The sequence below is a fragment of the Musa acuminata genome, chromosome BXJ2-6 (genome assembly GCF_036884655.1).
Source record: "Musa acuminata AAA Group cultivar baxijiao chromosome BXJ2-6, Cavendish_Baxijiao_AAA, whole genome shotgun sequence".
Lineage (NCBI taxonomy): Eukaryota > Viridiplantae > Streptophyta > Magnoliopsida > Zingiberales > Musaceae > Musa > Musa acuminata.
The window spans coordinates 32156332-32217500 of NC_088343.1; the positions used below are offsets into that span (position 1 = coordinate 32156332).

Here is a 61169-nt window from a genome sequence, read left to right on the forward strand (position 1 = left end):
ATGCGGTGGCACCGCCCCAACTGGAGGTAGCACCTCCAGCTGTCACGTGTTGCAAGCGGTTGCACCGCTCTAGCCAGAGGTGCAACCGCCCGCAACTCTGCCCCTTTATAACTCAAGCTAGGGCCGACGGTGAAACCGACCCCAACTCATTTCCTTCCCTCCTCTACTCTCCTAAGCCTCCTCCATCCCCATTTCTCCCATCTAAGCATCCCAAATACCCTTCATTTAGAAACAAGCAAGATGAAAATGGTATCGTGGTTAGAAACAAGGCTAGATTAGTGGCCAAAGGTTTCAACCAAGAAGAAGGTATCGATTACGAAGAAACCTTCGCTTCTGTGGCTCGATTAGAAGCCATAAGGATGCTCCTTGCCTACGCTAGTAGTAATAATTTTAAGTTATTTCAAATGGATGTTAAAAGCGCTTTTCTTAATGACTTTATTTCCGAAGAAGTCTATGTTGAACAACCTCCTGGATTTGAAAATAATAGTCTCCCTAATCATGTGTTTAGATTAACTAAAGCTCTCTATGGTTTAAAACAAGCTCCAAGGGCTTGGTATGAGAGACTTAGTTCTTTTCTTATTGAAAATAATTTCATAAAAGGCAAGGTTGATACTACATTATTCATCAAGAACTTTGAAAATAATTTTCTCATTGTTCAAATTTATGTTGATGATATTATCTTTGGTTCTACGAATGAATCTCTTTGTGAATCTTTTGCTAAAACTATGAGTCTTGAATTCGAAATGAGTCTAATAGGAGAGTTAACATTCTTCTTAGGTCTACAAATTAAACAACTAAGCAATGGCATCTTTATTAGTCAAACTAAATATGCTATGAGTTTACTAAAAAGGTTTAATATGAATAACTCAAAAGCTATTAACACTCCTATGAGCACCTCCACTAAGTTAGAAATTGATGAAAGTGGAGAAAACTTCGATAAAAAAACTTATAGGGGTATGATAGGAAGTTTACTTTACCTCACTGCAACTAGACCAGATATCATGTTCAGTGTAGGACTTTGTGCTAGATTTCAATCAAACCCTAAGATATCTCATCTCAAAGCAGTTAAAAGAATACTCAGATATATTAATGGTACCACAAATCTAGGATTATGGTACCCAAAATCAGAGAATCTTGAGTTAATTGCTTATGCTGATGCAGACTTCGCTAGCTGTAGACAAGATAGAAAAAGCACATCAGGAACATGCCAATTCTTAGGACATGCCCTTGTTTCCTGGTCATCTAAAAAATAAAACTCGGTTGCACTATCAACAACCGAAGCTGAATATATTGCAGTAAGTGCATGCTGTGCACAAGTTGTTTGGATGAAAAACACCTTAAAAGATTATAAAGTTCATCTTAAAAATATTCCCATTAAATGTGATAACACAAGTGCAATATGCTTAACAAAAAACCCTATACAACACTCAAGAACAAAACATATTGATATCAGACATCACTTTATACGAGATCATGTTACGAATCATGATGTATTCATAGAGTTCATTAATACGAAACATCAACTAGCTGATATCTTTACAAAACCTCTAAGTGAAGAACAATTTGATTTTATAAGAAGAGAATTAGGAATGTTGATGTGTCCGAATACTTAAACTAGTTAAAATTATTTTTCGGACTTTATTGAATGATCAAAACACTTGATTAGTATTACATGCCTTGGTATTACTTGATCAAATAACATGTTGGAAATTATGTGTTAAATATAAAAATATTTTTTGAAAATCAGTAGCTTACTCATATCCGAATGCATGAAAGAGGTTATTTTCGGATTTGCTTAACAATTTGAATGCTAAAAATCGGATTTTCCTGTACACTCTTATGAAATTTTTTTTTGAAAAATGAGTTTCCTCCTTTATACACAAAGAATTATAACATACTAGGAGAAGAGGTATTCAAAATATTATATGTGTCATGCCTTCCTTTATGTGCTTGATAACCTGCTTATATTGTTCTCCTAGAATCACATCTACCATGCTTTTTGTTGATGACAAAGGGGGAAAAATATATGAATTGATATGTTGATATGGTTGATGCTGATATGTTTACTAATGATGATATGGTTGCTATCACTGATGCTGAAATATATGGTTGATGCTGATATGTTTGCTATCACTAATGATGATATGGTTGCTATCACTGATGCTGATATGTTTACTATCACTAATGATGATATGGTTGCTATCACTGATGCTGATATGTTTGCTATCACTAATGATGATATGGGTGCTATCACTTATTGCTATCACTGATGCTATGATTGGGCTATACTTGCATCACCAAGAAATATAGGATTGCTATCATTGCTATATGCCTTGTATCAAGATATCAAACAAAAATTTACATCGTACGAGCTGATATCTTACCATGTGATGCAATGCTACACTTGCTAAAATATTCGAAATGTGTACATCATGTAATGATATCAAAATCTTGCTTCACAGCTTTACATGTCGATATCTTACAAAATAATGAATTGCTACATTACCATCATTCAAACTTGTTATATTTGAAAATGTATGTCAAGCCTTGACATCATCTTCAAAGAAATACAACATGATAGGAATCATGATGGGAATATGTCTCTTGAATTTATAAAGTTTTTAAATTCAAGAAGTATGGCATATAAACAGGGGGAGTTAAGGTTAACTCCATTATCAATTGATTGTCATCATCAAAAAGGGGGAGATTGTTGAATCTCGGATTTTGATGATGAAGTCAATTGTCATTTGTTGTCTAATGTATGTGTTGAGATAAGTATGCAGGATTGACTACGATGAAAGTAAGACATGCAGCAGGAGTTGCGCCGGAGTCATGACAATGATCATGTTGGGAGTTTGAGAGCTCGACGGAAGTTCGGACAGTCGTCGGAGGTTCTACGGGAACAAATCTGAGAAGTCCAGAAGCTTGCCAAAGGAGCTCATCGGAACTTGCCAAGTGGATCGTCGCAAGTCCAGGAGTTTGCCGGAAGTCCGCAGGAGCATCACCGAGGGTTCGTCAGATGATCGACGGAAGTTCGCCGGAAACTCGCCGGAAGAAGCGATTGACGCACCGGAGCAAGCTGCAGAATTTGTCTTAGGAAATAATCATAGTTAGCACATTGATTAAGTTAGAAATGGGAGGTGATCCCATTAGCTTAATCTTGGGGCAATTGGGCCCCTGAAGAACTCAAATTGGGCCGAATGGATCAACCCATTCGGACCCAGGTTGCTGTGGGAGGTGCAACCGCCCAGGCTATGTCTCCCAGCGAGACTGGGCGGTGCAACCGCCCCAGCCAAGAGGTGGCACTGCCCCGGGCTCAGTCTCCGAGCGAGACTGGGCGGTGCAACCTCTTCTGTCAAGAGGTAGCACCGCTAGAGCTCAAGTTTCGAGCTCTGCCAGGCGGTGCAACCTCTCCAGTCAGGCAGTGCAACCGCCTGAGCTTTGTTAGGATCGAGAGCACTAAGAGGGGGGGGGGGTGAATTAGTGCAGCGGATATCTTTCAGCGATTTAAAAACGAAAGCTGCGTTCGTCCGATAAAAACGATTTCGATGTAAAAGCCGATTCTAGGATTGCATAAGATTAAGCGCAGTTTACGTCTAAGCACAGTTTACTTCTAAATGCAGTTTGCGTCTAAACGCAGTTTTGCGTCTAAACACAGTTTTGCGTCTAAACTCAGTTTACGTCTAAACGCAGTTTTACGTCTAAACGCAGTTTGCGTCTAAACGCAGTTTTACGTCTAAACGTAGTTTTACGCTTAAAAGAAGTTTACGTCTAAAACACAGTTTTATGTTTAAACACAGTTTGCACAGTTTACGTTTAAACGCAGTTTTACGTCTAAACGCAGTTTGCGTCTAAACGCAGTTTTACGTCTAAACGCAGTTTTACGTCTAAACGTAGTTTGCGTCTAAACCAGTTTCAAAGGAATCTAAACTTAGAAACTAGTTCGTAAAAGCGCAGAAAACAGTTTTGCAGAATCAAAACGCAAACGTAAGCTGATCGTACGAAAAACACAGATTTACGTCTGAATGCAAATTCGAAAAGATCAGCACTTAGAACTTGTTCGTAAAGGCGCAGAGAGCAGTAGTTATGTAGGAGGTTTGCAGTAATGATAAGGTACTCGAAATAAACGCAAACCAGAGATTTAGAGTGGTTCGGTCAGTCTTGACCTACTCCACTTTTGGCTTCCTCCTCCGACGAGGTCACTGACGTCAACTAGCTGCCTTCCTTCAATGGGCGAAGGCCAACTGCCCTTTTACAGTTTCACTCCTTTTGACGGGCTCAGGAGACAACCCTTACAGATCCTTTCTCTCCTCTCTTTACAACTCAAGACTTGAAGAACAGAAAGAGGAGAACTTTTGGACTTTACACAAATTTGAGCTCTTAGAATCACAGAAAAGATCAAGAATTCGTTGTGGATCTGTATCTTTTCAGTGCTGAATGGGTGGGGTATTTATAGGCCCCAACCCAATTCAAATTTCGAGCTCAAAACGATCAAATCCCGGAATTCCGGGATCAGGCGGTTGCACCTCTTGACTGGAGAGGTGGCACCGCTTGGCAGAGCTCGAAGTCTGAGCTCAGGCGGTTGCACCTCTCGACTGGAGAGGTGGCACCGCCTGGCAGAGCTCGAAGACTGAGCTCGGACGGTTCCACCTTCTCTGTCAGGGGTGGTTGCACCTTCCTGCCAGAGCTCGAAGACCGAGCTCAGGCGGTGCATCTCCTGACCAGAGAAGTTTCTCTTCTCTGCCAGAGGTGATCGCCCCTTTCTGCCAGAGGTGGTTGCATCACTCTGCCAGAGGTGGTTGCACCACTCTGCCAGAGCTCGAAGACCGAGCTCAGGCGGTGCATCTCCTGTCCAGAGAGGTTGCAGCTCTCTGCTAGAGCTCGAAGACCGAGCTCGGTGGTTGCATCGCCTGCCAGAGCTCGAAACTTGAGCTCTGGCGGTGCTACCTCTCGACAGAGGAGGTTGCACCGCCCAGTCTCGCTTGGAGACTGAGCCCTGGGCGGTTGCACCTCCTGGCTGGAGCGGTTGCACCGCCCAGTCTCGCTGGGAGACTTAGCCTGGGCGGTGGCACCTCTTGCTGGGGCGGTTGCACCTCTTTCACTATTTCAGCTCACTTGGTTTGGCTCCAAACTTGGCCCAAACCAATCCGAACTTGAGCCTAATTGGCCCCTACTTGGGTTATAGGATTAACACCTAATCCTAACCCTAATTAACGTGCTAACTATGATTTTAAAGACATTTTCTAAGCTATTACAAAGTCCGCAAGTCAAGACTTCTTCTGGTGAGCTTCCGGCAAACTTCCGACGGTCTTCCGATGAACTCTCGGAAACCATTCTGCGGACTCCCGGCAAGCTCCTAGACTTCACGATTTGATCATAGCGAGTTCCAACGAGCTTCTTCGGCAAGCTCCGATCTTTCTCGGCGAGCTCCGCGAACTTCCAACGAACCTTCTGGCGAGCTTCCGAAAAACCCTTCGGCAAGCTCCCAACTCTTTCTTGGCTAGTTCCGGTAGCATTCCCGACGAACCTTCGGACTTCCGTCGAACTCTCGAACTCGCAACAAATCCTTCGCGCTTGACTCCGACACTTTGTTTCGCTTTATGTCTTCATCGTTATCATAGTTAATCCTGCACAACAAAACAAAACTTCGATCGAGACAATTAATCCTAAGCAATTAACCAAGTTGTCCGGCATGTCATTGGTCCCTCGACGCTTCGTCTGATTCTTCGGCGCATCGTCCTCTCCTGCGGCCTATTGCCCAATCGGCCAGTTGACTCCGCAACTCCGATATCCTTGGCACAATACCCGCTCTTCTTGGCCCGATGCCCGAGTCCACGGCCCGAAGCCTTCTGTCGATACGTTGACCGATCCACCGGCCCGACGTCCAATCTTCTGACATGTTCCTCCGGCACAACATGATTTTCCTGCTTTAATTGTCTCATCCTGATCAAAGCATCCTGCGTCACTCAAAACGCAGATTAAATCATAAACATATATCAAGTAGTTTCATCATCAAAATACGAGATTCAACAATCTCCCCCTTTTTGATGATGACAACCACTTGATGACGGAGTTAAACTTAACTCCCGGAGTTTAAACAAACTCCCCCTATCAATATGCCATATTGATAGAACCTTGAATTCAAACTGAATTCAAGCCATTGCAATATTCATCTTGAATACTTGCAACACGTCAACATGAACATATGCATAAACTTATGCATCACATGTCATGTCATCAACATACTTCTCCCCCTTTGTCATCAACAAAAAGGAGAAGTATCACAATCAAGTGTTTGTGATATTGGTTCAACTTATTGCATGAAAATCATAATATCAAGTTTTATCATCATGCAATCTTTGGAGCTAGAAGATTTAGCAAGTATTACATCATGCTTAGAACATTCATGCTATCAAGTTTTAGATATGCAAGTTTTATAGCATATAAGATAGCAAGTTCTACATCATGTAAGCTAGCAAATTAGAGATGTTCAAGAAGGCAACTCTTGCTTCTTGAAAATTTTGCTCACTTTGCTAGATGCGCAAGTTAGCATTTTTGCCTCTTTTGAGATAGCAACTTTTTGCTTCTCTTTAGACCAACAAGCTAGCAATTTTTACGATATACAAGTTTCACAATATATAAGCTAGCAAAAATTTCGAAAGCAAATACAAGATAGCTTTCTTGTGTAAGCTCATGATTCTTGCTTCCTATTGCAATGTGCAAATTGCAAGTTTTGCTTCAACTGGGATATTCAAGATAGTGATGTTCAAGAAGACAATTTTTCTTCTTGAAATGAGCAAATTAGCAATCTTTGCTACTTAAGATAGGCAAGCAAGCAATCAAGTTTTTGCATCTTCTTGACTTGTACAAGCTAGCTATCTCCCCCTTTGTCATTGTAAAAAAGGAAGAGAGAATACAGTTTTGTAGTTCTTTTTTCCTTTTACAACGATTTCAAAATCATGACAAAGGATGAATAATCAAGTTATGAATGTCAAGACAATTTTTCATCATGAATATTTTATCATTGCATTCATCATTATCATAAGTTGAAGTATTACATGCATGATATCATATCACCATTCATAATTACATTAATGTTTCAATATAGCAATTTCTTCTCAAAATGTGTAACTTGGCACTCATAGCATTTTAGATCATGATTTACATCATATGCAATACATCACATCATAATTAGAAAGCACAAGTATTGCATGCATAATTGCACATCATAAATGTTTCATATCATGATGGTATCAATTTTGTCAAATTATATCCTACCATGCATGATCAAAACTTCTCCCCATTTTATCATTGAAAACAAGAAGAAGGTAGGGGGAAGAGCATAAAAGTGTTAAATATTTCAATTATTTCAAGGCATTTACATCATAGATCAAGTCATGATTCATGATTCATCATAAAGCAAGTTAGTTTTCAATCATCACATAAGGCATTTAAGGAATTTTTGAAACATAGGAGAATGATTAATTTAAGCATACAATGTTTCAATCCAATTCAAGTCATGAATATCAATGCTTTCATATTGTGAGTATTAATTTATGAATACCACAAGATATTATTTGTGACTTCAATTTTGCAAGATCAAGATTATGATTTAGATAAAACTTATTCAAATCAAATCATTAACTTGAAATTCATAATCTAGTCATTAAAATTAATTTCGAGATTCACAAAATATCATGAAATCATTAATCTCGATCAGATAGGAAAAGCATTTTTTAAGAGATTCTTTTTTATCTAAGCATGCCTTAGTCTTTATATGCCAAATTAAGATAAGCATGAAAGTTCAAGACATAAGGCAAAGAAATCTTGTATTATGAAATATATGATATCAAGGCTCATGATTCATTCGAAAAGATATAGTACAAAGAGCAACTTGAAACATTCTTATCAGGATCACATTTTAAAATATTCCAAGTTTCAAGATATCAATATGACACTTCATTGAATTGCATTTCATTTGAAGAACTCCTTTTTGATAAATGTAGGGAGCATAATGAACGATCTTGATTTATAAAGAGCTTCATGTTATAATTATCAAGATCATGATTTTAATAATTATTCTCTTTAGCAAGGAATCACAAAAGCACTTTATTTTTGCATAAGAAATCTCATTGTATTATGATTTATAAATTCTTTTTCTGCACATGAATCATAGGAGATATGAATGTGAAACAAATCTTTGCAAGCAAAAACACTATCATTCATATTTCAAGATGGAATTTATAAGCATGAATCATTTCCTCAAATCCATTTTAGAAAAATATTTTTCATAAGTGTACGAGAAAATCCTGATTGTTAGGATACCAATTGTTAAGTGAATCCGAAAATGAAATTAACACTTTCATATATTCAGACACGATTTTTGCTATAGATCTTGAAATTAAATCAAGAAGATCAAACAAGCTCATGATCATGGATAACTTAAAATCACATGCATAAAATTGTTAATAACCATTTAATATTATATCTTTATGCATTACTTTAAATCAAACGTGATTTCATTCAACAATGTTAATCAAACATGATACACATTATTACTTCTTAACCATGATCAAAATCATTTTGTTTGTTTATCATAAAATATGCAATATTATCATTTTCGAAATTATCAGCATGATCATAATTTTTGTATTTTTATTTTTAAACATGTAATTTTCAAGAAAATTAATTCTAAACTAAAAAAGAAAATATATCATGAAAGCATCAAGTAATTTCAAAATAAATTAGGGGGATTTCGATTACCTCATCATTGTAGGCTGTTAAGGCGTAGTTTGCCGCCTTGCTTTTGTTGACTTTCTCTTCTTCGGAGGAGCTCGATTCATCCCAATTTTTGTTCTTCTTCTTGCGTTTAAAGCAAGTAGTTCGATTCTTTTTGTTTTTTAATTTTCGTTTCATTTGTAGTTTAAGTTCACCATCACTTGAGCTTATGCTCGAGTGGTCTTCAAATGTTCTATGTCCCAAATCCTTCCTGTTCTTTGGAAGGTTGTTTTGTTCATCATTGTCCTCATCACTTGAGTCATCGCTCAAGTGGCATTCATTTGTCCAGAGTTCAACATGTTCATCATGTGCATTGTGCACCATTTCATATGTCATCAATGAACCAATTAGTTCTTCAAGTGGTAAGTTGTTTAGGTTTTTAGCTTCTTGAATAGCAGTTACTTTTGAATCCCAAGTTTTAGAAAGTGAGCGCAAAACTTTGTTAACGAGTTCAAAATCCGAAAAGCTTTTACCAAGTGATTTTAAACCATTGACGACATCCGTAAAACGGGTGTACATGTCAACAACGGTTTCGCTTGGTTTCATATGAAAAAGCTCGAAATCATGCAGTAAAATATTAACTTTCGAGTCTTTGACTCTACTAGTTCCCTCGTGCGTGATTTCAAGAGTGCGCCAAATATCGAAAGCCGTTTCGCACAAAGAAACCCGATTGAACTCATTTTTGTCCAAAGCGCAAAATAAGGCATTCATAGCCTTTGCGTTTAAAGAAAAATACTTCTTCTCCAAATCCGACCATTCGTTCGTCGGTTTAGAGGGAAGTTGAAAGCTGTTTTCAACGATATTCCATAAATCCAGATTTAGAGAAATCAAGAAAACTCTCATTCGAGTTTTCCAATAAGTATAGTCCAATCCGTTAAAGAACGGTGGACGAAAGACCGAAAAGCCCTCTTGAAGAGCCATTTCTCTCGGGTGTAAATCCGAAATGAGAAATACCCTGCTCTGATACCAATTGTTAGGATCGAGAGCACTAAGAGGGGGGGGGGGTGAATTAGTGCAGCGGATATCTTTCAGCGATTTAAAAACGAAAGCTGCGTTCGTCCGATAAAAACGATTTCGATGTAAAAGCCGATTCTAGGATTGCATAAGATTAAGCGCAGTTTACGTCTAAGCACAGTTTACTTCTAAATGCAGTTTGCGTCTAAACGCAGTTTTGCGTCTAAACACAGTTTTGCGTCTAAACTCAGTTTACGTCTAAACGCAGTTTTACGTCTAAACGCAGTTTGCGTCTAAACGCAGTTTTACGTCTAAACGTAGTTTTACGCTTAAAAGAAGTTTACGTCTAAAACACAGTTTTATGTTTAAACACAGTTTGCACAGTTTACGTTTAAACGCAGTTTTACGTCTAAACGCAGTTTGCGTCTAAACGCAGTTTTACGTCTAAACGCAGTTTTACGTCTAAACGTAGTTTGCGTCTAAACCAGTTTCAAAGGAATCTAAACTTAGAAACTAGTTCGTAAAAGCGCAGAAAACAGTTTTGCAGAATCAAAACGCAAACGTAAGCTGATCGTACGAAAAACACAGATTTACGTCTGAATGCAAATTCGAAAAGATCAGCACTTAGAACTTGTTCGTAAAGGCGCAGAGAGCAGTAGTTATGTAGGAGGTTTGCAGTAATGATAAGGTACTCGAAATAAACGCAAACCAGAGATTTAGAGTGGTTCGGTCAGTCTTGACCTACTCCACTTTTGGCTTCCTCCTCCGACGAGGTCACCGACGTCAACTAGCTGCCTTCCTTCAATGGGCGAAGGCCAACTGCCCTTTTACAGTTTCACTCCTTTTGACGGGCTCAGGAGACAACCCTTACAGATCCTTTCTCTCCTCTCTTTACAACTCAAGACTTGAAGAACAGAAAGAGGAGAACTTTTGGACTTTACACAAATTTGAGCTCTTAGAATCACAGAAAAGATCAAGAATTCGTTGTGGATCTGTATCTTTTCAGTGCTGAATGGGTGGGGTATTTATAGGCCCCAACCCAATTCAAATTTCGAGCTCAAAACGATCAAATCCCGGAATTCCGGGATCAGGCGGTTGCACCTCTTGACTGGAGAGGTGGCACCGCTTGGCAGAGCTCGAAGTCTGAGCTCAGGCGGTTGCACCTCTCGACTGGAGAGGTGGCACCGCCTGGCAGAGCTCGAAGACTGAGCTCGGACGGTTCCACCTTCTCTGTCAGGGGTGGTTGCACCTTCCTGCCAGAGCTCGAAGACCGAGCTCAGGCGGTGCATCTCCTGACCAGAGAAGTTTCTCTTCTCTGCCAGAGGTGATCGCCCCTTTCTGCCAGAGGTGGTTGCATCACTCTGCCAGAGGTGGTTGCACCACTCTGCCAGAGCTCGAAGACCGAGCTCAGGCGGTGCATCTCCTGTCCAGAGAGGTTGCAGCTCTCTGCTAGAGCTCGAAGACCGAGCTCGGTGGTTGCATCGCCTGCCAGAGCTCGAAACTTGAGCTCTGGCGGTGCTACCTCTCGACAGAGGAGGTTGCACCGCCCAGTCTCGCTTGGAGACTGAGCCCTGGGCGGTTGCACCTCCTGGCTGGAGCGGTTGCACCGCCCAGTCTCGCTGGGAGACTTAGCCTGGGCGGTGGCACCTCTTGCTGGGGCGGTTGCACCTCTTTCACTATTTCAGCTCACTTGGTTTGGCTCCAAACTTGGCCCAAACCAATCCGAACTTGAGCCTAATTGGCCCCTACTTGGGTTATAGGATTAACACCTAATCCTAACCCTAATTAACGTGCTAACTATGATTTTAAAGACATTTTCTAAGCTATTACAAAGTCCGCAAGTCAAGACTTCTTCTGGTGAGCTTCCGGCAAACTTCCGACGGTCTTCCGATGAACTCTCGGAAACCATTCTGCGGACTCCCGGCAAGCTCCTAGACTTCACGATTTGATCATAGCGAGTTCCAACGAGCTTCTTCGGCAAGCTCCGATCTTTCTCGGCGAGCTCCGCGAACTTCCAACGAACCTTCTGGCGAGCTTCCGAAAAACCCTTCGGCAAGCTCCCAACTCTTTCTTGGCTAGTTCCGGTAGCATTCCCGACGAACCTTCGGACTTCCGTCGAACTCTCGAACTCGCAACAAATCCTTCGCGCTTGACTCCGACACTTTGTTTCGCTTTATGTCTTCATCGTTATCATAGTTAATCCTGCACAACAAAACAAAACTTCGATCGAGACAATTAATCCTAAGCAATTAACCAAGTTGTCCGGCATGTCATTGGTCCCTCGACGCTTCGTCTGATTCTTCGGCGCATCGTCCTCTCCTGCGGCCTATTGCCCAATCGGCCAGTTGACTCCGCAACTCCGATATCCTTGGCACAATACCCGCTCTTCTTGGCCCGATGCCCGAGTCCACGGCCCGAAGCCTTCTGTCGATACGTTGACCGATCCACCGGCCCGACGTCCAATCTTCTGACATGTTCCTCCGGCACAACATGATTTTCCTGCTTTAATTGTCTCATCCTGATCAAAGCATCCTGCGTCACTCAAAACGCAGATTAAATCATAAACATATATCAAGTAGTTTCATCATCAAAATACGAGATTCAACAAGCTTGGTCTTCGAGCTCTGGCAGAGAAGTGCAACTGCCCCTGACAGAGGTGGCATCGCCTAGAGGCTCAGTCTTCGAGCTCTGCCAGGCGGTGCAACCGCCCTAGTTAGGAGGTGCAACCGCCTGATCCCGGAATTCAGGGAATTGACAGATTTGAGCTCTAAATTTGAACTGGGTTGGGGCCTATAAATACCCCACCCATTCAGCACTGAAAGCACAGAACACACACTCGAAATCTTGCTGTCTTTATGTGTTTCTTAGAGCTCAAAACTGCTAGTTCTCCTCTTTCTATTCTTCAAGTTTGAGTTGTAAAGAGAGGAGAGAAAACTTCTGTAAGGGTTGTCTCCTAAGCCCGTCAAAAAGAGTGAATCTGTAAGAGGGTGGTTGGCCTTCGCCTATTGAAGGAAGGCCTCTAGTTGACGTCGGTGACCTCGTCGGTGGAGGAAGCCAAAAGTGGAGTAGGTCAAGATTGACCGAACCACTCTAAATCTCGGTTTGCATTTCCTTTGAGTATTTTACCTTCACTGCAAACTTCTCAATAGCTTACTACCCTCTGCGATTTTATGAACGAGTTTCAAGGTTTAGACGTAAAACTGCATTTAGACGTAAATCGGCTTTCCTCGTACAATCATCATATTTCAGTTTACGTTTACGTTTTGATTTCAATCATAACTGTTTACTACCTTCTGCGATCTTACGAATAAGTTTCTAAGTTCAGAATTTTTCGAATCTGCGTTTAGACGTAAATCGGCTTTTCTCGTACGATCATCATATTTCAGTTTACGTTTACGTTTTGATTTCAATCATAACTGCTTACTGCCTTCTGCAATCTTACGAACAAGTTTCTAAGTTCAGAACTTTCTAAATCTGCACTTAGACGTAAATCATTTCTTTATCAAACGAACGCAGCTTTCGTTTTAATCGTTGAAAAATTTCCGCTGCACTAATTCACCCCCCCCCCCCCCCCCCCTCTTAGTGCTCTCGATCCTAACAGTCGGAAGTTCTGCGGGAACAAATCCGAGAAGTCCATAAGCTTGCCAAAGAAGCTCGTTGGAACTCGCCAAGTGAATCATCGCAAGTCCAGGAGTTTGCCGGAAGTCCGCAGGAGCATCACCGAGGGTTCATTGGATGATCGACGGAAGTTCACCGGAAGCTCGCCGGAAGAAGCGATTGACGCACCATAGCAAGTTGCAGTAAAAGTCTTAGGAAAAATCGTAGTTAGCACATTGATTAAGTTGGAAATGGGAGGTGATCCCATTAACTTAATCTTGGGGCAATTGGGCCCCTGAAAAACCCAAATTGGGCTGAATGGATCAACCAATTCGGACCCTGATTTCTGCCAGGCGGTTGAAACCCCCAAGGCAGGAGGTTGCACCGCCTGGGCTCAGTCTCCGAGTGAGACTGGGAGGTGCAACCGCTCCATCCAAGCGGTGGCACCGCTTGGGGCTCAGTCTCCGAGCGGGACTGGGCGGTGCAACCTCCCCTAACAAGAGGTGGCACCGCCTGAGCTCGGTCTTCGAGCTCTGCCGGGTGGTGCAACCGCCTCAGTCAGGAGGTGCAACCGCCTGAGCTCGGTTTTTGAGCTCTGTCAGGAAGTGCAACCGCCCCTGATAGGAGGTAGCACCGCCCAGAGGCCCAGTCTTCGAGCTCTGCCAGGCGGTGCAACCGCTCCAGTCAGGAGGTGCAACAGCCTGATCCCGGAATTCCGGGAATTGACAGTTTTGAGCTCCAAATTTGAACTGGGTTGGGGCCTATAAATACCCCACCCATTCAGCACTAAAAGGGTATCAACTTACACCAAAATCTTGATCTTTTTCTATGATTCTTAGAGCTCAAAATTGTTGTAAAGGCCAAAAGTTCTTCTCCCTCTGTTCTTCAAAGTTCTGAGCTGTAAAGAGAGGAGAGAAAATTCTATAAGGGTTGTCTCCTAAGCCCGTCAAAAGGAGTGAAAATGTAAAAGGGTGGTTGGCCTTCGCCTATTGAAGGAAGGCCTCTAGTTGACGTCGGTGACCTCGTCGGTGGAGGAAGCCAAAAGTGGAGTAGGTCAAGATTGACCGAACCACTCTAAATCTCGGTTTGCATTTACTTTGAGCATCTTATCTTTACTGCAAACCTCCTCAATAGCTTACTGCCTTCTGTGTTTTTACGAACGTGTTTCAAAGTTCAATGCTTTCCGAATCGAGGTTTAAGACGCAAATCAGTTTTATCGTACGAACGTCGTATTTCAGTTTGCGCTTATGTTCTGATTTCTATTATAACTGCAAACTGACTTTATATCTTTGCTTTAACTGCATCTCACCTTATCTCAAGTTAAAGTGGTTTACGAATCAGCTTTTATACCGAAATCGCTTTTATCGTACGAACGTCGTATTTCAGTTTGCGCTTATATTCTGATTTCCATCATAACTGAAAACTGCGTTCATATCTTTGCTGCATCTCTCCTAGTCAAAAGTTGAAGTGATTTACGAATCGGCTTTCTTACCAAAATCACTTCTATTGAACGAAAGCAGTTTTCGATTTTAATCGCAGAAGGTTTTCCGCTGCACTAATTCACCTCCCCCCCCTTAGTGCTCTTGATCCTAACAATTGGTATCAGAGTGGGGTTAACTCTCTAACGCTTTAAAACCCAAGTGAGATGGCATACGCTGGAAACCAAGAGGGCCATTCTATTACACGTCCACCCATGTTCAGTGGGATGGACTACACCTATTGGAAGACCCGAATGAGGATCTTTCTTATTTCTATGGATTTTGAACTTTGGAATCTTGTCGAAAACAGATTTTCGAAGCCTTCTCTTCCAGTGATCGATTGGAATGAATTGGAGAAGAAGGCTTTCGCTCTTAATGCAAAGGCTATGAATGCCTTATTTTGTGCACTTGATAAAAACAAGTTTAACCGTGTTTCGACTTGTGAAACCACATTTGATATTTGACACACACTCGAAGTGACTCACGAAGGTACAAGTAGAGTGAAAGAGTCAAAAATCAATCTTCTGTTACATTCTTTCGAACTTTTCCGGATGAAACCGAGTGAAACCATTGGCGACATGTTTACCCGTTTCACGGATGTCGTCAACGGTCTAAAGGGACTCGGAAAAAGTTTTTCAGATTTTGAGCTCGTAAATAAGATTCTAAGATCCCTTCCTAAGAGTTGGGATCCTAAAGTCACTGCTATTCAAGAGGCGAAAGATCTAAGCAACTTCTCTCTTGAAGAACTAATCGGGTCATTGATGACCTACGAGATGACTTGCAAAGCTCATGAAGAGCAAGAAAACATCCTTCCAAAGAACAGAAAGTATATGGCACTTAAAACTTCAGAAGGCCACTTAAGAGAAAACTCAAGTGATGAGGACTGTGATGATGACTTGGCACTTCTAACAAGAAAATTTAAAAAATTCATTAAAAGAAACAAGTTTAAGAATGATGCAAATAAACTTGAACCCAAGAAGGACTAAGTTATTTGCTATGAGTGCAAAAAGCCGGGACACTACAAGAGTGATTGTCCCCAAGCCAAAAGTAGAACATCAAAGAAGAAGGCGCTCAAAGCAACGTGGGATGACTCGAGTGCGTCCGAAGAAGAGGAGTCCAACACCGAGCAAGTTGCTCACTACGCCTTAATGGCCATCGGAGAGGAGGTAACAAATTTAATAGATGCAGATTTATCATTTGATGAATTATTAAATGCCTTCCATGACTTATTTGATGAATGCAAGATTATTAGTAGAAAATATAAATTGCTAAAAAAGGAGCATGATAGTCTTACTTGTAATTTTGATAAGTTAAAAACTGAATATCATTATAGTTTAAGTTCATGCATAAAATGCCATGATCTAGAAACTCTCCAAAAGGAAAACTTGCTACTTAAGGACACCTTGAAGAAATTCGAGGTTGGTAGCAAGTCATTGAACATGATCCTTGCAAACAAGGGTCACGTTCACAAAAGAAGTGGAATTGGATTTGTGAGAAGTCCTCACCAAAATCCAACCACCTTCATAAAAGGCCCCATCTTACATGTTCGACACCAAAGCAAATGCAACTTTTGTTGCAAATTTGGACACAAAACACATTATTGTCCATTCAAGAAAATTATTCCAAATAAATTAATTTGGGTTCCTAAAGGAACCATAATAAATTCTATGCAACATGATAAATAATGTAGATCTATTTTTGAGGCACCCAAAAGCAAATGGGTTCCCAAAAATCATCCTTTCTTGTAGAAACCTATACCATCGCAAGCTAGGAGCAAGAGATGGTACCTTAATAGTGGATGATCAAGGCATATGACCAGAGATCCATCTCAATTCTCTAAGCTCACTAGCATAGATGAAGGCTATGTCACCTTCGGAGACAACAACAAGGGTAAAATCATTGGCAAAGGAACCATAGGTAACAAATCCAACTTCTTTATTGAAGATGTTTTGTTAGTTAATGGTTTAAAACATAACCTCTTGAGCATTAGTCAGCTATGTGATAAAGGATACATTGTCAGATTCGAATCTAATGCTTGCATCATTGAAAAACCACACAAAACCATGTCTATGATTTCATTAAAACAAAATAACGTATACACTATTGACATCAATGATTTTTGTAATGAAATGTGTTTTTCGGTTTTGAATGAGGATGCTTGGCTATGGCATAGAAGATTAGGTTATGCTAGCATGAAACTAATCACTCAAATATCATCTAAAGAACTTGTAAGAGGAATTCCTCATATCAAGTTCATCAAAGATAATGTACGTGATGCTTGCCAATTAGGTAAACAAATTAAGGGTAGTTTCAAATCTAAGAATCAAATAAGCACCTCTAGGCCCTTACAATTGATCCATATGGACTTGTTCGGACCAATCTCTACATCAAGCCTAGGAGGTAGCAAATACGCCTTCGTCATTGTGGATGGCTATAGCAGATATACATGGACTTACTTCTTAAAACAGAAAAATGAATGCTTTAGATATTTTACCAAGTTTTGTAAACTTGTTTAAAATGAGAAGGGGTCTATGATTTTGTCAATTAGAAGTGATCACGGTGGAGAATTTCAAACCTATGATTTCCAAGAATTTTGTGAACTCAATGGATACAACCATAATTTCTCTACTCCAAGAAATCCTCAACAAAATGGAGTAGTAGAAAGAAAAAATCAAAATTTACAAGAAATGGCAAGAACCATGTTGAATGAACATAGCCTACCAAAATATTTTTGGGCCGAAGCCGTAAATACCGCATGTTATATTTTGAATAGAGTTCTGGTAAGACCCTTACTTACCAAAACTTCTTATGAGTTACGGAACAACAAAAAACCCAATGTTTCATATTTTAAAGTCTTTGGGTGTAAGTGTTTTATCTTGAATGAAAAGGATAACTTAGGAAAATTTGATGCTAAATCCGATGAAGGAATCTTTCTTGGTTATTCTTCGGTTTCTAAAGCTTTTCGTATCTTCAATAAAAGAACCTTAATTATTGAAGAATCCATTCATGTTGTTTTCAATGAGATTTCCGAAATCAGGAAAAATGATTTTGATGATGATGTTAATTTTGATTCCTTAAATTTAAATGAAACCCCATCTCCAACTAGCAACTTGGATGCATCCACTTCCGAAACATCCTTACCCAAGGATTGGAAGTATGTAGATGCTCATCCCAAGGAGCTAATCTTAGGAGACACATTAAAGGGGGTTCAAACACGATCTTCTCTTAAAGATTTTTGTGCGAACGCCGCTTTTCTCTCTCAAATTGAACCCAAATGTGTTGACGAAGCCATGAAAGATGATTCATGGATTATCGCAATGCAAGATGAATTGAATCAATTTGAGAGAAATGAGGTGTGGAAGTTTGTTCTTAGGCCAAATGACCATTTAGTTATTGGTACTAAATGGGTATTTAGAAACAAGCAAGATGAAAATGGTATCGTGGTTAGAAACAAGGCTAGATTAGTGGCCAAAGGTTTCAACCAAGAAGAAGGTATCGATTATGAAGAAACCTTCGCTCCTATGGCTCGATTGGAAGCCATAAGGGTGCTCCTTGCCTACGCTAGTAGTAATAATTTTAAGTTGTTTCAAATGGATGTTAAAAGCGCTTTTCTTAATGGCTTTATTTCCGAAGAAGTCTATGTTGAACAACCTCCTGGATTTGAAAATAATAGCCTCCCTAATCATGTGTTTAGATTAACTAAAGCTCTCTATGGTTTAAAACAAGCCCCAAGGGCTTGGTATGAGAGACTTAGTTCTTTTCTTATTGAAAATAATTTCACAAAAGGCAAGGTTGATACTACATTATTCATCAAGAATTTTAAAAATAATTTTCTCATTGTTCAGATTTATGTTGATGATATTATCTTTGGTTCCACGGATGAATCTCTTTGTGAATCGTTTGCTAAAACTATGAGTCTTGAATTCGAAATGAGTTTAATGGGAGAATTAACATTCTTCCTAGGCTTACAAATCAAACAACTAAGCAATGGTATCTTTATTAGTCAAACTAAATATGCTATGAATTTATTAAAAAAGTTTAATATGAATAACTCAAAGGCTATTAACACTCCTATGAGCACCTCCACTAAGTTAGAAATTGATGAAAGTGGAGAAAGCTTCGATCAAAAAACTTATAGGGGTATGATAGGAAGTTTACTTTACCTCACTGCAACCAGACTAGACATCATGTTCAGTGTAGGACTTTGTGCTAGATTTCAATCAAACCCTAAGATATCTCATCTCAAAGCAGTTAAAAGAATACTTAGATATCTTAATGGTACCACAAATCTAGGATTATGGTACCCAAAATCAGAGAATCTTGAGTTAATTACTTATGCTGATGCGGACTTTGCTGGCTGTAGACTAGATAGAAAAAGCACATCAGGATCATGTCAATTTTTAGGACATGCCCTTGTTTCCTGGTCATCTAAGAAACAAAACTCGGTTGCACTATCAACAACCGAAGCTGAATATATTGCAGCAAGTGCATGCTGTACACAAGTTGTATGGATGAAAAATACCTTAGAAGATTACAAAGTTCATCTTAAAAATATTCCCATTAAATGTGATAACACAAGTGCAATATGCTTAACCAAAAATCCTATACAACACTCGAGAACAAAACATATTGATATTAGACATCACTTTATACGAGATCATGTTACTAATCATGACGTAATCATAGAGTTCATTGATACTAAACATCAACTAGCTGATATTTTTATAAAACCTCTGAGTGAAGAGTAATTTGATTTCATAAGAAGAGAATTAGGAATGTTGATGTGTCCGAATACATAAACTAGTTAAAATTATTTTTTGGACTTTATTAAATGCTCAAATCACTTGATTGCCATTACATGCCTAAATAACATGTTGGAAATTATGTGTTGAATACAAAAATGTTTTGTCTTGTATTTGAAAATCTATAGCATAGTCTTGTTCGAATGTATGAAAGAGTTCACTTCATTTTTCGAATTCGCTTAACAATTGGAATGCTAAAAATCGAATTCTCTCATACACTCTTATGAAAAATATTTCTTTTCTGAAATGGATTTGATGAAATGATTCCTGCTTATGAATTCTATCTTGAAATGTGGATGATAGTATTTTTACTTGCAAAAAGCTGTTTCACACACATATCTTGACTCAAAGTAAACTCACAAATAGCTGGTATCACAAATGGCTTTCCTCCTTCATGCAAAAAGGATTATAACAAAACAAGAGGAAGAAATATTCAACGCAATCTACGTATCATGCCTTCCTTTATATGCTCGATAATTTGCTGGTATCACAACTACCATGCTTTTTGTTGATGACAAAGGGGGAGAAATATATGAATTGATGCTATAAACACTGATGCTATGATTATGCCATACTTGCATCACCAAGAGATATATGAACAGATGCCATGCATTAATCTGCATTATGCCTTGAGTTGATATCTTACCATGTGAAGAAATGCAATACTTGCTAAAATATTTGAAATGTATACATTATGTAATGATATCAAAATCTTACTTCACAGCTTTACATGTTGATATCTTATTATATGATGAATTACTACTATTACCATTATTCAAACTTATTATATTTGAAAATGAATGTCAAGCCTTGACATCATCTTCAAAGAGATACATCATGATGGGAATCATGATGGGAGTATTGATAAGTTCAAATGATTTTAACTTATCAATATATCTCTTGAATTCTTAGGTTTTGAATTCAAGAATGACTTATCTCAAGTATGGCATCTAGACAGGGGGAGTTAAGGTTAACTCCATTATTAATTGATTGTCATCATCAAAAAGGGGGAGATTGTTGAATCTCGGATTTTGATGATGAAGTCAATTGTCATTTGTTATCTAATCTATATGTTGAGATAAGTGTGCAGGATTAACTATGATGAAAGTGAGACATGCAGCAGGAGTTGCGCCGGAGTCAAGACAATGATCACGTTGGGAGTTCGAGAGTTCGACGGAAGTTCGGACAATCGTCGGAAGTTCTGCGTGAACAAATCCGAGAAGTCCATAAGCTTGCCAAAGAAGCTCGTCAGAACTCACCAAGTGAATCGTCGCAAGTCCAGGAGTTTGCCGGAAGTCCGCAGGAGCATCACCGAGGGTTCATCGGATGATCGACGGAAGTTCGCCGGAAGTTCGCCGGAAGAAGCGATTGACGCACCGGAGCAAGTTACAGTAAATGTCTTAGGAAAAATTATAGTCAGCACATTGATTAAGTTGGAAATGGGAGGTGATCCCATTAACTTAATCTTGGGGCAATTGGGCCCCTGAAAAACCCAAATTGGGCCGAATGGATCAACCCATTCGGACCCTGATTTCTGCCAAGCGGTTGAACCGCCCAAGGCAGGAGGTTGCACCACCTGGGCTCAGTCTCCGAGTGAGACTGGGAGGTGCAACCGCTCCAGCTAGGCGGTGGCACCGCCTGGGGCTCAGTCCCCGAGCGGGACTAGGCGGTGCAACCTCCCTTGACAGGAGGTGGCACCGCCTGAGCTCGATCTTCGAGCTCTGCCGGGCGGTGCAACCACCTCAGTCAGGAGGTGCAACCGCCTGAGCTTAGTCTTCGAGCTCTATCAGGAGGTGCAACCGCCCCTGACAGGAGGTAGCACCGCCTAGAGGCTCAGTCTTCGAGCTCTGCTAGGCGGTGCAACCGCTCCAATCAGGAGGTGCAACCGCCTGATCTCGGAATTCCGGGAATTGACAGTTTTGAGCTCCAAATTTGAACTGGGTTGGGGCCTATAAATACCCCACCCATTCAGCACTAAAAGGGTATCAACTTACACCGAAATCTTGATCTTTTTCTGTGATTCTTAGAGCTCAAAATTGTTGTAAAGGCCGAAAATTCTTCTCCCTCTATTCTTCAAAGTTCTGAGCTGTAAAGAGAGGAGAGAAAATTCTGTAAGGGTTGTCTCCTAAGCCTGTCAAAAGGAGTGAAACTGTAAAAGGGTGGTTGGCCTTCGCCTATTGAAGGAAGGCCTCTAGTTGACGTCGATGACCTCGTCGGTGGAGGAAGCCAAAAGTGGAGTAGGTCAAGATTGACCGAACCACTCTAAATCTCAGTTTGCATTTACTTTGAGCATCTTATCTTTACTGCAAACCTCCTCAATAGCTTACTGCCTTCTATGTTTTTACGAACGTGTTTCAAAGTTCAATGATTTCCGAATCGAGGTTTAAGACGCAAATCAGTTTTATCGTACGAACGTCGTATTTCAGTTTGCGCTTACATTCTGATTTCCATTATAACTACAAACTGACTTTATATCTTTGCTTTAACTGCATCTCGCCTTATCTCAAGTTAAAGTGGTTTACGAATCAGCTTTTATATCGAAATCGCTTTTATCGTACGAATGTCGTATTTCAGTTTGCGCTTATATTCTGATTTCCATCATAACTACAAACTGCATTCATATCTTTGCTGCATCTCTCCTAGTCAAAAGTTGAAGTGATTTACGAATCGGCTTTCTTACCAAAATCACTTCTATCGAACGAAAGCAGTTTTCGATTTTAATAGCAGAAGGTTTTCCGCTGCACTAATTCACCCCCCCCCCCCCCCTCCCCCTCTTAGTGCTCTTGATCCTAACAGGGTGGAGCGCCCCCCGGAGGAACTCCTGAGCTGTAGACCTGTCGCCCCAGATGCGATTGTCGGCCCTACGGGTCGACCACCGGGCGGCATAGGGGGCCCCCGATTCCCCGACTGGGAGATCGGCCATACTTGAAGCCTAGTACTGCTCACTGCTGGCCTAGGAGTGGACACAACACAACTCCCGTATCAGTAATGGGTGCAACAGCGCCCTCTTGGAAGGGTCGCCAACGGACGACCCGGCCGATCCCTTCCCCTGCACGCCCCCCGAGCCCTCACCCTGGGGGGCGGCCTCGGGCAATCCCAGGATGGCGCTTGAGCAAGTGGCGGGGCTCGTGGGTGTTTTCCGAGCCAAAGCCTTCGTCCTCTTCAGAGGGCGCCCCTCTACCGGAGACTCCGACGCCCTCTTTGGAGTGCCCTCCTGTGAGGGCTCCCTACCTCCAGAGCCCTCCCCGTCCTGAGATGGGGGCACGACAGCCTTGACGCTGGCTGTCTTCTTCACCGAATGAAGATCCACCATCACTGCAAAAGAAGACTGGTCGGTCAGATAAGTCAGGACAAGCGAACAAGCCATCATAAGCAAATGGCCATACCCCTAGTGGCGGGGCTCATCTCTGCTTCAACTATTCCCCCCTCGGTCATCTCCTTAATTGCCCGAGAGGAGGACAGGATACCCCTCAGTCGATCCACGATCGTAGTTTCCCCATCGGAGAGTGTGGGGGGGGCGTTATCGATGGTCCGAAAGGCCCACCCTGTGCTGAAGCCCCACTCTTCGCTGTAGCTAATGAAGAAGAAATGCCTTTTCCAACCGTTGTTGTTGGAAGGCACACCACTAATCTTAAAACCGCTACGGGCGGTCAGGTAGTACCCATCTGGCCCCCTGCCCAAGCGGAAGCAAGTCAAAAAGAGGGCCCGGGACGGCTTGATCCCAACTCCTCGACACTCCCAGATGAAGGCCACCAGGTACCGCCATGAGTTCGGTGACACCTGGGAGGGTGAGATCCCCCAAAGGCAAAGACAGTCCCTAATGACAAGGTGCACCGAGAACCGCAGCCCCGCCTCAAGCGCCCCCACGGTCAGCTCGAACCCATCAAGAAACCGATCATACGGCCACTGCTCGGATTGAGGGACATGTAGACCGTAATGCTCCGGGATGTGGTAGCGATCCTGAAGCACTCTCAAAAGGTCCTCAGTCACCACCAAGTCCACATCATGCCATGACTTGAGAGCTTTAAGCGCGGCCGAACTCCCTAAGGCCTATGAGGAGGCACTACCCGAAGACACACAGACCACCTCGTCCCGGGAACCCCCAGAAAAAGAAGAAGGAGAAGGAGGAGGAGAAGGGGAAGGAGATGAAGACAACGACAAAGACGATGACGGAGACATCCTGACGTCAAAATTACAAGCAAAAGATGGGGCGCGGGACGAAGGATGAAATAGGAAGGATGATCGAGTTGCAAGAAGGAAGCCGAGGCATGGGACGGGGGGTTGAAGGCAAATGTGATGATAACCACCCAGGGGAGGATTTATAAAAGGCGGGCTAACCATAGCGAGGCGGCGGTTGGGGTTTCCCAAGGAGAGAAACAATCGCCACATTTAAGACCCGTCACAACCCCTCGGATCCACCAGATTCGCCTACCTCGGAGCCCGCGCCAAAAGCATCCCATCGCCCAAGGACCACCGTCGAAGGCCATTTAAATAAAAAGTTTCCCACCAGGCTGAAGTGACGCTTCGCTCGGCCCGCCACGTGGCATGACGGCATGAACCGACATCCAGATAATAGTCACTCAGCTCGTGATTCCAGCTCCTGCCCGAGTCACTCCAGATCGCTCTCGACAGGTGACCTACTGGCACAGAAACCTGAGCACGAGCATAGTCGCTCGGCCCGCAGGTTAGGCTCTTGCCCGGGTCACTCCAAATCGCTCTCGATAGGCAACCTGACCGACACGAAGGCTTGAGCCTGAGTATAATCACTCGACTTGCGATTCCAGCTCATGCCCGGGTTGCTCCAGATCGCTCTCGACAAGTGACCCGTAGGCACCGAAACCTAAGCACGAGCATAGTCGCTCGGCCCGCAGGTCAAGCTCTTGCCCGAGTCGCTCCAGATCGCTCTCGACAGGCGACCCATCGGCTCCAAGGCTCGAGTCCGAGTATAATCACTCAGCTCACGATTCCAGCCCCTGCCCGGGTCACTCTAGATCGCTCTCGATAGGTGACCCGACCGGCACCAAGGCCCGAGCCTGATTATAATCACTCGGCTTGTGATTCCAACTCCTACTCGGGTCGCTCCAGATCACTCTCGACGGGCGACCCATCGGCACCGAAACCTGAGCGCGAGCATAGTTGCTCGGCCCGTAGGTTAGGCTCCTGCCCGGGTCACTCCAGATCGCTCTCGATAGGCAACTCGTTGGCACCGAAACCTGAGCATGAGCATAACCGCTCGGCCCACAGGTCTGGATCCGATGCCTCGCGGTCGATCCGATGCTCGAGTCGCATCTCGAATGACCTAACGCCCGAGTCATACCTGTTGGGAAATCTTGGGGCGACATCATATGTGCAGCGGAAAAACAAGAAAACAAAATCTCCGATTCCCAAAGAGATGTTCGTCGTCGTGCAAAGAATGGTGCGCAAAATCTGCGAAACTTAAAACTACGTATAGAGTAGGTTGTGTTACCTACGGAGATCGTATATCCCTGTTTCCTTGCAAATCCTTAGGAGAGGGTGAAGGAGGTCAAGCGTCCTCCTCTCTAGCGGTGATCCACACAGCAGGGTTGCGACGACGCTCCTCAAAACTCCAGGCCTGCTCTGAGGTGGAGAGGGAGAGGAGAATAGGAAAGGCAAGCAAAGGCTCAAGCCTATGAGGCTCTGAATCCCACCTATTTATAGAGGTCCCCTATCAAACCCTAATGGGTCCTCCACTAGTGGGTATTGGATCTGCATCCAATAAGACAAGGGTTCCGTCGGATATCTCATATCCGAACCTCTACTCATCGCAATGCCTACCATATGTGTGTGACCCTCTAGGCCCAATATCGAGCTCGTCGTGAGTCATACCTGTCAGAACTCCTTCTAACTCAGTGAATTATTATCTCTGTAATAATTCACTCGACTCATCGACTACGGACGTACTAGGCCACTACACCGTAGTCCCCAGACGATACAGGGGAATCCAATCCATTGGACCTGTCTGTCCTCAGTTACTGTGTACCTATAGTCCCTCATTCATCTAATATCCCAGAGATCGTATATCAAGCATGGTGTTGTCAGACCCATACGGTTTCTACTCGAGTCTCGCTCGAATCGGATTCTCCCGGAGAACTCTTTCTCTCTCAACCCGAATGACCTTGGCCAGGGATTTGTCTGAGGAAGAACACATGGGATATTCCTCTCATAACGCCGAGAGTGGATGATCCTCTATCGACACTCAATAGCCCTCGTAAGGTCGACTACCACTCACAATGACCAGCTATACTAGATCTGGGACTGCCAAACCTATAAGTCTGGTATCAAAGAGTGGAGCACTCATATAGGACATCCTTGGTGTCTCAAGTCTAAGGACCAGATACACCATTAGGACTACGGAATTGCTATCTAACAATAAGGTATCATCAACCATCCAGCATTCCGTAAGCGGATCAATCAGTGAACTCATTCTCCAATGAGCACCTGCACTGTATCCCTAGTGTCCCTACACGAGCAGCTATGAGACCAGCTGCATCCATCATATGGATGGGTATACAGCACACCAGTCTGTCCGGTTATCACGATGTCCCTCTCGAGTAACCTATGACCGGGATTATTTAGGATATGTGTTTAAAGGTGAATCGATCTCATTATCATGTTCTCATCACGATCTGATTCCTATTGCACAAATCCAAGGACATCACAATATATATATGCATTTATGCAATAGTTATAAAGTGATATATGCCAAAATATAATAAGCAAAAAGATTCTGTATCAAGTCACACGTGCCATCACTCACGTGATTGGCTTGCTGGGCACCTATGACTAGCAATCTCTCACTTGACCTAAAGCCAATCACCTATGTGTCTGATCCCCATCAGACCCCTGTGACGCTCAAAGACAAAATGAGACAACGGCTTTGTCAGTGGATCTGCAATGTTATCTTCGGATGGAACTCTTTCCACTGCTACATCTCCTCGGGTTACGATCTCTCTAATAAGTTGGAACCTCCTCAGAACACTTCTGATAAGACCCGGGTTCCCTTATTTGAGTAATCGCCCCATAGTTGTTGCAATATAAGGAAGTCAACTTATCGCTATCCGGAACGACTCCCAAATCTGTGATGAACATCTTCAACCAGACTCCCTCCTTTGCTGCATCTGATGCAGCAATATACTTTGCCTCTGTGGACGAGTCAACAGTAGTATCTTGCTTGGAACTCTTCCAGCACACTGCTCCTCTATTCAAGGTGTACACATACCCTGAATTCGACTTGCTATCATCGACATCAGACTGAAAACTTGAGTCAATGTAGCCTTCAACCTTAAGGCTATTACCTCCATATACTAGTAAAAGATCCTTAGTCCTTCTCAAGTGCTTAAGGATACACTTTACTGCTTTCCAGTGCTCCAAGCCTGGATCCGCTTGATACCTGCTCGTGACACTCAGAGCATGCGCTATATCAAGCCTAGTATATAGCATGGCATACATGATAGACCCTATTGCTGAGGCATAAGATATCATATTCATGTTCGCCCTTTCTTTTGGAGTCTTTAGGGACATACTCGTAGAAAGCGATATCCCATATCTCATCGGTATGAGACCTCTCTTGGAATTTTTCATGTCAAACCTTTTGACAATGGTTTCTATGTGCCTAGACTGGGACAAGCCAATCATCCTCTTGGATATATCTCTATAGATTCTAATCCCCAAAATATAGGATGCTTCCCCTAAGTCCTTCATGGAGAAGTGTCTAGATAACCAAGCATTTACTGTGGATAGCATTCCTACGTCATTCCCAATGATGAGGATGTCATCCACATATAACACCAAAAAGGTGATAGCGCTCCCACTTACCTTCCTGTATACACAAGGCTCATCTTCATTCTTAACGAAGTCATAAGATCTGATTGCCTCATCAAATCTTATGTTCCAACTTCGGGAAGCTTGCTTTAGTCCATAAATGGATCTAAGCAACCTATACACCTTATCTGGGCAGTTCTTGGACACGAATCCCTTAGGTTGCATCATATACACCTCCTCCTCGAGGTTCCCATTGAGGAATGCAGTTTTCACATCCATCTGTCAGATCTTATAATCATAGTGTACTGCAATAGCCAATAGAATTCTGATGGATTTTAGCATTGCTATGGGTGAGAAGGTTTCGTCATAGTCAACACCTTGCCTTTGACGATACCCTTTAGCCACTAGCCTTGCTTTATAGGTCTCTACCTTTCCATCTACTCCGATCTTTTTCTTAAAGATCCACTTGCAACCGATGGGTACAATACCTTCGGGCGCATCAACTAGGTTCCAAACCTTATTGGAGTACATAGAATCCATCTCAGAATTCATGGCTTCTTGCCACTTCCTTGAGTCTATACTCATAATAGCCTCCTCGTAGGTCTGAGGATCAATATCCTCAATATCCTCTCCTCTAATATGTCCCACATATCTCTCAGGAGGATGGGATACTCTATCAGACCTGCGTAAAGTTGAAACTTGTGTATTAGATACCCGAACAGACTCGGGCTGTAGAGTGGTGCTTGAGCTTGGTTCTCCAACCTCGCTCAACTCTATCATTATCCCACTGTCTCCGCCAAGAATGTGTTCTTTCTTAAGGAACACTGCTCTCTTAGCTACAAAGACCTTTTGGTCCTCAAGATGATAGAAATAATACCCACAAGTTTCCTTGGGGTATCCCACAAATTTGCATCGCTCTGTCCTTGATTCTAACTTATCGGGGTTGTGTCTTTTAACGTGGGCAGGGCAGCCCCAAATCTTAACAACCTTAAGATCAGGCTTCTTCCCTTTCCATATCTCATATAGTGTAGACACTACCGACTTAGTTGGAACTCTGTTCAAAAGGTAAGCTGCGGTTTCTAGGGCATATCCCCAGAATCAGATGGGTAGGTCAGCGAAACTCATCATGGACCGTACCATGTCTAATAACGTACGATTTCTCCTTTCAGAGACACCATTGAGCTGAGGTGTATAAGGAGGTGTCCATTGGGATAATATCTTATGGTCCTTGAGGAACTGAGTAAACTCTGTACTTAAGTACTCACCTCCTCGATTTGATCGAAGAGTTTTGATACTCTTTCCAGTATGGTTCTCCACCTCATTCTTATACTCTCTGAATTTCTCAAAGGCCTCGGACTTGTACTTCATTAAGTACACATATCCATACCTTGAGAAATCATCAGTAAATGTAATGAAGTAGGAGTAACTTCCAATGGCACGAGTTGACATGGGTCCACATACATCACTATGTATGAGTTCCAATAGCTCAATGGCTCTCTCTCCAATTCCACTAAATGGAGAGTTGGTCAGTTTTCCACGAATGCAAGGCTCACAAGTTGCATATGACACATAGTCGAATGGATCTAGATATCCATCATTTAGCAACTTTTGAATCCTTCTTTCATGGATGTGACCTAGCCTACAATGCCACAAGTATGCACTGTTCATCTCATCTCGTTTCCTTTTGGACATATTTACATTCATGATATGTGGAGTAGTGTCTAACATAAATAAACCATTATGCAATGTTCCTTTCATGATGATCTTATCATCTAATAATATCGAACAACCATTGTTCTCAAAAACAAATTTATATCCAATAACTGTTAAACATGAAATGGAGATAATGTTTTTGATAATAGAAGGAACAAAATAACATGCATCTAATGCAATAAAAGCTCCACTAGGCAGAAGTAGGGCGACCTCGCCAATAGCTACTACAGCAACTTTTGCTCCATTACCCATCTTGAGGTCCATCTCGCCTCTCTCTAGTCTCCTAGGCCTTGCCAGAACCTGCAACGAATTGCATATATGATAAGCACTACTGGTATCCAATACCCATGTGTTATCATAAGAGTCTGACAAATGGAGATTGATCATGAATGTACCTGAAGCTTCATCAAGCTTTTGTTTCACCCTTTCTGCAAGGTACTCTTTGCAGTTTCTCTTCCAGTGCCCATCTTTACCATAGTGGAAGCACTGACCTTTGTCCTTTGCTGGGTCTTTCTTAGCAACCTTTGCTTTACCTGGTTTGCCCTTGCCCTTTCCCTTCTTAAGGGACCTTTCTGCTTTCCTTTTCTTTCTGGTCTCACCAGTGTAGAGAACTGACTTCTCTTTCTTAATAGTACTCTCTGCCTCCCTCAACATATTGAGGAGCTCTGGGAGAGTCACCTCAAGCTTGTTCATATTAAAATTCATTATGAATTGTGAAAAGGAATCTGGTAGGGACTGAAGCACAATGTCCACACACAAGTTATCCTCTATGACCATTCCAAGACTTGTGAGTTTCTCTATCCACTCAATCATCTTTAGGACATGGTTCTGAACTGGTGTCCCCTCAGCCATCCTAGCGCGGAAGAGGCTCTTGGATATCTCATATCCCTGAGTCCTTCCCTGTTCCTCAAACAATTTGCGGACATGTAGGAGAATGGATCTGGCATCCATCTTTTCATGTTATCTCTGTAACTCACGAGTCATAGAGCCCAACATATAGCACTAAGCAAGAGTGGAGTCATCAATGTACTTCGCGTAGCGAGAGATCTCATCCTCGCTTGCCCCTTCTTCGAGGGTAGGCATCATTGTATTAAGGACGTACACGATTTTCTCCTCTGTGAGAATAATTCTCAAGTTACAGAGCCAATCCGTATAATTTGGACCAGTGAGGCGGTTGACATCAAGTATGCCACGTAAGGGATTTGAAAGCGACATTTTCTGAAAATAAAGATGCAGCAAAAATGAATAACATACAGATTTTGCAAGAAATAAACTATCAAGATATGGACTTCTATCTTAATATGCTCCCACTATTTTACTAACGAGTCACGCAACACCCTCAGCACGTGAAACGGAAGTCTCCGACAGACTTCTAGTGGGGATCAGGATCTAATCAGCGTCTTAGTATAACCTCGAGGGACTCGACCAATCACACTAAGCTTAAAAGGTAGGCAACTCTTGCCGATCATAACTCCTTGTGATTCCCGTCCTGTTCGGCCTCCAAATCACCATGGCCTCGAGGGACTCGACCAACCATGATGCTCGGTTAAGTCAACACCTTCGTTACAAGATGAGTCTGATTTGATGATATACCCTCGAGGGACTCGACCAAGCATACCATGCCCTCAGGTCACTAGTGACATCTCTATGTCGTAAGCAAGATAGCGAATCACGATATAGGTGAGTCTCGAGGGACTCGACCAACTCAACCTACACCGGGAATCGGTTCCTACTTATAACGATGAAAGGCCACGTGGGTCAATCTAATTGCCTCACGTTTACTGACTTAATATTATCGAGAGATGTTTCTATAATTTGGTCTCCTAATATGACATGTCACATATATACATATTTAATATATATCTATATCGCATGTAAATATATATACATATCTAGTATGTGTATAAGCAATCACACCAGATGATCATTGGCCACAACCTAATATGATTAGGCCCGAGCCAATAGGCTTAATCACTCATATCAAGATTTATGTGTGCAATGGTGCATCTCCATGCCCTATGATCGTCCATCTCGTCCTAGTCGGTTCCGTCGACATCTTGACCGTCTCGTGGGTCCCGCTATCGCATCCACGCTCCCGCTGCGCCTCCTCATGTGATTACAACTTAATCATAGGCACGCAGGCCCGACAATAAACGAGAAATATAATGGAGGCTCGCAGACCTCAATAATAATAATCACAAGTATACACATTACACGGTCCATGATCATCCGTCCACACATCATACATCACATGTATAAATAATCATCATCATGTAGGACTACTAGATAATAATAAAAATAATAATCAACTAAACCTTTTAATTAATTAATATTTTCTGAAATCAGAGACATGTAGGGAATTTCTCAATTCCTAAGGGTATTTTCATAATTTGGACAAAAGACAGAAACTGAAATTTCTCAAATTCATAGGGACAAAACTATCTTTTTGCCCAAAACCCTAATTCCCTCTTATTGCTACCGTCGCCGCCACCCTACTGGCGGCGGCCTGTGCGGCGGGGCGAGGGCGCTGCCCTCGCCTACAGGCGGCACACGCCCGCTGGCGGCGCTGCCGTTGTAGGTGGGTGCCCCCGCGGGCGGTTCTACCGGCGGGGCAACGCCCGCAGGCGGTGCTATCCCGCCGGGCGGCCACCCCTGTGGGGGGGGGTTTCGCCTGCGGGAGCAGCGGCGGCAAGCGCCGCTGCCCTGCGGCACCTCACCCCGCAGGAGAAGCGGCCGCAGGTGCCTCTGCCCGCGGGTTGCCAGCCCCGCCGGACGCAAGCTTGCTGCAAGCAGGCCGCCGGCCGGCTGCTGCAGACGCAGCCCCTATGCTACCCGCCTACGGTTGTGCTGCACACACGCAGATCGAGGGCAGCAACTGTTGTTGCCCTTCCTTGTTTTTGCGTCAACGATTTTAACGTCAAAAGTTTCTTCAAAACACAACACACGCAGTTCAAAACCAATCATTCGCACGAACAACCTGGCTCTGATACCACTATTAGGAAATCTTGGGGGCGACATCATATGCGCAGTGGAAGAACAAGAAAACAAAATCCCCGATTCCCAAAAAGATGTTCATCGTCGTGCGAAGATTGGTGCGCAAAATCCACGAAACTTAAAACTGCGTATAGAGTAGGTTGTATTACCTAGGGAGATCGTATATCCCTGTTTCCTTGCAGATCCTTAGGAGAGGGTGAAGGAGGTTAAGCATCCTCCTCTCTAGCGGTGATCCACACAGTAGGGTTGCGACGACGCTCCTCAAAACTCCAAGCTTGCTCTGAGGTGGAGAGGGAGAGGAGAATAGGAAAAGCAAGCAAAGGCTCTAGCTTATGAGGCTCTGAATCCCTCCTATTTATAGAGGTCCCCTGTCAAACCCTAATGGGTCCTCCCCTAGTGGGTATTGGATCTGCATCCAATAAGACAAGGGTTCCGTCGGATATCTCATATCCGAACCTCTACTCATCGCAATGCCTACCATATGTGTGTGACCCTCTAGGCCCAATATCGAGCTGGCCATGAGTCATACTTGTCAGAACTCCTTCTAACTCAGTGAATTATTATCTCTGTAATAATTCACTCGACTCATCGACTACGGACGTACTAGGCCACTACGCCGTAGTCCCCAAACGATACAAGGGAATCCAATCCATTGGACATGTTTGTCCTCAGTTACCGTGTACCTATAGTCCCTCATTCATCTAATATCCCAGAGACCATATATCGAGCATGGTGCTGTCAGACCCATACGATTTCTACTCGAGTCTCGCTCTAATCGGATTCTCCTAGAGAACTCTTTCTCTCTCAACCCGAATGACCCTGGCCAGGGATTTGTTTGAGCAAGAACACATGGGATATTCCTCTCATGACGCCGAGAGTGAATGATCCTCTATCGACACTCAATAGCCCTCGTAAGGTCGACTACCACTCCCAATGACCAACTGTACTAGATTTGGGACAGCCAAACCTATAAGTCTGGTATCAAAGAGTGGAGCACTCATACAAGATATCTTTGGTGTCTCAAGTCTAAGGACCAGATACACCACTAGGACTACGGAATCGCTGTCTGATAATAAGGCATCATCAACCATCCAGCATTCCGTAAGCGGATCAATCAGTGAACTCATTCTCCAATGAGCACCTGTATTGTATCCCTAGTGTCCCTACACGAGCAGCTATGAGACCAGCTGCATCCATCATATGGACGGGTATACAGCACACCAGTCTGTCCGGTTATCACGATGTCCCTCTCGAGTAACCTATGACCGGGATTATTTAGGATATGTGTTTAAAGGTGAATCGATCTTATTATCGTGATCTCATCACGATCCGATTCCTATTGCACAAATCCAAGGACATCACAATATATATATGCATTTATGCAATAGTTATAAAGTGATATACGCCAAAATATAATAAGCAAAAAGATTCTGTATCAAGTCACACGTGCCATTACTCACGTGATTGGCTTGCTGGGCACCTATGACTAGCAATACCTCGCAATCAAATCCAATGCCTAAGCCGCATCTCGAACAACCTAATGCCCGAGTCATACCTTGCGGTCGATCCGATGCCCGAGCCTCATCTCGAACAACCTGACACCTGAGTCATACCTCACGGCTTACTCCAATGCCCAAGCCGTATCTCGAATAACCTAACGCCTGAGTCATACCTCGCGGTCGATCCGATGCCCGAGTCACATCTCGAACAACCCTGCGCCCGAGTCACACCTCACGGTCGACCCGACTCCCCACCCCGTCTGACGCATCAGTCGTTCCACGTTGATCCACGATTCGTAGCTCTAATTGGGTCACCTCGGTTTGCTCGCCGACTCGCAAAATCGGGGTCCGTAACTTCGAACTGCGCCAAACCGATTATCCAATCGACCAAGACGATAGGTCCCGACTGCCCGACTAGCAGAGTCAATCCTGCTCGAGGCATGGGGCATTACCCCTCCGATCACCCCATGACGAGTCTATTCCATTTTCCCCTCCTAAGTGATCAGCACCCCTCCAACTCAAGCATGCCTCTTGGCCCGTTAAAGACCCCACGACATGCCTTGGCAGGGGGGAGAAATGATACGGTATATTTTGGCAGTCTGAATACGACATAGCACGCCAAGTCAGAGCCTTACGCCACACGTCCTATCCCGGGAGCTCGTACCAAGGAGATATGCCACACGTCCCGTCCCGGGAGCTCGTACCAAGAAGATATGCCACACGTCCCATCTCGGGAGCTCAGGGCGGTGCCGTCTGACGCCGCTCTACACATCCCGGAACGACGACTGGTCAGAAGGGCCGTCCCATCCCTCGGGTGTCGACGGCGACGCCGAATCGACGCACCATCAACCCTCGCGCCATAGTATAAAACCCCTGGCCGGCTTTCGGCCGGGGGGGAGGAGGAGAAAACAAAAAGGGAAAAAGCAAAAGCAATCCCTCTCGTTACTAACTTGTTCGTCGGAGGGGCCACAGTCGGGAACCACCCGACGGAGGCCATTTTTGCAGGAGGGCGACCATTCATTGACAGGAGTGACTCGGCACGGGAGCGTTGGCCGCTCAGCAATGTGGAGTTGTTAATCGACCCCGATCTCGACCAACGCCAATAGCACTCCTTCCTGAAGGCTCGACTACCTCATCATCCAGATTACTTCACAGTAGGCTCTCGATATTGACCCACGAATCTAATCATGTTAACTCATCGATCACGATATATTTGTTCACTAATAATAATAATTCTAAGTTAGAAGAAAACGATGAGGGCATTCATTTTCGAGGAGTTGCAGCTCCTCCACTTAGAAGTCGCTCAGAGACACATGGCAATGTTGCCACAGCTTCCAGTGGATCGGCGCGGTCACGATCAAACCAATCGACCAACTGTTCTCCACATCTTCTGAAGGAGGTGAGATGCACAACTGTTGTGCATACAGAGCCTGTACGTACCGTGATTCACAGGTGTGCAGATCACACTAAAAGCATGCATGGTTTATTCTCTCTTGCCTTGGGCTGCAGAATTGGATTGGCTTTTTTGCGCCATGCTTCGATCAGAGTACTGCTGTCGGATATCGCCCATAGAAATAGCAGGATGAAGCCAATCTGCTGCAGCTGACGAGAGTACACCAGTCCTTGATGTGGCTGCAGTCTCCAGGCCTGCTGCTGCAGCATACATATATATCGGCTGCAGATTAACCTAATAAGATCATAGGATGCATCTCAAGATACGCTGGTCTTTATGCATCGACGAGATTGATCCACCTACAGAGAGAAAGAGAGAGAGAGCAGATCTGATATATATATATTATCTGATTTTTTTATATCCTCATAATTGTAGGGTTATTCTTAGCCATCTCTCAGCTTATATGTGGCAGAGGGAAGAATATGCCTCGAGACTAACACATAAACGACTTGATTACCATATTATTATTATTACCCATATTACGAGAGTGGACCTCGACTGTTCCATAGCAGTGCCAAGATCACCTTGGAGAGTGGGATGCCGTCATGATATCTCTGTAAGATGAAGTCCCCATGAGGCTTGATTTCTAGTAATACGATGAAACCCCGTCGTTCTGGTTCAAGACCCCAAAGGAGGTTAGCTATCATTTTCTGGTCACGGTTCTACTTTGCCACTGTGGTTGCTCTAAGCCAAGATGGGACAGTCTCTGGCACCGCAAAGCTATTGATAAAAGATAGCCCGCTTGAATCACTAGTCCATCGACTCATTCCCCTGTTCCAGAGGAGAGCACCACCGAGAAAGGAAGATAGGGAGATCCCTTCACCCTCTCCTCGTCCAACTCGCACGACTCTGTTTGTTATAACCCAGCAGCCACTGACTTGAGTACTGGAGAAAGATGATCGGGTGACTTTCGTCGATGCCTCCCTTGATTTTGCACCGGGAATTCTTTCCGAGGATTGGCCTCGTGCCCTTTATTACACTATGCTAGAGCGTGATAGATCTTGTTGATGAGCTCGTCACCTAATTGGTTCATGTTGTGTCAATCGAAAACGGTCAGACGGATCTGATGAGCTCCATCCACTCCCATATGGTCACCTAATGAGTGAGGTACGCAAACTCCACCCTCCTTCACGCCTCATACATACTACATTTTCTTAACAATATCTATATTTATCAATCAAACCATCGATAGATTATAATGGTCACACAAATGTTCTCCATAACTCCAAGCTATAATGACAACATCAAGAAACGATTGGTCACACCAGAGTCCACAGTATGAACAAACCAAGCCCCAAGCTCACGTGCATGCAGTACACCAACCGGGCGGACCCCACCGTGCAGTGTACGTGGCAGCAGCGTCACTGGAAGCGGTAGACACCATGGGCGGCCACGAAGCAACAGGCTCTGCTGCCTTCTCGCCCGCTCAAACCAGCCGCCCGTGACTGCAGGCGAAGGCGAGGAGGCCACCACCAGTTCATGTCCAACGCCAGCGGCGTGGGGACAACCAAGCTTGTGTCCCAGAATCCATGACGCCACCAGGGAAGAACACCCTTTTAACCTGGCTAAGGTGGTATTCCCTGGGGGGAATTCTGGAATGATCTGTGCCTCTTGGCTCTTCTTGTTCACGATGTTTAGGGGTTTGGGGGGAAAAGTGCAACTGTTGGTGGATGCCTTATGTTCTCAAGCAGCGGCATGTGAGTTGGAGGAGCGAAGGAAGCCATGAATTAAGCTTCATTGTTGGAGTCGGAGAAGTATAGAGTTGCTTTGGCGAGTACTACAAACTACCTACCGAACTCTATTAATTATTTTGTTTACATACAAAACCAGCCATTCTCCATGAATGATTACTCCTTGATGCTCTTCTGTTTTTTTTTTTTTTAATTAACACAAGGATAGATAAGGATTGATTTGCCGAGAACAAGAATCATGTGAGATCAAAATTGAAATAGAACTAAGAATAACCAACTTAAAGTATTTATATCAAACCAGCATGAATGGTGATGATGATTCGTGATCAAGTTTCACTAAGATTAGAGTCGATTTTGAAGGATATCATTATTCACTGCTTATCATTTGTAGAAAAAAAAAAATGAATTTAATATCTCCATCAGTCATATCAGGATAAAAAAAAAATCAAAATTTACAATAAAAAAATTATCGATATTTAACCATGAATGATGATTCCTGACCAAGTTTCACTGTGATTCGACTTTTTATTTATACCTAAAGCATTAGTCTAATAATCTACTAAATCAAAAAAGTTAAGGATTCAAAACTTTTTAATTGATAAATATTTTAACTAACTATTATTGATAGATAGTAAACACGGAAATTTCGTCTTCATCTTTTATTATTAAATTTAATATCTTAATGAGTAATGTTTGGATCAGATAGAAGAAAAGTTTTATCCTGACCATAGCAATGGCTTTAGTCTTCATCTCAAGCACAATCTAAGCCGATTGGTGATGGTGACAATAGTCCTCCACGGTGTGCATGCCCGGAAATCATGAATTGTGTCTTGTGACCTTACCTGCACCTATTGTCATGTTCATGTCTCCTATAGTAATAATAAGAGCCATAGGCTGTTGTTTATTGAGTATAGACCAAATATAACGGAGTGAATTACGATGTAGAAAGACCAACATGTCATTATTGGCTTGCAAAACTAGGCAACCAATTTTGTCTTCATCCAATACCAACCTCTTCTCTTTTATCTTACACTACGTGGACATGAGTCCCCATAGAACCTTGGCTCAGATTGAAATCTTATTACCAGTGTCGGTATGCTAATGTATTGATCACCATGAGCAATAATAATAAACCACCAAAGATATCGGAGCTAATTGTGCTCATAAAATGTGCCTCTAGTTTTTTCTTTCACAAATAAAAGTGTTTTTGTTCCTTAATTTTTAATTTCAAGCATCTACCTTTTGAATTTTTTTTTTTAGTTTCCGAAATGTAAGTTTGGATATCCTCAATCACACAAGTTGCAGAAAAAAAAAAATGTAGTTTAGATGGTTCAAGTTGCAGCAAATGTACAATAAAGTGTCTTGGTTTTAGTAAAGCCTGATGAATTCTATATATGTTTGCTCTCCTTGAGTTCGAGTTGCACCAAAGCCACTCTGCTCCAGTTTGCATTTTCTACTGTTGTTATCACCCTTGAACAGATATCGAAGGAAGAGAAAAGCCAACAAATAGAGACATGAGGGGAAGTTGCAGCATAAACAAACCTTGAAAGACTTACTTTAATGCATGCAGATTCACGAGACCAGCAGAATTCACGAGCTCCACAGCACCAGAAGACGGCTCCAAATCATGTGCATTCATGGCGGCCAGCATCATCTCCTCCGGTCTTAAATGGAATTTGTAGCGCAGTGAATCAGACTATGAATCAGAAAACACACTGTCAGTTTCAGCAGAAGTTAAATCCTTTATAAGTTCACAAGATTGTTGAGCGATGCATGTTTGAAATTATACTTCAGCAATACAAATGGAGATCAAACACAGATGGTCCTTTGGAACTAATTTTGGTACCATCTCCTTCTAATGATTTCTCAAAGTACAAGAGGAAAGACCATTTGTATACTACTATCATATCACATTATTCTAAGTGATCTGGTTTTCTTTTTTTTCTTTTAATCTCACCGAGGACCCAGGATGTTGCATTTTTGTCACTGTCATCTCTGGATTTATGCTGAATTGTCACGATTATATTTCTTCACTAGGAATCTTGATTTCTCTTGAGCTGTATCTCAGATTACAGGAGTCTTGGGCATGACTGGAGATAAATAATAAGTTTGGAAATGAACTTTTTCATGTTTGCCTATTAACAAAGAAATGAATGGCCTCAAAGTTCCAGTATATATGTGAGCATTGCAAATATGCTAATCTTAATCTAAAGCCAATATAACTCTTAAACACTAGGTACAATTTTGAAATTCCTATTACATAATAACTGAGCTAAACTATGCGAATAAAAATTATGAGAAACCAAGTCCACATTTATTAGTTTTATCATAATGATAACATTCAAATGCCCCAGAGGAATTTCAGGCATGAGTCAGAATATAACTTAGCTATATTTTCTTCTCATTTAGAAAAAAAATAAAAAGTTACCACTAATTGATATGTGAACTTGAAAAGCAAAACAAAAGGGCATAAACCTGTAACACTTTTAACTTCCTTGTGAGGGCAGTTCAATGATTAGTACTAGTCTCTAGGTCCCAACTTTTATTTCCTCTGTCAGGGTCCCCCCAAGACTTCACAGTGCGATGTATATGTTAAATCTAATACACTAGAAGAATGGAGATTGTACTTGGAAGGGTTGTAACCGCTTCAGGGTACATTGTGTTATATTGATTGAACTAACATTGAGAGGTTCTTCTGAGTGTAGAACTTCATATGCATATGTTAAATTGACACTTCAATCCATTCTTTTTTACTGTACCATGGAAGAACAATTTAATCAGCACTAGATGCTGATATAAATTGGCCCTCGTCTAGATCTCATTCCAGGGGAATGCAAGAGTTATTGGTTAGCAATATATGATCTATTTGGAATCTTAGTAGCTTCATTCAGCTCACAAGAATTTTGTTGGTCGTGTTACAGGCTACTATTTGTAGAAATGTAAGCATGGTGGTAATGGTGATCAGCATGTGAGGGGCACACATATTGTATTATAATTTGTGCATAGATAAAAATGTACAACGCCAAAATGACAGTTTGACATGCATTTATGAAATCTCAGAATGGAACATAGCAAATTAACAAAAAAGCTGATCCAGATCAGAAATTTCAACCAGCTCAGAAACCCTTTAAACTCGTGGAGAGCTTTTGAAAGACCATTTGTCATCCTTTGGCAATTTACTAATAATGGCTATGCAAAGAATAGGACCACCGAAGACAATTATTTGTCATGGTTATTATATGACAAATGCTCCTCATGATCTGCTTAATCCAATGCTGATTCTATTTCAACAACAGATGGTTTCAAAATGCTCATCTACCCTCAATCATTCAGCATAAATCTACTGCTCTAACCAGAATCAAATGGCCAAGACAAGTTTGCTCTTGAGATCACTCACCAATGGATGATGCTATATTTGTCGAATGGAAGAAATGGAATACTGACCTTTGGTGGTACCATGGTTGGAGGAATGATAGGTAACATTAAGGCAGGGGCCCCTTCTCCCTCTTGTTTTGCTCCTCTTCTCTATCTGGCAGTTGCCTCCCATAGTGGACAAAGCAGTATACTCCCGCCCGTGACCGGCTGCATGTGATCAGGAGGAGCTGCTACTGTCACTGCCCCTCTTCGACCCCTTCACGTGCCCCCCTTTGGCTTTTGCATCCGCAAACTACAACCTACGTACCATAATTAAAATACTTATGAATACAGCAAAAAGCACTCCCACACACACCTCATGTTGCATCCTAAACATCTCTTCACTGTGATGCTGTGCATGTTTGCAGAGGCTGATAGGATAGAGTTATCCCTACGGATTGTCACAAGATGTGTGGATGATTCCCCCTGGGCGCAAAAAAAAAAAAAAAAAGAGAAAAATTATTAGTGCACAAGGTTGGAAGACAAGAATGTGACTGGTGATGACAAAGAAGAAAAAGTTTTGAGTAGGACATTTTACATTCCTTGCAATTATCAGGCTCTCTCTATTGGTTTGTGCAGGCAGTGGGTGGGAGGGGGGTGGTGAGAGAGAGAGAGAGAGAGCAGGGGCTTGTGGCTATTTAAACCAGCCTTCCCTCCTCCCTCTTCTCACCACTTGTTGTCTCCCCTCTCTCAGATGGCTGGATGTAGGCTGACATGCTTTGGGTTGCTCCTCCTTGTCCTTCTTCTGGTGTGCTCGAACTTTGATGGCTGTGAGGGGAGGAAAGGAAAACATTGGAGTCTGAAGAAGCCTTCTTATTCCTCCTTGGCCAAAAAGAAGGGAAGAGGAAAGCATGGTGGTGGCCACAGCCATGGCGGTGGAGGAGGAGGTCACCAGAGTCCCGCTCCGAGCCCCAAGCCAAGCCCGCCGCCGAAAACAGGGTATACGACGAAGGCAGCAGCCACGTTCGACGTGCTTGATTTCGGAGCCAAGGGAGACGGTGTCACAGATGACACAAAGGTAGCCATTGTTGCCTTCTCCTCTGATCCTTGTTACTGCTTACTGAAACTAATCCATGTTACCACTCATTACGAACCCACCATTGCTCTGTTTTAATGCATTAAACACATCTCCATCTTCAACTACATGGTTCATTCTGCATTCCTAGTTTTCTTTGGTTGAAGAGAGACAATAACACCATAATCAAATCATCAGGAACAAAACTGTTTTTTCCTTAATTCTTTTTTGTTTCTTTCACCTACTAAAATTTCTTATGTGATCGTTGGAGAACTAAAACAAACAGCTGAGTTATGGAAGTTGGTGTATAGACTTATGTGTACTTCTTCTAATGCTATCTAGATCCAGCTTGTAAACAGAATACCTGGTGGGCAAGGAGTTGATGCTCATGGATCTGACATCATGAACTGCTAATGCAGGCTTTCCAGGCTGCATGGGCTGCCGCTTGCAAGGTGGGAGGATCAACTATGGTTGTTCCTGAAGAATATGAGTTCCTTGTGGGGCCCATCTCCTTCTCTGGACCTTATTGTCAACCCAACATAGTTTTCCAGGTAACCTCAAAACTCAGCTATAGAAACACAAATTTTCAGCACAGAAACACAATGGTTTTGCTAGAAACAGTTGGCTACAATATATTCTTTTGCTAAGGGTGGCAATTGGGTTTGATCATGTTCCAGTATGTTGGTCTAGGTTGTGCCCGACCACAACTCGAAAGATCTGAAACACAGATATCAGGACCCAAATTTACATGTCCAGAGTCAGATTGCCATTGCATTCAGATAGAGTCCAAGCATATGTATCTGTATTAATTTGCACAGGTTGTGCCTGACCACCACTTGAAAGATTTGATACATAGGTTTCCAGACCCTAAACCTCATGTCCGGAGTCAGATTGTAATCACATTCAGATATAGGAGCTGATCAGTTTGTGAGCCATAAAACCACCACTGCAACATAAGCTACCTGTTATAGAAGCAAAACAACACAAAAAAGTTTAATCGAGTTTACCCTTTTCTCCAACAAAAATATTTAACTAAAAAAAGAAGAAAAAAATCATTCCGTAGAAAATGTAACACACATGAAGCAGACAATGAACTGTATCCTGAAGAATTGCACACACTCTCTTGCAGCTGGATGGGATGATTATTGCTCCAACTGATGCCAGATACTGGGGATCTGGGCTACTGTGGTGGATTGAATTCACAAAGCTTAGAGGAATAACAATTCAAGGCAGTGGAGTAATTGAAGGGCGAGGCAGTGTCTGGTGGACAAATGCCGAGTCTGATGTTGATCCGGTAAGCCTCATGACCATCGACCTCCATCATAAATATATAAGTAGATCTCCCTGAAATTATGGAAACATTATCCAATTCTGCTACCAATCTCATGATTTCTTATCCATTAATCATGGGAAAAAGCTGATCCATGTTCATTTTCTGTTTCAAGAATTCCTGTCAGCTTAAGAAATAATTATAGTGACACTAAATATTGAACTAGAACTCCCCACTTTCATCCTCCGGTGTTTTCACAATCGAATCTCATTCTAGCAATAACTCTCATATTCATCAGATATTACTATGGTTAAAAGAATCATAGTGCACTCATACTGGATTTCCATTCCTAATGATGAAATCTTTGACAGATAAATGAGGAGCTCAGTAAAAATCTGCCGCAGATCAAGCCAACTGTAAGATTCTATTCTTTACCTTGCTGCCACAAAATAAGCAATGCCCAAGACAATATGAATAACATTTTGAATCCGTGTTCTTATCTAATCCTGTTTTGCAGGCTTTGAGGTTCTATGGGAGTTACAATGTGACAGTAACTGGCATCACAATCCAGAATAGTCAACAGTGCCACCTCAAGTTTGATAATTGTGAAGCTGTCCAGGTCTTCAATATGACAATTGCTTCACCAGGCAGCAGCCTCAACACAGATGGAATACATCTTCAAAATTCTCGAGATGTTATGATACATCATACCAACATGAGCTGCGGTATGGTCGACTAGCTTGTTCAAGGAGTTCCTTTCTGATGACATACAGAATAATTATTCTGGCAACTGTTCGCTCTCATAAGAATATGAGATCATAGATCAAATTGGCTTCATTTTTTTTTCGAACAATTTTAGTCCTTCCCTGTTCTAATAACAGCTCAGGTTTTTTGCAACTCCTCATGCTGTTAGGCATCATCACTCCTCATGCTGTTAGGCATCATCTTTCTAGATGTTTATTTAATATACAATAATGACCTAAGAATTAGGATTTTTCCACTGGTGGGAGACCATTTCCTCTCCCCACTCTTTCACCTGCAAGAAGAGAAAAGGAAATATTGAGAAAGAAAGTACATTATGTTTACCATTCATATAAACAAAATTATCTAGCACTTACATCATGCTGCACTTATAAATAATGTAAATCATTTTGCCAATGTAATGGATTTTGTGTTTCTTATAATATAGGTGATGACTGCATCTCCATCCAAACAGGGTGCTCAAACATTAACATACACAGAGTAGACTGTGGGCCCGGCCATGGAATCAGCATAGGAGGCCTTGGAAGAGACAACACCAAAGCATGTGTTTCTAACATAACAGTAAGGGATGTCAATATGCACAACACCATGACCGGTGTCAGAATCAAGACCTGGCAGGTAACATGCTCGAGCAGCTCCAGGAAAGTTATGATTATTTAAACACTTCAAAATTTTGTCAGATAGGCTTCTTAAAAAAGGCTTGTTCTCTTCTGTCAAGAATTTACAGTTGACATAGCATGATAGCAACAATAATCCAAATTCTTTATGCTACCAATACACTTCTTAGAATAGCTACTTTCTTCAGGCCTTAAGCTACATGGATGTACTAATGGTTATCTGCATACATATTGTATCATTCCAGGGTGGATCAGGCTCTGTCCAGAACATAATTTTCTCAAACATAGGAGTATCAGAGGTTCAAACTCCAATTGTCATAGACCAATTTTACTGTGACAGAAGCTCATGCAAGAACCAGACATCAGCAGTGACACTGTCAGGCATTGCATATGAGAATATCAGAGGTACCTACACAGTTAAACCAGTGCACTTTGCTTGCAGCGATGCCTCTCCATGTTCAGACATCAGCCTAACCAAGATTCAGCTTGAACCACTACAAGAGCATTATCACATGTATCAACCATTCTGCTGGCAGGCCTTTGGTGAACTGTACACCCCAACTGTTCCTCCAATTGTCTGCTTGCAGAATGGAAAACCAACAAGCAACCACATCTTGTCTGACCGTGACTTATGCTGATACCACCATGGTCAAGAATTACTGGTGCACATACATGTGTGGTCGTTTAATACTTGTGACCCCTTCGCACCATTACAAGTAAATATCTATATTGTCCAGTTAGCATATTATTACAAGAGTTTATATTAATTTCCTAATGAAGGGATTATACATACAATGTTGCTCGCTGAACTGGTGCTCTGCATATACTGATACATGGACAGAGGCCATGCTGAGAGCAGTTCCCACATAATGGAGTGAATATGGATCACTAGTACAATATGATTTGGATTTTGAGATGCACGCAACAGCCCTGCTAGTTATTTATTATTACATAAGAACCATTTGAAAAATTACATACATACTAAGCCTTTGTTTCTGAACATTTCTGTGACTGCTAAAATTAAGGGTTTTGACAATAAAGGCAGTAGGAAACATACTAAGGCATGCAAAATCTTATCCAAGCAACAAACAAATCAGAAATGAAAGTTCCAGAGGTTGTGTAATCAGCTATGTGCTTTGGAGAAAATGAATGAACAGGTGGTTCAGTAATCAGCAATGTGATTTGGAGATTTACACACATTTATCATCATATGAAAAACAACGTGCCAAATCTTTCCATGATAGATCAACAAGAATTAACATAACTCCAAAATGAAAAGATCTAAAGATTTGATGATTTGATCTCACATTACACTAAAGGCGAAATGAAATTGTGGTTTCTGCAATATTTGATAGCTCCGACAGATAGATGAGCTATATATATTACGCATACATGTCATAAGAGTCTCATGATCACCATAAAGTACTGAAGTGAGGAACTGAACTTTTTACCTGAGCTTCTAAATGTGCAAATAAATATGAAAAAATATTACAAAAAAAGTTGCAAGTTTTTGACATCTGAAGCAGAAGACAGGGTCTCCATGAGTTCGTTAAATCTTTTAATTTACAGGCTGCTGAAATATTTTTTTTTAAATAATCAAAGTGCTAGGACTCTACGGAATAGTCCTGCATCAAGTGCAGATTTGATGCAGCCTAAAAATCTAGATTAGGGTCCTACAAGTCTATCTATAAAACGATATCCTGTTTGAGTTTGAAATTGAACCAAGTTATATGTTTGTTTTTGCTGATTCTCTTGGCTATGCTATTTTAAAGGAATTTGTTTAAGACTTCCACTGTTTTCAACTTGAAGGAATTTTAGTGCTGCTCGGCAGCTTATCTACTAAGATTTAAATAGGACTTGGAAGTATAACAACTGTGGCTACTTAAATGCTTTGTAACTTCCAAGTCTACCAAATATCAACATGAATAAATTAGGATACTTTTTTGGTCTTCAACCAAGAGATCTTACTCATTGGATAGTTATTACTAGTTCAGAATCCAAACGAATTGCAAAAGCATAACCAATATCATATAATATCTTGTTTGAACACCAAATAGCTTAAAAAAACTCCAGGGTTCTCATTCTTTCCACATTCTCCCAAATTAACAGCCAGATATACAATATAGTGGAATCCAACCAAGTTTTGCGCCTTGTAACATTGGGCATATGTGATGCAATTTAGCTTACTGATTTCGAGCATGACAAAACCAAGACAAGGATGACATACTTGTAAATGACATTAAACATCTAACCAGCTAAGGAATTATCATCCGACGTTTTCATGCGCTTGTTCCTCGACCTCAAGACGCGTTAGGATTCTCCGCGATCTTCAACGGCGGCTCGAAGCACGAAATCACCAGCTAAGGAATCCCATTTCTTGCTAGAGAAGAAAAAGAAGCAAGAAACGGGGGAATTTCTTACGAAAAAGCGACGCCGTCGACCGTAGAGGGAGACGTCCATGCCGGAGAATCGCGAGCTAGGGTTAGAGTTTGGACGGAGAAGCAACGCAGCGATCATTGTGTCGCACCAGAGCAGTCCGACTCGGTCTGGTCGAGCCAGGATTCGACATTCCCATTTATATAACCAATGCTTTTACACATCTATCCTTTTAAGATTTGTAAATGACGTATTTGCCCCTGTGTGCTATGCATGCAGATGGAGCAAATAAAATGAATGCATTCAGAAAAATATTTAATAAAATAATAAAAAGGTTATTTAAAAAACATTTTTTTAATTTTCCTTTTCATATAAGATCCTTTTTATTAATTGTACGACTTAACACGAGGGGAGAGGGGCTAAATAAAGAAACTATAATCTAAGGGCTTTTAAGCAAAATTTCAATGCCGGTGACCGATCGCTGTGTCGTCTGTCGCAGTACAGGATTTGCTGTAGAACTCGAAATAAGTATAACCAATGAGTTGTCGACGCGTCCAATAAATAACACCTAGTGTTGTCTACGAATCTACGTGGTTGTCAATTATTGGTATATATATTATCAACTGTTCTAAGACTTTCAGCGGATTCTGTGTCATCTACTTCACCGCCCCTTTTCCCTCTTCGTCCCCCACCTATAAATAAACCAAGTGAAGACCCATCGCGATCGAGAAGCCCGGTGGGAGAAGGGAATCGAGATGCTAAGCTTTGCGGGGAAGAGGCTGTTAGGGTTAGGGCATCGGGTCTCGGCCGCCGCCGTGGCGGGGCGGGGTTACCACGAGAGGGTGGTGGACCACTACGACAACCCCCGGAACGTCGGGTCCTTCGACAAGAACGACCCGTCGGTGGGGACGGGGCTTGTGGGCGCGCCGGCCTGCGGCGACGTGATGAAGCTCCAGATCAGGGTGGATGAGGAGTCCGGGAAGATCGTCGACGCCTGCTTTAAGACCTTCGGCTGCGGCTCCGCCATCGCCTCCTCATCTGTCGGTTGGCACCTTCGCATCTCTCCCGATTCCCTCTTACTTTACTGATTTCCCCTTGATTGAACTGCTTGTGTTTGCAAATTTCGATTTGGCTGTTGTTCTTGAATTATTAGGTACTCCTCGTGGACTTGAATTTAGACTCTGATGAATTTTTCTGGAGTATTGTTTTGGGGAAGTTGTTTTTGTTTCCTTAATTGTGTTTGATGTGGTTGTGGGGTTGTGGAGAACGGTTTAATTGAACTAAAAGCTACTTGAACTTTCCTTCTTTTTGGGAACCCTCGATACAAAGAGGTAAAGTTCAAGGATTTGGACTGTGTTTTTGCTTTTAGTGTCTTTTGGGAACTAGGTAAGGTGGATGAAATGTGTAATTGAGGAATTGAGGTTCGTGTTATGGGTGATGGATGGCTCCTTTATTCATGTAGGTACAACAACAGTGTTATTTGGTTTTTGAGAATTTTGTGGCCTCAAAAGCTGGGAATTGAAGAGTCAGTTCCATCTTCCGCTGAGTTCCTGCTGTTTTCAGCTTGTTAGAAATGGTATTTCTTCTGCTGGTTTGTCCTAATAAAGAGAGTAGCAGGTTGGACATGTTCTGGCTTCTATGGTCCGTCATGGCATCTGATGGCATGGTGTGGCCTGTCTGCATCATCTGATTGTCCAAATTTGTGGAAATGGATTACACTTGTTGCGTGGTTTGGTTTCTCTAGGGCAGTTTATTTCGGTGAAGCTTGTGTTAGCAAGGATTGCTGAGCCAGTTGCTATATGCCGTGTCCAAAAGATAGCAACGCTCTGTGTGATGAAACATCAATCCTTTTTCCTGATCCTCAATAAGTTATCTTAAATTCTTTATGAGTTATCTGAAAACTCGAGCACGTACTATTTAAAAAACAGTACTCACTCCTTTAAAAATTAGTTGTTTTTTCTTTGTTTGATAAGTGGCTTAATGGGTGGTTTTGTACTAAGCCAAGCGCAGGCATTTCAACTTTTTTTTTATCAAGTTAAGCCTCTCTGTTGCCAGCATAAAGTTATTGAATTATGCATTCTTTACGTTTGTTGACTAAAATTTCTCTCTAAAATTGCTGAATTTTGCATTTGTTTCAGCTACTGAATGGGTGAAAGGGAAGAAAATGGAAGAAGTGCTATCCATTAAGAACACGTAAGCAAATTTCCTTTCTTGTGTTTCTTTTATGTAATTGAACTCTGTGTGTGCCTCCCACTATATCGTTCATGTTTATTTCCTCTATCATTCTTCTGTTATAGATGTTCTCTGGTCTTGAATATTGATTCATCCTTTTCACTTTTTGCTTACTTTTGTCCTTCTCTTGATGTTGAAATTTATGGTTCTGAATCCTGATTTCTCATTTACTCCCTTTCTTGAACCTTTTATTTTTCCTCTTTTTTGCCTTCTATGATGTGCTTAAATATGTTTGAAGTACATAAATCGTTGTTTAAATTTGCTGTGGATGTAGTAGCTAATAACTTGGCACATGTTGCTGTTTGCATCCCTTGATTTATGTCACTGACATGGTTGTTAATCACTTGGCTATGATGTCACTGTAATGAGTTCTCTCTTAGATGCTCTCTTAGAACTTCTATGGTTACTAACATATTTATGAACCTTTTATAGCATCATGATTATTTCAAATTGTTTGCAACTGTTAATTAAAGTATGTTATAGAATTGTCATTTAACAATAGATGAAAGCAACATAGGTTATTGGCTGAACTTGAAAGTAAGGTAAGTCATGCTTACAAACAGATTCTAAGAAAAAAATCCAAACTGTATCATCAAAGTATAGACACTTAAAAGCCTAGATTAGCACATGGTGGGTTGGGGTGTTACCTTCACCAATAGGTTCATACTTTTTGCTTTGTAGTATTGCTACTCTGTGGGTCAAGTTCAGGTCAGGCTCATTGGATAGTGATGAACAATTTAAGAATACTTCAAGAATTCAATATAAACTAAATGAACTGGATATATTAGCAAGATGGAAAAGGATTTTTTCCTTATTTGATGGAAAGAGCTGTTATCTGTTAGGAATCCATTGGATGGTTAAATTTTCCATCTCTCTTTCTTGGCTGAAATCAAGATGGAGTAAGTCTAGTTTTGTCAATGGAAGTGAATTCTAGGTTACTTTGTCTCCTCTTTGTTCATCTCCATCCTTCTTTATCTAATATCCATAACACTTGGTGTCTTTGAATATTATTTTTTCCCTCTCTCCTTTTCCATGTGCTCTTTCTTTTATCTGTAACTCTCGTTGTACTTGTTGAATTTCATTATTCTTTTTTATTTGTTGCTGTCTAGTTCCTGCTCATTGGTTTTTTTTTTTTTTGTATAACTTTTTCCCGATTGGTTGTGTAGTTAAATATATTGTTCTTTATTTTGATCATATATTAGGGTAATTTTCAGGCTGACGTTGAAGCTTCACAATGGTTTGATGGGCTTTTTTTGGGGGATGTTGATTTATGTTTTGCCGTTTCTGTAAGGTTTCATAATTCTCTGTTAAGTTATTTCCCGCCATGGGAGAGCTTCATTTTGACATGACTTCAGGTTATTTGCTGGCATAAGAGACCAAATTAACTAATGTTCCTTTTAGTTCTACCGTCACACCATCACATGGCAAGCAAGTCTCCTCGTTGGTTTGTGCCAAAATGGTCAGAGTAGATAGTGAATTTTGGGCATCCTTCCAAGGTTGACTATAGCATTCAAAATGAACAGCTGGGTCAGCTTGGGATTCTTGGAACACAAACTTGTGATCCTTTGTAATGGGGTTTAGTGAACTAAGCTCAGGGCTACATTTAAAAAAAAAAAAGAAAAAGAGTAAGCTGAAGGCTACATTGTTCAAGTTGGGCTTGGATTAGTTTGCTTAGGTATTGTGCGTGGGTGGTGTGTAGAGTCGAGTTGATTCAGAATACTCTTCGATCTACTAAAAGTAAGCTCAATCCAAGTTGCTTGTTAGGCCCTGCCCTTTCTGCAGGAAGTTAAGCTCCCATCCTCCAATGTCTTCTCATCTTTTGTCAATATGTAGGCTTTTATCTCCATTGTTTGGGCATTACACCTCAACCTTTCTTTGCTCATCCCACTGTCATTCTCCATCTGTCTCTCTCCCTCAGTCGTCTATTTTATTTCCTAATTGCTTTCATGTGTTAACAATTCAAGTGTTTATCAGACACCAAAGTCTTAATTTCAATTAGTTAATTGGTTCATAGGTAACTGGCATTAAGGTTTGCATCAGGAAGCCGATGTCCAAAATACATTGGGAGACCCAAAAAATAATGATCTTGTTATTTGCTAGCTCAACACTTTTCTTTGTTCAGGGGCATGATACGTGCCTTCTAACTCCATAACATCCTCCAGTTATTTGCTAGCTCAACACTTTTTGTTCATGCCAGACTTAATTTCTTCTTCAATAGGTCAGTTTGTATTTTTTATCTCCCTTCTAACTCCATAACACCCTCCTGAATGTTGCAGGGAAATCGCAAAGCATCTTTCGCTTCCCCCAGTGAAGCTCCATTGCAGCATGCTTGCCGAAGATGCAATTAAGGCGGCAGTAAAAGACTACGAAGCAAAGAAGGCCAAAGAAGGAAATGCCGATGCCGCCGCCCAAGCTGAGAAAGCGTAGCAGACCTGAAAATATTTGCTGAAAGATGCGAGCTAATGCAGACAGCCATCCTTTCTATTTTCACCTCTCGGCTTTTACGTACCCACAATAATAGCCGATGATAGCGTTGGAGTCCGTGCGTGTCTCCTGTACATGTAAATCGCAATACCAATGTGCTAGTGCAAGCACTTTAGCTTGTGATAGTTATGCGAGGTTTATTATGGAGTACCGCTAGCTCTTGACGTTACATTTCATTGTTAATATGATGGTAAAAACAAAAACAGCGCAAGCAACATCATCACTACTTTTGTCTTCAAACCTAGAGGAATGATCAGAAATTCTTGTCATGTTGTCAAGGGAAGCCGTGCCCTTGGATTTGGAATCGGCGATTTTAATGGTCTTAAATAAAATCATTTATTTTGATTCTAATTTCAAAATAAAATCATTTATTTTGATTTTTTTTTCTTCAAAATGCTCATTCAATTAATCGATTATTAAATTATTAGAAAGAGATTCATCATTTGCAAGGATATTTAGGCTTTTTTTTATCTGATTGGTTCAGAACTAAATTGGATTGTTGGTTTCAGTTTCGATTCTCGATTTCAAGAATCGAAATCAAATCATCAGAATCTGATTCTTTTTTAATTTAGAATAGTTAAACCGTTGACTTGTTTCGATTTCTAATCTAGGCAAGTGAGAGTGTATTGTGTTAGAAAAAAAAAACAAAAACAAAAGAAAAGAAAAGAAAACAGTCCTCTGCATTATTTCTAAGTTCCTAAGGGATGTTGATGGGGCTACTAAATGAATGCATCTTGTTGTTGCATCGAAACATATAAATGTTGACTAATCTGGCTAACGTTGAACTTGGTAAAATGAAATGGTTAAATAATTAAAAAATAAGATTATTCGGGAATACACATTGAATGCTGAGATTACGAGGATATCTCTCTATTGAGAAAAATTCTCTATTCTGTTGAGGGAAATCCTTTCTCCTAATTTGTATAAATAGGAGAGGGAACATGTTAATGTATTGAAGCATTTAAAGCTTCTTCAATAATTGTTAAAGCTTCTTCAATAATTGTTCTTATCTTTTATTCTTTTCATCATGGTATCAAAGGGCGAACTTAAGGAGAACGAAGGGAATGCTTATGCCCTCACAGCAACAGCAATCGCAACAGTAGCAGCGATATGCTCTTGCCCTACTTACGAAGTTTCTCGCTTGTAAACCATTCTTTGCATCGATCCAAGATCGGTATCCTTATCAGGAGCACCAATTTGTATAAATAGGAGAGGGAACATGTTAATGTATTGAAATAGTTGTGTTAAGAAGCAGGTGTTCGTTCCCCCCTTCCCCTCCGTAATGTTTATATGCCAAAGCTTGGATTTTGAACCAAATAGTTTGGAGATTGAGAGGTTGATCACTATGCAAAATCACATTTCCATTCTTCCATAAGAGCCATAGGGAGTTTGCCTTGAGAGTTTTAAGCTCATGATGGATTGGACATCTAAATCATTGCCCTTATGAAGCCATGATCAATGTTTCCATTCATCAAAGTACCTCGTGATAGATAAATATCAAAATATCGAGGTTCCAAATAACTTCCCAATCTTTTCAATCTAATTATACTCTCCTTATCGATCCAGAATAAATTGGTAAGGAACTTGTTAAAACACAGAGATCATCGACTAATGAATCAACTTGATTGATTATCTATTAAAAACATAGGTCCCTTTTGATTATTCTTTTTGGTTGACGTGGAGAGCTAGTGTTATAGGTAGGACGAAGAAAATTGTAGGAAGAGGCAACACGCTAAGAGTGGCTCAGTCTTCAAATGACAAAGCTTAGTTTGGAAGCTGGGTCATCTCCTTTGCTGGGTGGCTTTCTAGTCACACCTTCGAGCTACGTCGATAACCCTACATAGTAGGCCTGTGTCGGGGTGTCCTAGCTCGATCCCTCCGATGCTTAAGTCAGGAAAATAAAGGGGGAGGAACATAAGGGTATCAGTAATAAATTAAGAGAGTAAATAGTCGCTTCTGCTTGTTTGCCCCGGCTTGGCCCGAGACACGACTTTAATACTTGGGTACTAGAAGGAGCAGATGGGCCTCCGTCAAGGCTCCCCTTACTCGGCATGGTAGAAACATTTAATGTGGGTGGCGTATCGATGCATGCTCCCAAGGGCAATGTTTGGGGACTATTGTGATGACGCCTCTAGTCGAGTTTCTTTGCTTCTTCGGGTCAGGCAAGGCGTGATCCTCTCGGCATTCATCTAGCTGGTGAAGTCGGCCCATGCCGTTGACTATTAATGTAGAGCTAGGTTTATTTTCCCGGCTATGGGATCGGTGAGGAGTAGTTCCTACAGGCTCACTTAGGGAAATCGAGGCAGGTGACATGACATTCCGTTGGTGGTTGTAGGGAGTAGGTGGCTCCGAGCCTTCGTTTAGTGTTGCTTATGTGGTAGGGGGAGTTGGGAGGTGTCGGGGTTCATCCCTATCACTCGTCCCCCTAGAAAGACATTCTTCGAAGCTTTGAAGGAGGTTTCGAAAGATGTTACTTTTCTTGCATTCCTGCATGGCGATGTGATAGTCATTGGCTCCATGGTGGTTGACGTGAAGCTCCTCCGGGGTGAGCTATGCTTTCTTATTGAGATGACCTTTTCAGATGGGTGTTGACCTAAGTGACCCCTTTCTCTTTTCCTCCCTTTCTATCTTCATTCTCCCCCTTCCGCACAGGAGTTTATTTTTTCTCATTTTCTGACCTCCCCCTTCTGCTTCGAGAGATTTCCTTCTCTATTTTTGCCTCCCCCTTCCATATAGGAGGTTGGGCTTTCTTTTGGGCCTACCCCTTCTTCCACTTCTAGGGCAGGTACTTAATTGCTTGAGAGGGAGTGTAAGTCTGCAATAGCGGTTGCTGGCTCGATTGTGTGGGCAGGAGGATTGATATCAAATTGCCATAGTGACTTCCACTATAGTAGGTCTTGATTCGACCACTATAGCGAGAGTATCGGTATTAGTCTATCATAGCAACTTACACTATAGCGGGTATTGAATCTATAGGGAAATATAGAGGTGACATCATATGCGCAGTGAAAGAACAGAAATAAAAATCCCCAAATTTCTCATAAATTATATTTGTCGTCATGCGATGTGTAAAATCCACAAAACAGAAAACTATGTATATGAAAAATTATGTTTTACCTAGGGAGATCGTATATCCCTGAATCCCTACAGATCTATAGAAAAGGATGAAGGAAGTTAAGCGTTCTTCTTTCTAGTGGTGATTCACACAGTAAGGTTGGGACGTCACTTCTTAAATCTCTAGGCCTACTATCTAAGAAGGAGAAGGGGAGAGAAGAATAGGAGATGACAACTAAGAGAAGCTCTAGCTTATAAACCTTTGGTTCCCTCCTATTTATAGAGGCTCCCTATCAACTTAACCCTAATAGATCCTACCCTACCCATTGGATCTCCATCCAACTATTCAAGCCTCTTAGATTAGTGGATCTTTATCCAATAATCTCTTATTGGTTCTTATTGGATCTTATTCATTGGATCCAATAATTCAAGAGCTTATTAGATATCCAATAAGATAGGGGCTTCGAGGGATATCTAATATCCGAACCTCTACTCGTCATAACGCTTACCATATGTATGTGACCCTTTAGGCCCAATATCGAGCTGGTCGTGAGTTATACTCCTTCTATCTTAGTGAATTATTATCTCTATAATAATTCACTCGACTCATTGACTACAGACGTACTAGGTCACTACGCCACAATCCCAGACAATATAAGGGAATCCAATCCATTTGGACCTATCTGTCCTCAGTTACCATATACCTATAGTCCATCATCCATTTAATACCTCATAGACCATATACTGAGCATGGTACCATTAGACCTATACGGTTTCTCCTCGAGTTTTACTCTAATCGAATTCTCTCGAAAAACTCTTTCTCTTTCAATCCGAACGACCCTAGCTAAAGATCTGTCTGAACAAAAACACATGGGATATTTCTTTCATAACACAAAGAGTGAATGATCCTCTATCGACACTCAATAGCCTTCGTAAGGTTGGCTACCACTCCCGATAATCGGCTATGCTCGATTTGGAACTTCTAGACCTATAAGCCTAGTATCAAAGAGTGGAGTACTCATACAATACATCCTTGGTATCTCAAGTCTAAGAACTATATACACCATTGGGAAAATAGAATCGTTGTTTGACAATGAGGTATCTTTAACCAACAAATATTCCATGAACGGATCAATCAGTGAACTCATTCTACAATGAGCACATACACTATAGCCATAGTGTCCCCACTCGAGCAACTATGAGACCAACCGCCTCCATCATATATACAGGTATATAGTACATCAGTCTGTCCGGTTATCTCGATATCCCTCTTGAGTAACCTATGACTGAGATTATTTAGGATCTATGTTTAAAGGTGAATCAGTCTCATTATTGTGATCTCATTACGATCTAATTCCCATTGCACAGATCTATGAACATCAATATGTATGTATGTATATATATGTATATATTGTTAGGATCGGAGTGGCACTAAGAAGGGGGGGTGAATTAGTGCAGCGGATTAAAACGTTGATTTCGATAAATTTTTCGTGCGATAAGAACGGAACTTGAAAAGCTTAACTTGAAAGCGTATTCTTAAAGTTGCGCAGCAAAGGTAATGATGAAACAAAGCAAGTAAGAAGATTTGCAGTAATGTAAATGACAATAAGAAATGCAAACCAGAGATTACGCCGTTTTTAAAGTGGTTCGGTCAAGTGACCTACATCCACTTGCGAGGCCCCTCTTCGATGAGGCTTCCACCTTCCACTAGCAAATCTGTTGAAAGTGAAGGGTGAATACCCCTCTTACAACTTTTACAAGCGGTTCACTCTCTTACAGATTTTCAACAAGAAAGAAGGAGGTGAACACTAGCAAATTGAAAACAAGACAAGCTAACACTTTTCTAAGGCTTTTCTCTCAAACACTTGCTGCTCAAAAAGTTGTTCTCTCAGCTGAGATTTGAGGGGTATTTATAGGCCTCAAGAGGATTCAAATTTGGGCTTCAAAATTTGAATTCTCTTTGGGTTCCCGCTGTTGGAGGTGCCACCGCCCAGCCAAGCGGTGCCACCGCCCAGGGCTCGGGTGCTGGGCGGTGCCACCGCCTACAGTGTTTTCAGCCCGACTACAGTGTTTTCAGCCCACTAGTTAGGCTTCAATCTTGCCCCAAACTAGTCCGAACTTGGGCCCAATTGGCCCCTACTTGGGTTATAGGATTAACACCTAATCCTAACCCTAATTAACGTGCTAACTACGAATTTAAAGACATTTTCTAAGCTATTACAAAGTCTGCAAGTCAAGACTTCTTTCGGCGAGCTTCCAGCGAACTTCCGACGGTCTTCCGATAAACTCTCGGAAACCATTCTGCGGACTCCCGGCAAGCTCCTAGACTTCACGATTTGATCTTGGCGAGTTCCAATGAGCTTCTTTGGTAAGCTCTGATCTTTCTCAGCGAGCTCCGCGAACTTCCAACGAACCTTCCGGCGAGCTTCCGAAAAACCCTTCGGCAAGCTCCCTACTCATTCTCGGCTAGTTCCGGCAGCATTCCCGACGAACCTTCGGACTTCCGTCGAACTCTCGAACTCCCAACGAATCCTTCGCGCTTGACTCCAGCACTTTGTTTCGCTTTATGTCTTCATCGTTATCGTAGTTAATCCTGCATACACAAACCAAAACTCTACTCCGATCTAGACAATTATTATAAAGCGAATTGACATTCTGTTGCTCGGCACGTCATTGGTTGGCGCTTCGTCCGATTCTTCGGCGCATCGTCCTCTCTTGCGGCTTGTTGCCCAATCGGCGGTTGACCTCCACAACGCCGATATCCTTGGCGCAATTCCGCTCTTGGCCCGATGCCCGACGCCCGAAGCCTTCTGCCATCCAATATCCTGACATGATCTCCTCCGACGCAACGTCAATTCCTCCTGCGTTAATTGTCTAATCCTGATCGAGTAGACCTGTATCACTCAAAATGTAGTCAAACATTTAAACACAATCAATTAGTTTCATCATCAAAATCCGAGATTCAACAATCTCCCCCTTTTTGATGATGACAACTAATTGATGACTAACGGAGTTAACCTTAACTCCCCGGAGTTTAACTAAACTCCCCCTATCAATATGCAATTGATAAAACACTTGGATTATCCCAAATCCAAGTAACATTCATCACATGTTATGAAAAGCATTTAAACTATCATGCAAATATATAAAATATTTAATTCAATGCATGAAGTCATCAATATACTTCTCCCCCTATGTCATCGACAAAAAGGAGAAGTAGCTCTAGCTATTTTAAAAGATATGCAAGTTTTTGCAACATAAAGCTAGATTTTCATCACAACATATAAGCACAAAAGTATAGCAAGATTCTTAAGTTCAATCATGGCAATTCAACACTTGCTTCTTGTGCAAGATTGCACTTTGCTTTTCTTTACAATGTGCATGATAGTATTTCTTTGTAATATTCAAAATAGCAAATTGTACATCATGCTAGCTAGCATATTAAAGATGTTCAAGACAGTAAGTTTTTCTTCTCTTTTGAGAAGTGTTATTTTTGCTTCCTTTACAAAGTGCAAGCTAGCAAAGTATTTGAAAAAGTGAGCAAGTTTTGTAACATACAAGCTAGTAAAAATTTGAAAAGCAAATACAAGATAGCTTTCTTGTTGAAGTGTGTAAGCTATCGATTCTTACTTCCTATTGCAATGTGCAGGTTGCAAGTCTTGCTTCTTGAGATGGGCAAGATAATGATGTTCAAGAAGACAACTTTTGCTTCTTGAAATAAGCAAGTTAGCAATCTTTGCTACTTAAGATAGGCAAGCAAGCAATCAAGTTTTTGCATCTTCTTGACTTGTGCAAGCAAGCTATCTCCCCCTTTGTCATTGTCAAAAAGAAGGGAAGACCCATTACATCAATTATGACAAAGGTAAGTATCAATCTTAATTGTGCATCATCATATTTTCAAATTAGAATATGCACATTTTCAAAAACCTTATATTCATTCATGCATGATATTGAATAAATCGATCAACATTATAAGGATATCATACATGATACTAAAATTTTTAACTATTTGTCAACATTTTGATCATGATACCAAATATTCATCATTTAGAGTATTCATGATACAAAACATTAAATCAATATTTATAATACATCATTTTAGCGACAACTCATAGTATTTTAAATCATGATTTACATCATATGTAATACATCACATCATAATTAGAAAACACAAGTATTGCATATATCATTGCAAATCATAAATGTTTCATATCATGATGGTATCAATTTGTCAAATTATATCCTACCAAAAACTTATCCCCATTTGTATTTCATGCATAATTTCACTTCATCACATTAGGAGTATCAAGAGGAATTAATTGGGTGATGAGATTAATATTTCACGAATACATGGAATTGTATAAAAAATCATATCATAAGTGTTTCATACATTCATATCATCACATGAAGGAATATAAACAAAAATTAGTGATGAGATCTTACTTCATGAATACAATAAAATTCATATAGCATATCATGGTTTATTAGAATTAGTCTTCCTTTTGGTGAATAGCAAAAAGAGTGGTAGGAGAGCAAGGTCTCAATTCATGCATATCAAATATTTTCAAATTCGAACATGCAAAATTTCAAAACTATATCTTCCATTTTTCATACATAACTCAATCATCATTATGAGCATATTATACATGATATTCAAGTCATAAATTATCAAGATGTCAAGTAGAGTAGGTTAATTTGAATGTATCATTTTTAGTGAATACCAAGAAGAATCACATCATGAAAGAATTTTGATTCATGGAAAAATTTCATGTATCGAATATCGAGAAATCAAGATGAAAATATATATGTAAAAATATTACAAGTTGTATTCAAGAGAAAAATCATTATTTGTTTTCAACTCATTCAATTTTGTCAAATCAATATCATGATTTTGATATAACTCATTTCTAATTCAAATCATCAAACCAAAATCATTTTCAAGGGATTCATATAAATCAACAAGATAGAGAAAAATAATTTTCAAGAACAATGCTTTTCTCTTTTTAGTTATTTAAATTCATGTCATTTATGCTAGATAAAAATGTGCATCAACATTTAGGATCGAAAAATGAATTTTATCATAAAAACCATCAAGACCAATAAATCATAAAAATCATCATGTATAACTTTACAATCTCATGCATAAAATCATCAAATCATAGCATCAAAACTTTCAATGGTTTCATTACAACATCAAGTAAGGTCTTATTGAACATAATTTTGAATGATTCTTATAGATATTTAAAATTTCTTTAGTTTTACTTTATATGATTGACTTTATATTAGCATGCTTCAAATTTTTGTTCTTATGTCAAAACTATACATCATGTTTGAAAACCAAAGATAAGGTTCATAAAAAGATCATCAAGCCTTCCATTCAAAAGTCATGCATCGTCATTGAAAATCAATATGGAAATCATCAAAATACAAATTCTTGCTTCTCAAGCACATATATAAGATTAATCTTACTAGGTGTATAAGCATTAGATTTATATTTAACATTTTACTGCATTAACATAACACATGCAATTTTCAAGAAAATTAATCCTAAACTAAATTAAAAATAACTCAAGAAAGTATTATGTAATATCGAAATAAATTAGTGGGATTTTGATTACCTCATTGTTGAAAGAGGGTGAGGCATAGTTTGTCACCTCGCCTTTCTTGATTTTCTCCTCGTCTTCGGAAGAGCTCAATTCATCCCAACTTTTGTTCTTCTTGCGTTCAAAGCAAGTAGTTCCATTCTTTTTGCTTTTTAATTTTTGTTTCATTAGTAGTTTATGTTCACCATCACTTGAGCTTATGCTCGAGTGGTCTTCATGTGTTCTATGTCCCAAATCCTTCCTATCATTTGGAAGGTTGTTCTCGAGTTTTTTTTTTGTCACATTGTTCATTTCGTAGGTCATTAGAGACCCAATAAGTTCTTCGAGAGGGAATGTTTTAAGGTCCTTGGCCTCTTGAATGGCCGTAACTTTTGGATCCCAACTTTTTGGAAGGGATCTTAAGATTTTAGTGACTAGTTCAAAATTAGAAAAACTTTTACCAAGAGCTTTGAGTCCATTGATGACATCCGTGAATCGGGTGTACATGTCTCCGATGGACTCACTTGGTTTCATCCGGAAAAGTTCGTAAGAATGCACAAGAATATTGATTTTGGACTCTTTCACTCGGCTAGTGCCTTCATGAGTGACCTCTAGAGTTCTCCAAATATCAAAAGCCGAGTCACACATCGAAACGCGATTAAATTCACTTTTATCAAGTGCACAATATAAGGCATTCATAGCCTTTGCATTTAAAGAAAACATCTTCTTCTCCAAATTATTCCAATGGTTCATTGGGAGAGAAGACATTTCAAATCCATTTTCGACTATGTCCCATAAATTCAAATCCAAAGAAAGTAAGAAAACACTCATTCGAGTTTTCCAACAAGTGTAGTCCGTCCCATTGAAAAAGGGAGGACGAATGAGAGAGTGACCCTCTTGAAAGCCATAAGGAGTCATTTCTATTTGGGTGTTAAACCAAAGTAGAAAACCGTGGCTCTGATACCAATTGTTAGGATCGGAGTGGCACTAAGAGGGGGGGGTGAATTAGTGCAGCGGATTAAAACGTTGATTTCGACAAATTTTTCGTACGATAAGAACGGAACTTGAAAAGCTTAACTTGAAAGCGTATTCTTAAAGTTGCGCAGCAAAGGTAATGATGAAACAAAGCAAGTAAGAAGATTTGCAGTAATGTAAATGACAATAAGAAATGCAAACCAGAGATTACGCCGTTTTTAAAGTGGTTCGGTCAAGTGACCTACATCCACTTGCAAGGCCCCTCTTCGATGAGGCTTCCACCTTCCACTAGCAAATCTGTTGAAAGTGAAGGGTGAATACCCCTCTTACAACTTTTACAAGCGGTTCACTCTCTTACAGATTTTCAACAAGAAAGAAGGAGGTGAACACTAGCAAATTGAAAACAAGACAAGCTAACACTTTTCTAAGGCTTTTCTCTCAAACACTTGCTGCTCAAAAAGTTGTTCTCTCAACTGAGATTTGAGGGGTATTTATAGGCCTCAAGAGGATTCAAATTTGGGCTTCAAAATTTGAATTCTCTTTGGGTTCCCGCTGTTGGAGGTGCCACCGCCCAGCCAAGCGGTGCCACCGCCCAGCTAGGCGGTGCCACCGCCTACAGTGTTTTCAGCCCGACTACAGTGTTTTCA

General features: G+C 41.4%; 2 protein-coding genes and 2 long non-coding RNA genes across 7 annotated transcripts; 2 read left to right on the forward strand and 2 right to left on the reverse strand.

Annotated features, from left to right (window-relative positions):
- Positions 1–38038: 38038 nt before the first annotated feature.
- On the reverse strand, positions 38039–40823 carry LOC135615267 (uncharacterized). Its single transcript, XR_010487947.1, has 3 exons — positions 40694–40823; positions 40186–40581; positions 38039–38437 (listed from the first exon to the last, which is right to left on the reverse strand). It is a non-coding gene; the product is annotated as an uncharacterized LOC135615267 (long non-coding RNA).
- Positions 40824–40849: 26 nt separating this feature from the next.
- On the forward strand, positions 40850–44594 carry LOC135615265 (polygalacturonase At1g48100-like). Of its 3 annotated transcripts, none has more exons than XM_065113523.1 (7): positions 40850–41173; positions 41590–41721; positions 42300–42464; positions 42812–42856; positions 42958–43165; positions 43630–43820; positions 44065–44594. In XM_065113523.1, the coding sequence occupies exons 1-7, from the start codon at positions 40850–40852 to the stop codon at positions 44455–44457; spliced, it is 1458 nt and encodes a 485-aa protein (XP_064969595.1). In that variant the 3' UTR covers positions 44458–44594. The 3 variants fall into 3 exon arrangements, with proteins under 3 accessions (XP_064969595.1, XP_064969596.1, XP_064969598.1); XM_065113524.1 differs by having other exon boundaries at positions 43657–43820; XM_065113526.1 differs by lacking the exon at positions 41590–41721.
- LOC135615266 (uncharacterized) lies at positions 41715–46373 on the reverse strand. 2 transcript variants are annotated; one of them, XR_010487945.1, is made up of 3 exons: positions 46072–46373; positions 42248–43476; positions 41715–42132 (listed from the first exon to the last, which is right to left on the reverse strand). It is a non-coding gene; the product is annotated as an uncharacterized LOC135615266 (long non-coding RNA). The 2 variants fall into 2 exon arrangements; XR_010487946.1 differs by having other exon boundaries at positions 46047–46373.
- A 542-nt stretch (positions 46374–46915) lies between these two features.
- LOC135615268 (iron-sulfur cluster assembly protein 1-like) lies at positions 46916–51061 on the forward strand. Its single transcript, XM_065113527.1, has 3 exons — positions 46916–47239; positions 48334–48388; positions 50704–51061. The coding sequence occupies exons 1-3, from the start codon at positions 46951–46953 to the stop codon at positions 50852–50854; spliced, it is 495 nt and encodes a 164-aa protein (XP_064969599.1). The 5' UTR covers positions 46916–46950; the 3' UTR covers positions 50855–51061.
- The last annotated feature ends 10108 nt before the right edge of the window (positions 51062–61169 follow it).

Coding starts and splice junctions, on each gene's coding strand:
- LOC135615265 (XM_065113523.1), top strand. CDS start 40,850: ATGGCTGGATGTAGGCTGACATGCTTTGGGTTGCTCCTCCTTGTCCTT. Junction 41,174..41,589: donor GTGTCACAGATGACACAAAG/GTAGCCATTGTT, acceptor CTGCTAATGCAG/GCTTTCCAGGCTGCATGGGC. Junction 41,722..42,299: donor AACCCAACATAGTTTTCCAG/GTAACCTCAAAA, acceptor ACTCTCTTGCAG/CTGGATGGGATGATTATTGC.
- LOC135615268 (XM_065113527.1), top strand. CDS start 46,951: ATGCTAAGCTTTGCGGGGAAGAGGCTGTTAGGGTTAGGGCATCGGGTC. Junction 47,240..48,333: donor CATCGCCTCCTCATCTGTCG/GTTGGCACCTTC, acceptor CATTTGTTTCAG/CTACTGAATGGGTGAAAGGG. Junction 48,389..50,703: donor GTGCTATCCATTAAGAACAC/GTAAGCAAATTT, acceptor TGAATGTTGCAG/GGAAATCGCAAAGCATCTTT.